This window comes from Rhinolophus sinicus, linkage group LG05, assembly GCF_036562045.2.
Source record: "Rhinolophus sinicus isolate RSC01 linkage group LG05, ASM3656204v1, whole genome shotgun sequence".
NCBI classification, from domain to species: Eukaryota; Metazoa; Chordata; class Mammalia; order Chiroptera; family Rhinolophidae; genus Rhinolophus; species Rhinolophus sinicus.
Genome location: NC_133755.1, coordinates 48,297,402 through 48,369,490, shown reverse-complemented (window position 1 = coordinate 48,369,490; position 72,089 = coordinate 48,297,402). Strand labels below are relative to the sequence as shown.

At 40.3% G+C, this 72,089-nt stretch overlaps 2 long non-coding RNA genes across 2 annotated transcripts; one reads left to right on the top strand and one right to left on the bottom strand.

The window, feature by feature from the left end:
* Window positions 1-41,408: 41,408 nt before the first annotated feature.
* On the bottom strand, window positions 41,409-66,269 carry LOC141571835 (uncharacterized). The gene is made up of 3 exons (XR_012496893.1): window positions 66,024-66,269; window positions 46,891-46,943; window positions 41,409-41,493 (listed from the first exon to the last, which is right to left on the bottom strand). It is a non-coding gene; the product is annotated as an uncharacterized LOC141571835 (long non-coding RNA).
* On the top strand, window positions 61,284-64,862 carry LOC141571834 (uncharacterized). Its single transcript, XR_012496892.1, has 3 exons — window positions 61,284-61,456; window positions 61,816-61,891; window positions 64,577-64,862. It is a non-coding gene; the product is annotated as an uncharacterized LOC141571834 (long non-coding RNA).
* Window positions 66,270-72,089: the final 5,820 nt, after the last annotated feature.

Sequence of the window (72,089 nt, the reverse complement as noted above, 5' to 3'; positions counted from 1 at the left end):
AATGGAACGTGGGGCCAGGAACTGAAGGAGAAAAATCAACCCAATCCCAAGAACAATCTTTCTTGATGAATTCTCCCCTAAATCGAAACAATTCACTGGGTATCCCAGCTGGGGTTCATATGCTTTTGATTACTGTGGGCTATTTAGCTCTACAAAATGACAGGCTGCTTAATGGACTTTTAATGGTTATAGGTTTCTCTCTCTTTTTTTAATGAGCTTCACCAGTTTGTTACTAATGCCCTGTAGAAATTTGGCAAGGGGCCAGACTTGATGTTACACATTTCTGGTTTCCAGGCAGCATACATACAACCATCATAGCCAGTGGGGAGGTATGTTGCCAATCGTAGGGTAATGCCATCAGGGCAGGGAGAGCAGGAAAGCTAACTGAGTACCCTGTAGTCCTAATCATTATGTCACCTAAAAGAAGATGGCTGCACTTTGTGACTGAAGTTAACCCTGAAGTCTTCAAAGGCCTTGGGATCCAGGTGGCAAGAGAATTTGAGATGCTGAGAACAGCTCTGCCTTCCTCTGATTTCCACATTGTTGGTAAAAGGTGCCCCTCATACATTCAATTGCATCCTGTCCACCAAAAGGCCTGTGAATATCTTAAGACCAGAGCCAGGTTTTATTCAGTCATGTTTGCATCCACAGTGCCTGGCACCCACGTGGGCCCATAGTAGGTATTTAATTCAAATCTGTTGCATGAGAGGCCTCAAGCAATTAGGAAAAGTGAAGGAGAAGAGCTTTTACTGAGGGGACTCCCTCTTCTTGGCAAAGAGCACAAAATCTGTGGTCAACGAAGAGTGAGGAATGAGGAAGAGAGAGAGGTGGTCCTGAGTCACCAACAACAATAGCAACTCCCATATTGTGTTAGGCACCAAACATTGTGCTAAACTTTGTATCTATCCCCTCATTTAGTCCTTCCATGATGCTGAGTGGTAGGCACTGGTGTGCTAAGTGTCTAACAACCAGCTTTGGAGGGTAGGGGGAAGATGCCCAACTTGGAGCATTTGCTGATTTCTGTAGTAAATAATCCCATCACAGCCTATTTCAAACTACCAAAGCGATGTTAGCCAGGTGGTAAAATTTCAGAAAATTTAAAACTGGCTTTTGTGAGCCTGCATGATCATATTGCCAGAGGTAGCTATCAGTATTCCATTTTACAGATGTGGAGGAAGAGGCTAAAGAAGTAAACAACAGGCCAAGATCATGGAGAAGTGAAGGACAGAATCCAGGTCCAGAATGACTGCAAAGTCTATGTTCTTCATCATCTTACTGCACTGCTTTCCTAAGTTCCCTTCCCACACTATCGGACTAGCCACAAAACTAAGAAGCAGGCAGCGTGGCCAGTGAGTATCTGAAGTTCACTCTGGTTTTCTGGGGCTGCCCCTGTGGGTTATGTATGATATTCGCTGTAGAGCTTCCTTGGTGGTTCCTGGGACACCCTTCCTTTCTCATCTCACTCACTCTGTGGAGGTTTTGCTTCTTAACTTCCAGTGATATAGACTCTAGTCCTATTGTGAGGTATTTACTGTTCCTCATTTTATGGAGGAGCAAATTAGGGGCCAGAGAGATTAAATGATTTATCCAAATCCACAGAGCCCATCAGTGACCATGTTCGAAGTAAAATTGAGATCTCCTGATTCGTAATCTAAGGTGCGTCCTTTGAAATGACAGTGCCTTCCACCTCTTGAGAATAATAAATAATAAAGACGTGGAGTTTTTTAAAAAAGTAGATGGGGTGGATTTTCCTGCCCCATCACTGATGTTCTTACTCACACCGCGTGCTCCCATTTTGAAAGATTCAACTTGACTTCCCTTGATTCTGGGGCAATGAGCTGAGAATTCAAGGACAGATACCAGGAGCTTGTTGTGAAGTGAACACAGCAAACATGAAAGACATTCCTTGGGAGCTTTAGTGGGTGAGGAGGAGGGGGAGAGAGGAAAGGTGGGGGCTCCTTGCTGAAATACCCTCAGGTTTCAGAGTCCCGAGATACTCCTAAATCACACCCAGGTCATATGGTGCCTCTACTTGTCTCTTGGCCCAGGGTGAAAACAGTTCACATTGTAAAATTAACTTTCCACATTTGGCTGGCCCACGCCCGGCCAGCTTTCTTTCAAAGTGAGTTTGCGAATGAATGAATGAATGTGTTGACTGGGTTACTGTTCTTAGGGGAACCCTCTTTGCATTGGACTTGGAGAAGGATTAAAGCTGGTTTTGAAAAGTGTTGGTGCTCTCCCAAGCACAGCATGCTGATAGAATTCTGGTTGTACTTTTATTTGCTATGGAACAAAATGCTCTAGTTTCATGGAAGAAATAGCCCAGCAGATGGTATTTGGTGGACGGCATGAATGTAGCCTTGTAAATAAGCATTCAAAATAGACCGGCTTCCCCCCAAATTTACCATCTGCCTTTTACCCCATGAGGTCCACAGGTGGTAAAAGAAAGAAAGGAAACGGACTCTTTTAGTTGTTATTGTTACTGCTCTAGTATCCCCCAAATTATAGAAATTCCCCCAAATTATGACATTTTAAAATTTTAGTTATAAAAAATTTAGATAGCAATGCTTCCATTTTAATAGATTTTTCATGGTTTAATCTGGTTTAAGAATAATTGTCTCAGTGGCATTGCCCTGTTTATCGTTTTTTTCTGCAGCTCTCATGGCTGAGGGTCTTCTCTTACACTCTCCCCAGGCTCTGGACAAGATTCTCAGATTCACTGTTGCTTCCAGTCTCCAAAAAGCAGGGGCAGTCTAATGTGCACAGGATCTAGAATCATCCATATCTGGATTTGAGCTCCGTTTTACAGTTGTGGAGCAATGGACAAGTTAGTTAACCTCTCTAAATCTTAATTTCTTCATCTGTAAAATGAGAAAACTGGTGGGTTAGTAAGACTACTGGAGAAGGTTGCTAAGATTAACTGAGAAAAGGCACCTCTTGCACTCAGGACAGTGTAGGTAATGTTCAAAAAGTGTTATTGCTCACTGTTTTCAATGGCATCATTATCACTGTCATCTCCAACCACAATACAAAGCTATCTAAACCGGAAAGTAGAAGGGACTTCTGGATATTGGTGATTTACTTCAGGGGTGACATAAAGGATTGTGGAACTCATCTGGCTGACTGTTTCCACTCTTTTTCCCTGCAAAAGATTTCTATAGGGCACCAGCCAGAATGTAACTCAGAGGACAGAATGCTTTATGAGGCTTTCAGTGGGTTGGGTTGACTATTGAAGCAGGGAAGATTTAAGTCAAGATTTTCTCACATTTTAAATGGTGGATGATTCAATGGGATGGACTGAGAGTTGGGAGAAGGAATCTGAGGTCAGAATCTTTTAAAGACATGATTCTATTTTTAACACCGGGGCCATGGGAATTCATGATTTTTGATTCTCTTCCATTTGTGGAGAAATAGAAACCTATAGAATTACTTTGCTCAGATTTGGGATAAGGATTTATAGAAGGCTGGATTTAGAAGACCCTAACTTTTGAAATTTTAGTTGCAGTTTCAGTGATGGCAGAGACTTAGAAATAAAGGGTTTAGGTAGAAGTAGGGGCCTGAGAGGAAAACCTTTGATAAGCTCCTTACTGGCGTGTAGTTTTCTCTATTTTTGGTGATTGTGCTTACATTGAGAGAATGCGGATTCTCTGGGGTGCAACTTACTGAGAGGAGGAAGAATAGGTATTCTAAGTGAGACCAGTAGCTCTTCGAAAAGGACCAAAGGAGATTTGACCTGTGACACCTCACCTCTCTACCATTTACCTGGTTCTTTTCTCAGAAAATTTCAAGTGGTAGTTAGAATCATGGAGTTGTAGCAATAAAAGTTATCACAGAAGTTTTCCAGTTCCCATCTCCTTATTAACATAAGAAACTCCAATACAATAAGGTCAAATTTTGATGACGACCCCCACACTACCACCAAGATGCAGATGTTAAGTTAGAGCCAGCGTCCTTGTATTCTTGGTAGAAAAGCTCAGTATCCTCCCTGTTTTTTTCAGGCCCTTCTTAAGCTAACAGTAGATGTTGCTAAACTCATTGCATGCTGGTTAGTATGTCATTGCCATTAATAAACGTTAATAGAGTGTCTAGCCTAGTATGTATAAAGTTCATGATGAATAAGACATGACCTTTGCCTTTAAAGAGCTTAAAATCTTCAAGAAGTAACATTAGGGTTCAATGAAGTAATGAAATCTAAAGCTTACAAATATTCTTTCAGAGAAGTCTAATCAAGAGTCCCAGTCCATGGGCCAGGACGGGGGTTTAGTGCTGGTTTTCTTTTCATTGTGACAACTTGAGTAAGTCACTTGGTATTTTCAAATTTCTTGCCCATCAATTTTAAAACACTGACAATAATACCTATCCCTCCTACTTCTGAATTTTGAGGCACAAAGGGGATCACAGATTTGCCTATAAAATACGAAATGTAGTAGAAATTGAAGGGATCTTATTCAGTGGGACTGTACCCACAGAGGGAAGAATTCTTTTATCATTCTACTTACTGTCATCCTCATAATGACTAGTTTAATTATTATCATCCAGGAGTTTTCATTAGATTATCTCTTTATATTTGGCATTTTCTTATTCTCCAGCATCCTACAAACCACACAACCACTTTCACTCAACCTGTCCAGGTAATTGTGACAGATCAGGGTTTATATCATCTGGTTAGATGTTGCCCATGTCACTTGTTGTATTTGTATGTGGCAACTTGTGTAATAGTTGTTTTTTTTCCTCCTTAGCCACACTGTGTTCATTGGAGTGAGACAGTGGAATATTAACCCAATGATGGGGCTTAATTTTTGTCACTATCAACTGCACAGATGTAATGTTGACTGCTGAAGAGGTTGACAGTATTATAGCCCAGGAACGATGTCCTTTATGCCACAGAATTTTATGGCGAGCTAGCACAAGTTGTAAATAATTTTAAGAAACAATTAATTCCTGGATCCAACAGAAGGCAGAAGTCTTGACGGTTTACTATGGCCTAATGTTTATAGTGATTATTGTTAATTTGGTTGTCAAGGCTGAAATACACATTCCAAGCTGGACCTAAGTTTCTCTTATAGATGTCTTAGCTTGCTTCTGAAGAAACTTGAGGATTCTCTAGTTACCTCCTTGATATTTATTTTCCTCTCCCTTACTTTGTAACAGAAATTGGATTTTATTTCAGGGGCAGTGTGCTCAGTTTCCCTTGTAGCTTGAAGTTAGCAATTAGGTTAAGAAGTAGTTGTTGGGTGGGGATCCAGGAAAGCTCCTTGAGAAGGGAACAGGAGCTGACATGTACTCCCTTTTGTTCTTATTGTTCCTGCTCCATGCCTGTATATAGATGTGACTACCGAAGCCTCTCTAACAGCCATTGTAGACCTGTGACAAACTTGAACATGGAAGCCACATGCTAAAGGTGATGGAACATAAAGACAGAAGGAGCCTGACACCATGGCCCTGCCATGCAATCCTGGACTGCCTCACTCTGGACTTCTTTCACGTGAAAAGGAAACAAATTTATTTAATCACTGTTATTTCCATACCCTGCTACTAGCAATCAAATGTAATTCCTAACTGATACAGATGCCTTACCCACAGTGAGTAGTGCCCTTGTTTCTTTTCAGCTAGCGCCTGGAAACACTGTTGGTCCATGCTGATTCACAAGCCCCTACAAGAGCAAAGTTGGACTTAGCTTCTGCTAATGAGCAGAGGAATTGCTTGTGAATACAATGCTGGGATTATAAGGTACTGGCAGCCATGCCAGAATAATAAGGTCAGATGGAAAATCATACCAATAAATATCTTCAGTAAATATCCTGTGCTACTCCAGTGCCCTTCAAATACCATAGCTCGGATCCACAGTTCATGTGGTAGAATCGTAGGCTCTCTTTCCCAGAGCAATCAGTTCTGTCTGTGGGGAGGATAATGAGGGTCTTGAGTACTACTCCAATTTTTTTTCTGTATAGCTATTCAGCAGGAGCCCATATTTGTTCTGACTTGTAACTGAAATCCTTCTGTGTTTGAGTTTCTTTTCCCTGGGAATTTCATCTGTAATCTCAAAGATGGTAGCTGCAATTTACGTTGCTAATCTCGTTCCCTTTGGCTGAGTGACGCACTACACTGGAAGAGGCCAGGGGACACGTGGACACTTCCTTGGCTCACTGTGTCTCTGTATAATAGGAGTGTCCTCTTGTCCATTCACCAGGGGCCTGTAATGCTGCACCCACCTTTGACACAGTTTTAAGGCTAAATTTCAAGGAAAGATTTCAGACAGAGTCTATAATCCCTAAATTGCTGTCTCATCACAGAGATAGTTAATCTTTCAGTAATATCATAGCACATTCCTGGGACCAAAGGAAAAAAAAAGGGCAAATCTAAGGCAGCAGATGTGGGAAAGCTGAATATTTTCACTGGCCTTCTCTTACTAGTGGGTTTGATGATGGTGGGCCAGACCTGAGTGTATTTATCAAAGGCAGTTGCTGGTATCACATAAATCTAATTCAGAAATTAGGATGACAATGTGGTACACTGTGATATAATGTCATATAAACATTATGGTGAATTTGTTAGTGTGACCATATTTAGGGTTACATATTTCTTACATAATCCCGTACACCTCACATATCCCCAATATTGCTTACAGGAGTGTGGATTAGGTGGGTGAGATTATAAGGATGTAAGCAAATACCTGCTGTCTTAGGACTTGACAACAATTTTGCAAGACTGTTATGGTGGGAATTTTTTTTTTTTCTCTTGGAGTAACTTGTTGTTAAATAAACATAAGGTATGGCCAGGAGAGGAAAGGAGTTTGTGGAGAGAAAACATGTCCTTACTTTTGAAACCTCTTTTCAACATATATGAAGTTAATCCAAACTGAAGACTTTACTTGCATTTTGATGAGACTTTAAATTAAACAAACTGAAAATTTCAGGGCAGCCTGTAATAGTATTTTTCCAACTTTCCCTTTTTTTCCGGAGATTCAGGTCTATGAATTGATTAAATGTACTAAAGAAAAAAAATCAACTCACCTGGCACAAATTACAAATACTGTAAGGTGAAAAATGTATTATTGTTTTTATTATTTTTATAAGCCTTAAGTTATTCTATAATATACCACTGTCCAATAGAAAAACAATGTGATATGCATGTTTATATAATTTAAAATTTTCTACTAGCCATATTAAAAATGTTAAAAGAAATAGGTGAAACTTACTTTAATATGTCTTATTTAACACATTATATCCCAAGTATTATCATTTCAGCATGTGCTCAGTGTGAAAAATTGACAAAGTATTTTACTTTCTTTTCTTTACTTTTTTACATCACATCCCAATGAGGGCTAGCCACATTTTAAGTGGTCAGTAGCCACAAGTGGCTGATGACCACGGTATTGCACAGAACAAGTCCAGAGGACAGAAGGTGTATCTGATTTACTCAGTTCCCTTCCTAGCTAAACAAATCAGTGCCTAACGAACTGAGTGTCACTTATGACTCTTTTCATCCTCACACATTCGTATTTCTGCTTAGGGTGCTAATGTCTCATAAGACATTTTGGGAGTAGAGCTTGTCAGCTTAAAACAGGGAAGTACCCCAAAGCTGCTGGAGACCCAGACTTTTGATCAGTAGGGTATAACGTCCCTAGATTACGCAAGTAATGGGTTCCATGTTTTCTGGAAGTTACCCCTTTGCAAACAAGAAGGTTCAAGGCATCCTTTTTTTTTTACCTGTAGGGGGAGCTCTTGTCCCTTCACTCTATAAATTCCAAGTCTGGTTCTCAGAGGCCGGTCTCTCCAGTTCTTTCACCTGGGTCTGTGGAGAGTTTGTTTTTGGCTCCAAACCAGCAGTGCTTTCGCAATCTCCACACGTTATGGCTGCTGAAATGCTAGGACACCAGCCGGGTGGCGGCTTGAGTCTTGTGATTCCCAGGCAGTCCGGCGAAATGATAAACAAAAGTCTTTTGTGCAATATTAATAAGCTTCAAGCACTCCCCAGCCGAGCCCCTTGTCATCCAAGTAAGTCATGTGTATCAAAAGCCCTTATATGTGAAAGTTTGTTTTCATATCTGGCCAGCGTTGAATGGGAGCCCCCTTTGCCATGTTGTAAAACAAACATTTGTTTATTTTGTGAACAGTGCTGGCAGTATGATACAGGAACCAGGGGCTGAATGGTGGGACCCCTTTCCAAGGAGGCGCCTTTGAAAACCTTTCTGCTGGACCATTCCAACTGTCAACTGATCTTGAATTCTGTTTACATTAAGACAATAACAGTGTTTCCTAAATAAATAAGTCAGAGGCACCCGTGGGCCTCAATGAAACCCTATAAATGGGTTGGGGGTTGGGGGTGGGGGAAGACTTTTTTGTGCTATGCAAAAAACAATGGCTAGTTCATCTAACTATGTATCCCAGGCCTGTGTTTTTAAGACAGAAGGAGGCCTTTGCGTTAATTGCACTGATAAAACTCTCCTGATAGAGCTTCCCCTGGAACATTGGGACAAAAGATGTGACATTTTGCCCTGTGTGAATGCCACACTGCCAAAAAGACATTTTGTAAAGCCGAGAAGTATTGGTCACCCATCTAGTAGATCAGCTAACCTCTCCTGGTGTGCAGAGAAAATAAATAAAACCTGTAAGACTAAACCATCTGCCTCTGGGGGGTGTCTGGCTTTTTTCTTGGTGGGTTTGGAGCGTCCAGGAATCCATTTCAGTTGCTGACCAGCCCAAGCTGTCTGCAGGTACAGTGGACACAGAGGCAGGCAGTGACAGGAGAGAAGGATGGGCTGACTGGGAGTTTGGGTGCCAGTGGGTTTTCCTGGGAAGCAGGATTTCAGCCTGTTAGTGGAAGTTACATTTCTGAGCAAAAGATACATTCCAGGTGAGGAGTGGAGGCTAAAGACAAGGCACCAGCAGGGCTCCCTGCACGTAAATTTAAAAACTTCTTATAAGCACTGTAATAGTATCATATGAACTTTAAAAGAGAGACTTCCTCATACAAGTATTTTCAATTATAAGGATCCTTATTTGTTTTGTTCCATAGAAACATGTTTTAATATGGGTTTCATCATAGCATTCATGTAATTTTGTAACTTGCTTTTAGAAAAAAGCATTATTTCATGTGCATTTTCTCTAAGTCGCCACCTAATCTTTATAATTACCATTTTCAGTGATGTACAATCCACTGAAGATGTACAATCTTTCAAGTGGATATACCATAATTTACATGTTTCCTTATTCTCGCATACTTAGAATGCTCACAATTTTTCACTATTATAAATAATATTATAAGGAATATTTTCATATCATAAATTCTTTCTTTTGGGGGGAACTATTAATCGGGATAAATCCCCAGGCTATGGATATGTCAGGCTTTTTAACACATAATATCATATTGTTTCCTAGAAGGATTTTCAAATAAAGCAGTGTATTTTTCGGGCTGTAACCACTACCTCTTTTTTATAGCACTTTCTTCTTTATTTGTACACTCCTTTGCCCCTCTTATTAGCCCAGGACAGTCCCTCCACCTTCAAAGGCTCCCTCAACTCCCCTGACATAAATATTACCTATTCCACCTCCTTATAAAGCTGATTCTGGCATGTTGTCCTTGGAGACCCTTAAATGAATACGTTAAATGCAACTTATTTTCATTATTATAGAGTGTTTCAGTCTGTAATATATAAATTCCTAATTGCTATGGTCTAGATGTGTGTAAGACATACTTAGCTTTAGACTAATTTTTAATTTATATACATTTCCTCACCCTCCAATAGCTTGAAGGTGTTGATGGCATAGATATCTTTTGAGAAGTCTGCCGAATTTCATAGCCAGATCTCAATCTATGAGTTATCACCATGCTGGACCAGGGGACTGCCGACCCCATCCTCCCACCTCATGTCTGATGGGACCAATGAGGACACTTGAAAGAGACTGAGCCATGTTCTACCATGAAGACTGAGAGCAAACGGGGGTGGGAGGTGGGGAGAAAGAATGAGGGGGCAGAGAGAGAGAGAGAGAGAGACAGAGAGACAGAGAGAGAGACAGAGAGAGAGACAGAGAGACAGAGAGAGAGAGAGAGAGAGAGACAGAGAATGTAGCAGACCCACAGAAGAAAACAGAGTTGGGAGGTGGATAAAAATTGTTTTCTGTGTTCCAAATGATTTTATAGTTTTTAGTTCCCGTCAATTCTCAGGTCTGGCTACATATTCTTGGTTTGAATTTGGAGAGACACCTCAAATAATAATTCTTTTTTTCTTTCAATTAAATTTATTGGGGTGACAATGGTTAGTAAAATTACATAGGTAAGAATTATAATAAATCTCTCTTCCTCTTTCTTTCTCCTCTTCTTCCTCTCCCTCCTCCTCCTTTTTTATTTTTATTTTTTGTATATGCTAACTTGGTTACTGATACACTCTATGAGAAATAGAACTGGAAATAGAAATCCCTTGGTGATGTGCAAATCCTTATAGTTTAATACTAAAATAATGGATTTGGACATTGACTACAGTTTTAGTTATTTTCTCCCGCTGACATGTGGGGCTGTTGGGTTGAAGCATGGCATAATTCCATTTATGATTCTGAAGAAATGGAATCTTTGAGAAAAACATTTTTTTCCCCTGTAAATGATTGACATTGTAAAAACTAGCTTATCACAGCTGCTGAAAGTGCTGAACAGTTAGGATGATCTTACACAACGACTTTGATTCAAGGTTTTGGGTGACCACACACTCAGACTGATCCAAAGAACAGAATGGATATAACAGTTCCTCCTGCAACCCTAGCTGAATAAATGAGGTTCATTCTGGAGGCAGAGAATGAAACTTTCGGGGGCAGGGGAGGCTATTTGGTTTTCTTTGATAATTAAACCAAAGACCCAAGGAAACCTTAAAGGCCTCATACCTTCTCATCTATGTCTTTGATTTTTCCCTCAAAAGACGGAGGATGAAATATGAAGAGGTGATACAGATTAGAATCTTATGCCTAAAACTGACACTCTCCAAAGGATGTTTGGGAAACCTGGCTGGACACCTTGGGCTACTACTCATTTTATATTTTTTCTTTCTTGCTTCTATTTACTTGTTTATTTTTAAATAATGGAGAGAAAAGCGAAACATTGGAGGGTAGGAGTGAGATACATTTTTACAATCAGCAGAAGCCTTTCACAGTGAGAAACAAAGGACACAATCCTCACTAATTGGGATAAATTGGAAATCGTGCCCTCTCTCGACCTGTTGGGTGGTGTTCTCATACTAAAGGATCTAACTGACCCTGACAAATATCCTTTCTCCTGGTCTGAAATGCCTCTCCTTTTAGAGCTTTGGAGATTCTAGGAAACTGGTGAGGCACTGACATTTCAGAAACTCCAGACAGAGCTGTCCCTGACAATGGAGTGTGTGTGTGTGTGTGTGTGTGTGTGTGTGTGTGTGTGTAAATTACAAACAATTGACTGGCCTTTTATGACTGTGATTGTACAATGAGGAGCAATGGGCAAAGCTATCAAATCATTTTAAATTGGCCTCTCAGTATTTTCCTGTTTGCTGACTAGATGGAGTTTATCAGTGGATTGACATATTTCCTAGCATATGTGACCTCGGGCAGTCACTCTCCATTTTTTTTCCTGCCAGTATTTTGTTCATTCATTTAATTAAAGTGTGCCGAGTGCCCAGAAAATGCCTGGAACTGGGCTGGACATGATGATCGCTACTTAGAGCAGCTCTGCTGCTGTTCCACGGACCCGCCACTCTGATGTGGGCATAAGGCAGCTCACCCAGCCAGTGTGAGCCAGAGCACCAATCGGTCAGCAAAGGAAGGACACAGCACCCAGCCTCAAACAACACACAGTCTCCTCAGTGACATGAGGGAAATGCCTACGAAGGTCTCCCTAAGCCGTGCGACCCCGATGGAAGTGGCAGACGGAGAGCAAGGACTGCCCACAGACAGCCAGAATACGTCTGGTTGGAGTGGTGACCCACATCATCACTAAAGGGGTCTGACTTTGTCTTCAAGTGACAGAGAGGGCTGGAGGAATGGGCAAGCGGCTGCTAGAGAGAGGAGGGAAGTGGGGAGGAGCAGTGGTGGAACTATCCTGGGGAGAAATGGGCTGGATAGTGGGAAGTTGGAGAAACGAGGTTGGCTTTGGACGGAGATGGAAGTGCCTCGACTACCAGTATATTGAGGAGCCTGGACTTGATCCTAAAGGCAATAGGATGCCGATGTTGGACTAGTTCACAACCTCTCTAGGCCTTCTTTGACCCCATCCTGAAAGGTTCCAAACTTGGGCATTGTTGTCTCTCCTCTTTTTCTTCAGATAAAGATCTGTGTTGACCCCCATCAGACTCATCGATTTCTCTCTCAGTTTTGTAGTCTGAAAACCATGAGCTTCAGCTTTGGGTTGAAAGCCCGGTTAAGGAAGGGACTTAGAGCTTGATGTAAAGTGGTGTGCAATCGGTTATTTGCCTGTCGTCGGTCTCCAGCTGGTTTTCCAGAAAACCCCCTCACAGAGAGGGCCTTGTAGAATGCATGCTTGGGCAGGGGCTTTGTGTGTGTGTGGTGAAAGCAGATTTCTAAGGATATCAGGCAGGGTGGTGGTAAGTTTGCCAAGTGTATGTATATATGCTGTCTTTCTTGGAGCCCAAGATATTGAAACAACAGTGACAGCTCTTTTGCAACCAACGTGTGAAGAGTTTTCTAGGAGGACATATACTCATATACATAACACACACGCACACTCACACACATAGTCACACACACACTGTATCCAAGAAAAAAGATTTAATTGTTTTTCTAATCTTCTTGAATACATTTATTTTGGGCTTTAAGACAGATTCTTCATCTTTCAGGATATCCATCTGTTAAGGATATTTCTTCTTGAATAATAGATTGAGTCTGCAAAGGTCTGTCTCTCTTTCCCTTGAATTATTTCTCTCTTCACCCAATATATTTTTCACTCGGACTGCATCTGCTTCTCCTCTTCAGGGGTTGCATACATATTGTGGAATGGAGATGGGCTGGGGAGAGATTGGAGTGAGCAAATCATACCAATTTGGGTAAATGTCATACTCCTAATTTAGTCCTGGTCGTGGAAAAGGTTTTATGAATGGAGCCCCCAAAGGATGCTTTCCAAACCCACCAGTGCCAGAGAGACGAATCATGGCTGTAAATGCACCTGGTCAGGCAGCAAGTTATGTAATTTTTTTTTTTGACTTTTTGTTTCTCAGGTAGAGCTTCTACCTGAAGGAACTGAAGTGTGTGCAGGATGTCCCAAGTGGTGACACTTGGGGCTGGTTGGGGGAGCTGTGTGAAGACGGCGGACGGGCTGCAGAGGGCAGTGTGAGATAACAGTGCTGTGAGCGCTGTGCTGTGTGGCAGGGCCAGCACCGCCCCTAATACAGGCCACCTGTGGTGTTTCCAGATAAATTATTTTAGATGGGGAAACTAGTCTATTGCATTGACAATAAACGTGTGCTAGTGAGCTTCACCCCAAAGAAAGTCATTCTAAGATTTTCCTCTCTACCCCAATTTTAAGACATCAAATGTTAAGACTGGCTGAGTGGCAAACTTGTATTCTCTTTTCTGCCGGGGTGGGAATGCCTTGTGTCAATTCCTGTGATGACAATTGAGATGATATTTAGTGCCTTACAATGCATTGAAATTTAACTGCACTGGAGCTAGTGTAACTCTGGGTGTGGAGAGACACTTCTTTAACAACGATAATAACCCAGGCAACTTCTAAATCTTCTGGAACAGTAGGAACCATAGCCAGTGCTTAAGAACTGGACCTAGGTGCTCAGGGTTCTTTGAAGGAGGCTTCCAGGAGGGGAGGAAGTTGGTGGGTGTCAGAGAGTGGCTGGTCTGGCATAGACGTTTCGTGTATGTTTTAGAGTCAGATAGATGGGTTCAAACCTGACGACTCTAATTTACTAGCTACCACCTCAGTTTCCTCCTCTGTACAGCTGAGATAATCATGACAGCAATTTCCTAGAGTTGTTGTATTAAGTAAGATAGTTAAACATGGGAAATCTTAGCACAGTGACACATAGTAGCAGAGAGTATCCAGAACATGGTGTCATTACTGGCATTTGATGCAAACATTTATTTTTATTGAGCACCTACTAAGGGATGTGACAACAAGCAATGTCAACATGATCTGTGTACCCTCAGGTCTAGTGAGAAAGGCAGACATTGAGCCCTTATTCCATCAGGGCAGCTCTTGGCGGGGAAGTATAGCAAAGTGATAAAGAGCATGGACTCTGGTGCCAGAGTGCCTGGGTTTGAAGCTAGCACTGTTATTTCTAGCTACGTGGCCCTTGGAAAGCCTCATTCCCTACTAATACCTACCTCATAGGGCCTTGCAGGGATTCAATGAGTTAATACTTACAAAATATTAAAAAGATGCCTGGCATGTAGAAAGTGTTAGCAATATATAACTACTGTTTACTATTGAGTGTGATGAGCTTTGGAAGGGAGAAGAGCAGGATGCTGTGGAAGAGTATTATAGAAAGAGTTAAGTGAAGTTCCATGAAAGTGGGGAATGAGTCACAAAATAAACTGGGGGAGGGGAGAACGGTAGGTAGATTTACATGTGTCCTTATGGAATAATCTCCAAGATATATAGTTAAAGAGCAAAAGCAGTGGGGGCAGAGTAGTATACACAACATGCCCCCATTTATGTAAAAAAAATTAAATCTATCTATCATCTATCATCATCATATATGTTTATTCATAGACTATTTTAGGCAGGATGCACTAAGAGATTGTTAATATTATTGCCTTGGGAAATGGTCTGAGAAATTGTAATGGCAAGGAGACTTATTTTTGGACTGTTTGAAATTTATGAGTATTTATTTCTTAGGTTAAAAAAGAAATAAACTAGAAAAATGACCAAGTAAGAAGATACATATCTTTATGATCTTCAGGCTAAAAGACAAATAGTAAAATTAGAGTTAGTCTCAAGTTTCAGGTCGTGGAGGCCACACTCCCAGGTCTCTCTGGGAGTGGAGAAACCGCCTTCTTCTACACAGGCATCTCCGAGCCAATCAGCAGTTCATAGATTACTCCTAAGGCACAGTTTTTCCTCTTATTCTCACATGTTTCTCCGGTTACCCTCTGACCTGCCAGATTCTTTTCTCTTATCACACTGTTCCACACCACCCACTTTAACCTGATTTTACTATCTCTGTTCCTTTTTAGACTAAAATAGACAGAGATAGCACACATCGAGTAGAAACCTTTGGACCTCAAACTACTTTAGGCAGAAAGCAGGCTAAAGAATATATCTCAAGTGCAAACACAGGCTATTTCTTTTGGAAAAAAGATAACCCAAAAGGCAGAATCAAGAGCCCAATGGGTAGAACCAAGGGCTGAAAAGAATCTTCTCCCAAGAGCAGTCTTGGGCCCTAATCAAGAAGCAGGCAACTTGTGCCAGGCTGGATGTCAGAACTGCTATGGACCAGTAATTGCTGCGTGCCTTGCATTCCCATGCTTTTTGAACAGGAGTATGTATTTTATGATTCTAGCTGGGTTTCGCCATGGCATGTACATAGGTTGGGTATGTTAGAGGCAGATAATTTGTAATAATTTGTGATAATTAGTTCACAGGTCTTTAAAAGCAACTGGAACTGTACCTGACAATGACACTTGAGAAGGTTCATCCACACCTGGGTCTGGTCTAGGTGACTAGATACTGGATTTGAGTCTACGTTTAATACTGTAATGGGGTGAGATTGGCTCTTGCATGTCACAGGAATGTAAATGATCTATGGCCAGAGGGTAGAATGTGGAAAGTAAAATAATATGACTGAAAGTTCTTTGACACTGTTCCGATTGGGAAGTTGGTCTATGCCTCTTCCTCAATGGTGTGCTAGAGCTGGCTCACATCAGCTTATGAGAACCAATTTGCACATCTTGTTCCAGCAACATGTTCAGTGATATCCTGTTCGTAGCTTGAAATCAGCCATAGTGGAAGTTTTTACACCACCGGAATTGGGAAATACTAAAACCCAGGAATTTATTTCTTTTTCTCCCAGAAAGCTGGTTGTAAAACAATCACCAGCACACCATTGCTTGTCCTGAAAAATGTCCAAGATGTTGGTAGGGGCAGGAATGAGAAGTTCATACAGAGTTTGCTTGGCTCCAGGCAGCACTCCTGGTCCACACTCAGACACATTCTCATTTTGGATGCTTTGGAAGGAGAAGCAGTAGGCATTACCTAAGTGGGGTAAGTCATTTACCTAGGGGAGGTGACAGTTCTCTAAACTACACACCCACAGCTATTACTTTATGTAATTGGTTAATTCAGCATTCTCACAGTGGTACCCTTGTGGTCTGCAAGGTCAAAACTTTCATAATAATACTAAGATATTATCTCCTCTTTTCACTCTTAGTTTCTCATGACTATAATGGAGTTTTCCATTATACATTTGGAAGATCTGCATAGCTCAGTAAACCACTATTTTCCAAATGACCAGCACATGATGTTATAAAATTACACACATCAGTAAAAGTTCCATTCAAAGTACAAGATACGCTAATGAACTTTAATGTAACAGTTCTGACATGGTTTCAGAACTGTTTTCTCAGTAGCACTTGTTGAGTTTTAGTGTAATATTAAATAAGTACTGTTGAGTTTTGATGTAATGTAAGAAATGAACATTTATAATGATCTGAAAAGAGTATTAAAATACACATCCCGTTCTCTCTCCTTACACATTTCTGGGGGGCCAGATTTTCTTCACATGCTTCACACAAAACAACAGAGCTAATGCAGAAGCAGGTAGGGGAATCCAGCTGTCTTCTATTCAGGTAGACCAAAAGATTTTTAAAAATCTAAAACAATACCACTCTTCTCACTAGTTTATTTAATTGTGGTAAATACAGTTATTTTTATAAAACGCTATTTATGCTTAAATGTAAAAGTTTATTGTTATTTTTCAACAGATTAGTATTTAAAATACTTATTTTAAATTTCTAATACAGTAAAGGTAATAAATATATAACTCATAAATAAAAGTTATTTTGGGACATCATTTATTTTGAAGAGTATAAATGGGTCCTGGGACTGAGAGGTAGGGAACTTCTGGGTCACCATCATCGCTGTCTCCACAGGCACCATTGGTTGTGGCAGGAGGAGGTGGGGGAAGGGTGTCAACGCCATTCCTGGATGCCTGGGAGGGGGGAAGTGAGCAGCACTACAAAGGGGGTGACAAGACTCTGAAGACAGATCTCAATTAAGTTGTCAGGAGTAAGAAACTGGGTTCTAGGGAAGCTAAAGGACTTTTCCAGAGATACTTAATACTCAGCTGGTCTGGGGCAAGTGGGGAGCAACCTAGGAGTTTCCACATGCAGTGCTCATCTTGCTCAGTCTGCTCTCTTGGGAGGCCCATAGGGTGGCACACCCAGTCTAGTGGTTGGCAGGTGACTTTGATCATGGTGCTGGTGGCGATTCTGAGAGTAACCCTGGGCATCTTGTCTTCAGTGCGGGAGCTCTGGTTCTCCTTTGGCTTCTCATCAAACATAGGCCACCATTGTCCTCATCAGCTGTGATACTTTATGGATCCTCGAATGCCAAGTGATTTACTCACAGATGTAGTAAATCCTCTGCTCTCAATACTAAGTTTTGTGGGGCACCTCAGCAATTCCTGCCCACGTGCTCAGTGTTAATATGGGCTGTCTGGGAAGTTCAACAGTTCCATGGCCACTTAACTACTCTCACTACTACTACTTGACCTTGAGCACGTTGTGTTTTCCAAATAGTATACACAAGCCCAGCCCACATTAGACACCAGAGGTCACGAGGGGGCTGGGGAAGAGCCAACTGTCCTCACAGCCAGTTAGAGTTGCCGTTTGGCTGGGTGGGGGAGGGGTGAGATGGGACAGTGCTGGGCAATGACCCACGGAGGTGTGCAGATGTGCTCACCTTTTTCTGCTTCGTCTTATTTGATTCAAAAAACAAAGTAAAACTGAGCCCAGCCTAAAATACAGATTTTCAGCATGAGGCTGTCTGGTTTGAGAAACCTTGTAGCTTAAAGGCCAATGTGAAACATTCCTCTTTCTCTCCTGCTTGGAGAAAAGCAGAGGACGGCCCAGGGACTTTTCCCAGTCTCTCTCAGTGTCATTTCAATAAGAAGGAGGGATGGGGAGGAGAGCCTTTTCTGGTAGCAGGAGGTCATCTTCTATGTTACGTGTCCTTACTGAAAACTTACAGGTATTTTGTTTCTTCAATTTCATTAGAGCGTGGGACAGGTACTGCTTTCTTGTTATGTGAAAGCTACAAAAAGGTCTGCATGACCCAAAGTATTTTCCTCCAGACCTCCTGAAGACCCTGTCACGTCCACCATTAGTAAGACTCCTTGGTGGCCTGCAGCAGCTGTGTTCATTTTAACTGACTACATATGTTTTCACTCTCATTTGCACAACTTAGTCCCATGATTTGGTCCCTGTTCAGCCTGTCGCCCAGCACCCAGGGGTTGGCGCCCAGCACCCAGGGGTCCAGCTGGCCTGAGTCCTTTGACGAGGCCCTCACCGGCTGACACTTAACCTTAATTCTCACATTAAGACTTACCTGACTCGTGTCCCAGTTCTCTCGACCACTTTTGTGGCCTGTAGGTTATTTGTACCGTGTTTCCCTGAAAACAAGACCGGGTCTTATATTAACTTTTGCTCCAAAAGATGCATTAGAGCTTGTGTTCAGGGGATGTCATCCTGAAAAGTCATGCTAGGGCTTTTATTCCGGTTAGGTCTTATTTTCGGGGAAACACAGTACGTAGCTAACAACCACAGCTATTCATTAGACCTGGGGTTTCACAGTGTGTTGTAAGAGCCCAAGAGGTTCTGTAAACATGCCTTTGGGGCCACTGTAAAGCCTAACGAGGAACCAGATGGTTAGCTCCAGGTTTGCAATTTGGTTACACCCGTGTAGTGCCACTTGCATGTTTTATATAATGCTACGTCCTTCAAAATGTCTCTTTGAAAGGTCTTGCTTGGAAACAATACTTAGGGAGCACTTCTTAGACTAAATTAGATTGTGCAAATGAGCCTCAGAATGAGTCCAATCGGTTATTTTTCTTCTCTGATAACCTAGAAGACAGGAAAGGGTTGGGGAAGGCTTGCCCATAGCTTGACCTTTTTGAGTTGTCTGTTCTTATTACTAAGGGAATTCTAGGGGGAAAACAATCAAATAGGGTTTCATACAAGTAAAGGGCCTAGTGACTGAGACACTTCCTTTTAACTTGGCCTTTTTTTCCCTTTTAAATTGTTTTATTGTGACATAGACACACAAATGAAAAGGTGCACAAAACAAATTATTCAAAAATTGATTACGCAATGAACACTCATGTAGCCACCTCCTAGGTGAAGAGACAGAAAATGACCTGTACTTCAAAGTCCCCTCCCCCCGCCCTATGCTTCTACCTATCACTGTCCCCAAATTAACCACTATCCTAACCTTTAGGGTAGTCACTTCCTGGCTTTTCACCTTAGCAGGCATCCCCAAACACTATAGTTTAGTCTTGCCTGGTTTAGTCTGCCTACTTTATATTAATGGAATAATAAAATCTGGCTTCTTTGGCTAAATGTTATCATCTTCCTTTCTTTCTCTCTACCCCCCTCTCCCAAGAAATACATTCTGTAAATCTTAGGATGGGTTGCAGTAGCATTTCTATATTATAAGACTGAATAATGAGAAAAAGTAGTTGAATAACAATTATTCTTCACAAATATCTCTTACTTGGAGGCAATTATAGTGGGTGGGTATCCAAGTAAATGTAGCATCACCATAATTGGTATTTATAAAAGAATGTTTTTATAAAAGAATGGGAAGGACTTTTTATTTTAACTGCACAGATGCTTACGATTCTTGAGAAGCAGGTATATGGCAAACAGAAGTGTCTGCTGCTTCTTCATCTTTCTTTTTTCCTTTCCTCTAAAATCTGATTGGTAAGGACACAAAGGCACATATATTATTCTAGGGTTGCCTAGAAAGACAGGGGCAACTGGGAATGTGAGCAGCTCCCCCCGACTTGGGTCTGGCCTTCTACTCCTGTGGCCCCCACCTCTTTCTGATGGTGAATGTTGAGAGATGGTGATGGATGGTTAGTCACAAATAGTTTTCAATTTACCAAAGTGCACCGGCTTTCTCTGAACCTCTTTGAAATGCTTTTAGAGAAACATGGAGAGTGGAATTCAACAACAAATCTCCACAGCTGCAGTCAGAATACAGCGACCCCAGGAGCAGCTGGGGGCAGTTGTTTTCATATTTTATATTCACTGTTTTCTTAAAGCCCTTTCAGAAAGTTCTGGAAGGTCCTGTGGCATCCATATTGTGAGAGACTGAGTCTGAGGGAGACCGTTAGGTTCTAGGCCCTCATCCAAAGTTTGGCAGATATTTGTCTCCAATTCTCGCCAGCGACATGTTCTATCAGAAGCACTCTCGATATGCCCTCCCACTTCCTACCCTAACAGCCCCACATGCAGGAGCATTTGTCATGTGGCAACACTGTTTAGCTCCCTCACAGAGAAGTCAGGATCCATGGGTTCTACGCTTGAATCAGCTCTGTGACCTTGTCTCAACGTCTTCTCTCTTTCGGCTTTTAGTTTCCACATCTGTAAAATCAGAGGTTGGACTTACCTTAGAAGGCCCTTTTTGTAGGGAGTTAGCAAAGATATTTCAAGGTTAGGACTTGATTACAGCAGAGGTAGAGATGCTTGCTTTGTCAGGGCTGCTTTTGTATATGGAGACAAAATAGTAGACAATAAGTAACCTCTTGCGAGGCAAACTTTAATAGATGATGAGGGGCTCTGTTATAAAACCAAACCAAACATAACACCCCCCGCAATAAACACCTTGCAACAAATGAACAATTCTTCCTTCTCCAGCCAACTTTTCCAGTGCCTGTCATGTCACCAATAGAGACGTCCCTTTTTTTCATTTTTGCAGATGTTGTGATTTTCTAGAGTTTAGTATAAAATGATGTAAATGACTCTAAGAGAAGAATAAATAATGCTGTTATCATGGGATTAGTGACAAGAGACTGAGTTATCAGTGCTGTCCACACCTACATGCTTGTAATGCAGTTCAGGGCAGTTCCCAACTTGAAGGACTGTCTTCTATATCAGCTCTTTTCAAATTTCAATGATCCACAAATCACCAGGGGAGCTTGTAAAATATAGTTTCTGATTCGGTTGGCCTGTGAGGGACCTGAGACTCTCCATTTCTAATAAGCTCCCAGGTGATCTTATGCTGCTGGTCCCCTCAACACATCTAGAGTAGCAAGTCCATAACACATGACCCTGTCTCCTGAGCACAGCTAATTTGACGGCAGAGGTTGGACACCTGACTCCATGCCCTGACCTCTGATCAAAAAGGGATGATTGAGTCATCAGGAATTTAAAAATGAGAGATGGGCAGTGGTTTCAGGAGTAACAATAGAAAAATCTGAAGAAACCTAGAGACACACAGAGAGGGCCTGACTCGTTTTAATGACAGAAGATGAGAGGACTCTGTGAAGATGATCTTCTAAGGACATGACCTTTCAGTCTGGTTCTTGAGCACTGAATGACTTTCTGGTTCTCTCTCTTCCTATTCATCCCATCAGGCTTGGCTGCTGAGGTTTTTTTCAGGGTTCCTGGGGTAACTGGGGTAACAAGTACCTGAGATTCCTATTGAATCCTGACTCCAGGTTGAAAAGAAATATCTGGAGTTTGGGTGGGATGTACATCTGAGTAAGGTCTCATAGTGAGCACCATGGATTGCTGCTTGTATTGTCTTGGACACCTGAAGACAGAAGTTTGTGGTGTGAGAAAGGGTGTAGAGATAATAGAGAATAAAGAAGAGCCAGATCTCACAGTTTGTCCAGGGCTGTTCACGAATTGTATCAGTATTGTCATTCTCTTTGTGGGATTTAGATTGTCTGCTTACCTATTGTTTTCTAGAATGTTTTTCGTCCCCTCCATCCTCATGGTCGCTGAGAGAGCATTTACATCCACACTATATGACTTCCACCCCTTGTCATAGTTGATCGGTCCAGCAGTGGACAGTTGACCTAAATCTGACCAATTCCAAATTGGAATTTGACCTGAGACTCAATTTAAATTCTCCTGGTACCAACATCTGTATTATGTAAAACTTAGGAGTCACTGACAGGTATTTACATGTTTTGGCAAATAGGAAGAATGGCTCTATAACACAACAAAGGAAAATGAAAGCAGATACACCGAAAAAAAAAAAGAAAGAAAAGAAAAGAAAACAGATGCACAGAGAGAAAGAAAATTGGTTCCCTACATGATTCTAGTTCTTGTTCTAAATGGTTTCTTAGAATGAATTGTATTGATCCTTGTATTCCCTGAGATATTTCAACATCCTTTCAGCAAATTACTTGTTGTGGTTTAAGCCATTGCAAGTGGGGATCTGTCACTTATAACTGAGAAAGTCCTAACTAAAACATTCTTCTAGAGAAGCTCTCCTAGGACTGAGGCATACCCTCCTGATTCGATTGTAATGATGGGTAGAAGGTGGTGATGCGGATCAATAAGGTGCCATAGAGAGAGCTGCTTCTCTCTTGTTTATTAAGTTTCATGATTGCTGTCTAGAAGATTTTTCACCAGAGACTCCATATGTTTAACCATTCATCATCCATCCATCCATATATATCCATCTAACATTTATTGATCTAACAGATATTTCCTGAGCCAGAATCTGTGCTAGTGGCTACTCTGTCACCTTTGGTTACTCATATTGGTATCATGTCATATTTAATATATGATATTATTACTACTAAATTTTAAAACTAGAGTAACATAGAACAGGAACCTTTCTTCCGAGCTCGATTCCTTTTTCTCAATATTTCTTTTTACTTTGTGAAAATATGAAAGTGTAGTATTTATAACTCCTTCTTGGGATGTGTCTTATATTCAATATCACAAACACGTTAAGTACTTAATTTAGTGTTTTTATTTAAGATAGATAAGAGTGGCTCAGAGTCCTGTCTAGAGACAAAATTGCAGACACCCATTCCTGGTGTTGTGTTTCAAATCCATTGGCTCTCTGCCCGATGGTTCTTCATTTCCTTTCTGTCTTTGAAGGCTTACGTGGTGGTTGAAACAGTGATGTAGGTCAACATGGTTTTCAGTCATCCTATCTCTGTTAGAACCAGAAATCTTTTGCAAGTACCCTGGAGTCGCCAGAATCACTCAATTTTATTTTTCTTCTGCTGAAGAATCCTGAGAAGGAAATTTTTTATCTATGAATTTAAACCTGGTTCCTGAGCGAGAGCTACTCCCACAAATAGAACTTCTCAGGAGTTTCTACCAAGAGACCTGGATTATGAGAGTAAAGCAGAAGAGAAAGAGGGTCATGCCTTGTGTTAACTGGTTGTAAATTATCTCAGAATTCTTAGACACCCACATCACTGATAGGTTTCAGAGCTTCTCTCACTGCTGAGATCCAGAGAGTTTCCTTGAAATGTAAGCATTCAAGCACTTGGAAACTGTCATGTGTATTGGGTGATGAGTTAGGTACAGCAGTGTTTTTCAACCTTGAATCACTTGGGGAGCTTTTAAAAGGTACTGATGCTAGGCCTCACCCCAGAGCAAAGGAATCAAGAATCTTTGGGTGTGGTGTCTAGGCATGGTCCTTCTGGAAGCTCCCCTAGATGCTTCTGAAACACAGTCAAGGTGAGAACTCTTAGTCTAAGAGATAAGTGAGAGTTGGCTATGTAATATGAGCAAATGGAAAGGTTTTATGATTGTGGCTCTTTTCCCTAGAGATTTATATTTTTGAAGTCTCTCTTGGGCAGACAGGGTAACCAGGAGAGCCTGGTGCATAGGAGAACCTGAGGTTGCTAACTTACCTTGAGCCCACAAGTTGAATACTTATTATAATAAAAGATAGATTGGAAAAATCCACCCACCAAAGAGACTGTGCAGGCCAGGAGAGAAGCGGATAATACATTCAAAGTGCAAATAGAAAAAAAAAAAAACTGCCAACCAATAATACTTTACCCAGCAAAGTTGTCCTTCATAAATGAAGGACAGATAAAGACTTTCCCAAATAAACAAAAGCTAAGGGAGTTCATCACTACTAGACCTGCTTTACAAGAAATGCTGAAAGGAGTTTTTCAAGTTGAAATAAAAGGACACTAATTAGTAATGTGAAAACATAAGAAAATGTGTAACTGGTAAAAGTAAGTATATAGTCAGATTCTGAACACTGTAACACTGTAATATAGTGGGTGGTGTGTTAACCACTTAACTCTAGTGTAAAATTTAAAGGACAAAAGTATTAAAAATAGTAATAGCTACAATAATTTGTTAATAAATACACATAAAAAGATGTAAAGTGTGTCATGAAAAATATAAAATGTGTGGAGGGGGAATAAAAGTGTAGTTTTTGTATGTGATTGAAATTAAGTTGTTATTAGCTTAAACTAGACTATTATATCAATAAGATGTATCAAGTATGCCTCAGGGTAGCCACAAAACAAAAACCTATAGTAGATACACACAAGATAAAGGGAATCAGGATATACTACTATGAAAATCGTCAATTTCTTTCATTTCTCTGAGCGTCTTTAGAACAATTATTTTGAATTCTCTGTCAGGCAACTCATGTATCTCCATTGCTTTGTTGTCAGTTACTGGAAGTTTACTGTGTTCCTTTGATGGTGTCCTGTTTCCCTGATTTTTCATGATCACTGTAGTTCTATGTAGGTGTCTGTTCATTTGAAGAAGCAGTGACTTCTCCATTCTCTATGGATTGACTTTGGTAGGAAAGATCTTCACCTGCAGAAGGGGGTACTCTGGGGCATATGGTGACTCTGGGTCTTAGGGTGCCAAGAGCACGGGTGTGTGGTGGCTGTGGGTACAGAGAGGTGTGAAGTCTCTTTGGTTCAGGCCACTGGAGTCTACAGTATAGACAATTGTGCGATCCTTGGTGAGTGCTATAGCGGCTACAAAGCCAATTGGTATCCTCATGGCACCTCCACATCAAGCAGCTAGGGACCAGGGCAGGTAGTGGTGGTAGCCAGAACCAATAGTGTGCACACATTCAGTGGTGTGGTCTGGCTGCATGTGCCTGTATAGTGGCAGGGGCTGGTTATAGACACAAATGCAGTGAGCAGGAGGCAGGGCCAGCAGCAAGAGCTTGGGCAATCTGCAGGCACACTTTGAGCTGTGTGGGCCCTGGCTGTCAACATGTACTCTTGTGATTGCAAGGTCTCCCCATGGGTGCATGCTAGGCAGTGGAGGCTGATGAAGGAAATCAGGCTGGAGATGTGCAGGTGCACAGCTGGAGAGACTAGCAACAGGTGAGTCTAGGGTGCAGGCCAGTGACAGAAGACAGGGCTGGATCCAGACCCATAAGCAGGCGTGGGTGCCCTGGCTGTTGATGTGTAATTTCATGGCTACAGGACCTCCCCCTGTGTGTGCACATAGCAGTAGAGGCTGGTGATGAGAATCAGGCTGGTGGTGGGCAAGTGCATAGCTGGAGAGGCTAGCCTCAAGCACACACACGGCAGGAGGACTCAGCTGTGGGCATCTAGGATGATGTCTTGTACTTGCACAACTGCAGAGGCCTGAGCCAGCTGCTGATGTATAGCCCACTGATTTCTCAGTGGCAAAAGCTATTGTGGTCCTCTGTGTAACAGGACACTGGGAACCATGGTCTCTTCCACTGTGTGGCTGGTGCTGGTAGCCTGTGGTCCTCTTCCTTTTTCCTAGACATCCCTATACGTCTCAGCTTTGCCAATCACTGGGTGGGGTGAAACTGAAACTGAAATGGGTCCTTTGTGTGATGCCCCCAAAGGCTGGGGAAGCTGGTTGCTCACCCTGCTCTCCCTTTTTTGGTGAGAGGAACTCTTTGTAGCTGGAAGTTCCCCACTGGCACTAAGCAATGCCAACCTGGGGATGGGATGATGCAGGCATCATCCTTCCCTTTTTGGGCGGTTATTCTCAGGTTCTTTTTTTTTCTTTCCTGCTGTGTTGCTGAATATTTTTGAAGTGGACCCTTGAGCTCTCTCAGAGCTTTTTTGTTCATGGATAGCTGTCTAATTGTTGATCTTTGGTGAAGGACTGAGGCTAGGGTCTCCTACTTCTCCAGCTTAGAGACAGTACTGCCAATTTTCATCCTCTGATCACACTTGATCCTCACAATCCCTGGGGAGGAAGTCAGAGAACAGTGCAGGAGGAAGCAGGAAACTTCAGCTCTGGTTGACTAGTGGCCTCTTCTATGTGACTTTGGCTAAAATATTTTTCCTGTATTTTATGTTACAGTTACCCATGTAAAATGGGCATAATAATGCCTTCTCTTTCTAAAGGCCCAAAGACTGGATGTGTGGCTTCTCTTTTGGGCCTAAGACCAGAGCTTTCTAAGAAGCCCTAAGCATTGAAAAATTTTAGTACTTTTTACCTTTTTTTTTTTTTTTTTTTTTAGTTATTTTACACTTTTTAAATTTTTTTTTAATCCTTGGCATTGCTGGTGGCTTAGGCATGTGCCCAGAGGCCAAATGGGCTTGTTGGACCATCTGTCATCGGCATGTGGCGATGTGCTATCACTGAGATCGGCAGGAGGTCCCCTTTCCCATTGACAATGCCCAGCCCTGGATTGAATAGGGAATGGGCCTGCCTGGCACTCGAGACTGTCTCCCACCATTTTTCCAATAACAGACAAGAAACCAACAGGACAGACCTTGCTCTCCATTCACCCCTCATTAACTTGAGGGGCAGTGTAATCTGCTGGAAAGAGTTTAGAGACAACAGACCTGGAGTTCAACCCTGGTTCTGTATATATTTCTATCTGGGGGACTCGCCTGAGTGTCTTTACCTTTCTTTATTGGCTAAATGGTGTGGCTACAGACCTCAGGAGACTGTGAGAGTGAACTACACAAAGGCACACTGCCCGATCCTCCAGTTTATCAGTACATTCATGGTGCCTGCACACCGCCTGGCATGTACTGGGGACTCAAAATTCACTGAGTATATCATCTCTTCATCCCCAGTGTCTTAGAGTCATAATTCTCCTTGAGAAGGTAGGTAGTAGTGTGGAATGTTCTTGATGTCTTGCCAATGAATTGGGAAAGTGGGTGGAAGGCTGGCTTCCCCAAGGTGGCTAAAGTGTCTGAGGACAGTCGTCTGAAGGAATGGTCCTTTTGCAAATTTTGTTTGGAGGTCAGGAATTAGAAATTGTGGTATTGAATCTGAACTTGTGCTGCCAAGCACTTTATACCTATGATTGTAGGTATTCAAATAACTATTTACTGATGGATTTACTGCAGACTCATGGACAGTGTTGTTGAGTAGGTTGTTTCCCAGCAGGGCACTGGGGTGATCACCATAAGAGTATGCCCTCAGGTGGTAAGAGATCTACAAAGTATTGACATTTATTTTGTTCTATTTTTACCCAGTTGTGGAGTGGTGGCCATGTTCTCTCAACAGGTATATGTTGTAAGATGGTGAGACCTGGTTTGGGGGTCCTGTCTTCTATGTTCTAACACTTTACTCTCACTCAGAGAAGGGGCGGGCACAGAGCAAAGGTAGAAAGGGGGTGGTTGGAATGGACAGATAGGAAACGGACCCCTCTTGGAACCCTATTACTGTGCAGCCATATTTGGTTTTGTGGGCTGGACTTTCTGGGGTAATATGTACTCATTGGGAGTAAGAAGGAAGAATTCTAACATCTCGTGGAGAACAATGATACTGGCCCTCCACCGAAAGCCATTCAGAACAGTCTTCAAAGTCTTTAACATGAGCCACTTCCTGAGAAGTGTTAAATTTCAGGGGTGCTGTAGAGCTCCCTGCTTTTAGGGGACATCGTGTGGTTAGATATTTAACTAGTGGTTCTTCAGAGGAAAAGAGAAGGACATGTTGGTGTTGGCATTTAAGAATTTGACATTTATTTTGCAGCTGGGATGACTGAGCTGCACTCTCTGTTCCTTTCAGGCTCCCTCATAGCTCAGGGCACTGCATCCCTCCTTTCTGAAAAGCCTAAGAGCCAGCGGCATCTGGCCTGGCCCTGGCTGGTTTGCTTGGCAGGATTTTGGTTTGTCTGTTTAGTTTGTCTGTGGGATGAATTCTTGGCTACCCAAAGATGTGATATTGAAGGAAAATGAAAAAGGGAATGAGAATAAAAAACCAGTCCCTTAATATTAAGGAAGACGGGGGGTGCAAGTCGAGAGGCGATCCAGAAACTGAAACAAAATAAGAGACAGAATGTGTGTGATTGCAGTGCTGTGAAGATAGTTCACTCAAGTTGTGTGGAAATTGTGTGGTAAACACACAGAAGTTAATAAGCTGCTCTTCACTGAAAGTTGGGAGCTTATAGAGCAGGGGTGTCCAAACTTTTTTCAATGTTTTTCACCAAGGGCCATATGTGGTAAAATACACAAACAGCCGGGCCACTCACTCGAGGTGAAGTACGTATTGCCTCACCTGGTTTATTTAAGTAAATTAAATATATTTTTGGAATTTGCTGTGGGCCAATTAAAAATGGATTGCGGACTGTAGTTGGCCCATGGGCCGCTGTTTGGACACCCCTGTTATAGAGGATAATACATTCTCTAGGGTATCATTTGTCCAACAGATTTTGCTACTCCCGGAGTGGTCAACTTTTTTTACTGGAATAAAGTCACTGATGTACACTGTGAAGATGGTTTTTTCTTGCTGGAGGGAGTAAAATGCCCTAAAAGTGACTGAGATTATCACTTCAAAGTGAGCTTGAACTTCAGAGTCGATCACAGCACCACTGACCTTGGTTTCCTGATTTTCATAAAAGATTTTCGTGTTTCAGTGAGCATGACTCAATTCCATGTACCTTCGATAGTTCTTGCTTGGTCGTATGCTAGTGATTTTGCCTGTGGTTAATTCTTAAATAGAACTATAAGTAGAACCTTTTATCCATTATTGATAAATTATCGAATAACATCGCCTTGTTTTCTTGACTGCCATTACCCTCTTGAAAACTCAGATTGGGACCATTTGAAGATGGCCCCATCTTGTTTCTAAATTCTTGGAATGATTCATTTTCTTTGTTGTTTCCATTAGCCAGAACGCCCAGGAATAAACTCCCCCACTTCTCCTACTTTGGAAAATGTTGCAACCTCAGTGTCTGTTCTTCTGAACACCCTCATTCCAAGCACAGAATAATTATTAGCTTGCAGAAGCTCTGCTCTTCTTTTCCATTTTAGTTTAAGATGTTGGGTTCCCCGCCTACATAAATGAAGTCAGGAAAGACACAGAGATGCTAAGATGTTTCTATTTTCTTCTTTCCTGGGTGGGTTTTCCTAAAAGTTGTCAGTATCAATTGGTGGCTACCACCCCATGGCATTTAATTATTCTTGACATTTAATCCATCATGATATAAAAGAAGAAAATATAGTCTGTCTCCTCCTTCTCCTCCTCTTCTAAGAGAAACAATGTAATAATTAAGATGGTAACCAAGTTTCTAAGAATAATGAAAAACCACATAAAGACTAGCATCATATTACTCTTAGAACATTAATAGGAAACAAGTTCTGAGTTTATCTCTCCCCTACTTCATTTTTTTTTCCCTCTATTCGGGTAATCATGAGTCATCATCCTGTATAAATGAATAATAGTTTAAATCAGCCAATATTGTTTGGAGGTTTTTTGTCATCTCATTGTCACGGGGAACTACAAAACTTTTGGTACACTATAGCTAGAAATCTCATTGAGTTTGGGAGGCCTTAATTCTGCATGTTTGGAGACCAAATTCAAAATTGTTCTGAGTAAGGGGGTGGGAGGGCAATGATGGGTTGGGGGTAAGGTGGGGAATCTGAGAGCTGCCTTGAGAAGTTTTGAGCTTTTGCACTTGTCATTTTGGGGCATAGGAGCTGGGTTTGGGTTTGCATAGTAGTCTATTGATAGTGGTGTGTGTGTGTGTGTGTGTGTGTGTGTGTGTGTGTGTGTGTGTGTAGGGAGAAGAGAGAGAGAGAGGGAAAGAGAGAGATGATCTGAAAGCATAACTTTTCAATAAGAACAACCCTGAAGGAGAGGAAAGGGACTTTTTTTTTTTTGAGGCTAACTATAGAAATTGGATTCATACTGTTAAGATTAACGATTGAAGGAAAAAGAAAACTCAAGCAACGCTCCTCAGCCAGCACGTTCAAATGATAAATTGCATTAAGGCACTGAAAGAAACAACAGCTGCAGTTAATGAAAAGCCAAATTTATCTAAATTTCTCCAGTTGATCAATCAAAATCATCAGTATGACTCTCACTCTATAATCACTTTTTTTCCAGTGGGGGAGAAGGAGGGCAAAGGGAGAAGACAGGTTTCTGTTGTTCAAGGTAAACCTTCTCAGAGGCAGTGACTCTAGAGCTAATCTGTGAGTACCGGCAGAGAATCTGTTTTTTCTTGATATCAATATCATCAATATTCTAGAGTCATTGTTTTATTTTTAACCCACCTAGGAGAATGTGGTTGGCTCCTATATCAAGGGAAGCCTATAGACATGGGCTGGAGACAGGAAAACCAGGAGGGGGATTGTGATGACAATTATACAAATCTGAAACGCTTTCCAAAACATGGTTATATCCATTGAGATTTTTCATTATTGAAGCACCTGTGAAAGAGGACTGGTATTGTCTGTGGCTATTTTAAGGAGGAGAAGCCTGAGGTTTTGGGGAGCCAAGTGACCTGGGGGTCAACTAACAAGCGCCACTAAGAAATGGGAACAGAAGAAGGTATCTAGACTCCTCTTCAAATGCTTTACTGGAACAAATTCCTCGTGCCTCCTATGCCTATATGGTGAAAGCAGACGTATCGTTATCACAGAAAATTCTCGGCGAAGCTGCCATCGAAAGCTGCTTGGGGCCAGCTTCCCTCCAGCACAGAGCTCTGCACAGAGTCTGCATGTGGTGTGGAATTCCATTAGAACTTATGCACCATATGTTTGTTTGCTGGTGTTCAGTGGAACCTGAGGGAGGGCATAATGGATCTCTGTTACTAAACTGTGTGGAAGGCTTCCAGAGACTTAATAGTCTACCTCTAGGTGATGAATAGAGGAGCTCTCATATTCTTTGTGTAATCAGAGAGCCTTGGTGATCTCAATGCACTGCACTATCCTCTGACACTCTTCTGGAAAAGTCTGTACATCTGGCACTCCTGGAGTCATTTCAAGAACATAGATGGGGTGGGGGGTGCCTTCCTCTCATCTTCACTGAGAGGAGATCTGTGGGATAAGATTGCACTGATAACTAGAGATTTTGAGAAGCAAGTAGGCTAGAAGAGTGAGGAGGAGAGGGAAAGCATTCCTGGGGCTTGGGTTCCCCACCTTTTGACTCTGTGGTGTGATTATTTTATGAAGGCCATTGCTGTGAGGGGCCTGATGGGTGACGGCTGGCAGCTGGTGGGAGCATTGTTGTGCGTGATGCCCACAGCCCAAGGTGAATGCCTCCCAGTATTACTGCATCACAGGGCTGCCAAATAGCCATGACATTTTATTCCTTCCAGTAATTTTCTCACTGATGTGCTTTTAATTCACATGGTGCAGAAGAAGCCTGGAGGGTATTCAGTGCAGGGGACAGCAGAAAGAGAACCACAGTAGAACTTTGTTGGTTTGTCTGCCAGAGGACTGAAGCACTTGGAAAAGAGGCCCTCAAGGAGACTGAGCCCGTGAGCTCAGGAAGGGCAGAAACCAGCTTGCTCCTTAAATGATTTCAAAGTCTAGAGTGAGGTAAGAGGGAGTTGACATGTAGAGTGGAGGCTGTGAGTTCTTTTTTCTCAATCCTGTGGCTCTCTATCATCTACTCTCTATTCCCTGATATTTTTTTTTAAGCTAGGATTTCTCACTCCCGCCCATTTGTCTTCCTTTTTCTTTGATAGTCAAACCCACAAATTAAGTCAAAGCCCTTGCCTTCACTATAAATTCAGCATTGCACCAAAACATCCGGGGCATTCTTGATACCTCAAGTAATATTCAAAGGAGATGGGATGGTGGATGCCTGAAGCCTCTCTACAGCCATCTTTTTTTTCTTTTTTCTTTTTTAATTTATTGGGGTGACAATTGTTAGTAAAATTACATAGATTTCAGGTGTACAACTCTGTATTACATCATCTATAAATCCCATTGTGTGTTCACCACCCAGAGTCAGTTCTTCCATCACCATATATTTGATCCCCCTTACCCTCATCTCCCATCCCCCACCCCCCTTACCCTCTGGTAACCACTAAACTATTGTCTGTGTCTATGAGTTTCTGTTTCTCATTTGTTTATCTTGTTCTTTGTTGTTTTTGGTTTATATACCACATATCAGTGAAATCACGTGGTTCTCTGCTTTTTCTGTCTGACTTATTTCGCTCAGCATTACACTCTCAAGATCCATCCATATTGTCACAAATGTTCCTATATAATCTTTTCTTACCGCCAAATAGTATTCCATTGTGTATATATACCACAACTTCTTTATCCATTCATCTATCGAAGGCCATTTTGGTTGCTTCCATGTCTTGGCTACCGTAAACAAAGCTGCAATGAACATTGGAGCACACGTGTCTTTATGTATAAATGTTTTGAGATTTTTAGGGTAGATACCCAGGAGAGGGATTGCTGGGTCATATGGTAATTCTATTCGTAATTTTTTGAGGAACCTCCACACTGCCTTCCATAACGGCTGTACCAGTCTGCATTCTCACCAACAGCGTATGAGGGTTCCTTTTTCTCCACAGCCTCTCCAACACTTGTTACTATTTATCTTGTTGATGACAGCCATTCTGACTGGGATGAGGTGATATGTCATTGTGGTTTTTATTTGCATTTCTCTGATGATTAGTGATGTTGAGCATTTTTTCATATGTCTATTTGCCATTTGTATGTCCTCTTTGGAGAAATGTCTCTCCAGGTCCTCTGCCCATTTTTCAATTGGATTGTTTGTTTTTTTGTTGTTGAGTTGCATGAGTTCCTTGTATATTCTGGATATTAGCCCCTTATTGGAGGCACTGTTTGCAAAAATCTTCTCCCATTCAGTTGGTGGCCTCTTTATTTTGTCAATGGTTTCTTTTGACTACAGCCATCTTTTCATGGACTTGCTTAAAGATCTGTGCATGGAGTAAATCATAACCCTGTATTATTCTTCCAATTTAAGCAAATGATGAGACATTCATTTTTTGCATTTTTTCAGCATCTGCTACTTGGCAAATGCTGTTCTGGGTACTGGGAATATAGCAGTGAACAAGGCTTGGTGCTTGTCTTCAAGATGCCTTGTGGGAATGCCATTAAAATAAACAGAAAGCCATGGAATTAAGTGTTAGGTGGATGGCAGCATTTTGTTTTTCCCACCCCTTTGCTTAGACAGGGGACCCCAGGAGTTGGGAGAGGATAATTGGGCTTGGTGCCATGTCAAGTTGTAATGTAACTTCAGCTTGGAAAGGGGCAAATGTTATTGTAGGATTATAAAGTAATTTTATGTCAGACACTAGCCAAGGATGGGGCTGGGCATGAGTTTCTCATCCAGACCTAATGAGCAAATATTGTCAGGAGACTGGCTCCCCAGGCAAATGGAAGACACAGCTGAAATTGTTTTCACATACTTGAGAAGAGCAAAAGAAATCAATATCAAGCTGAGCCAGAGTGGTGGACCACCTGCCCTGCTCCCTCACCTCCTGGGACTCCAAGCTCCCCTCATCTTTCTCTCAGCAGCTGAGGAGGAGCTGAGACCCTAACAGGTAGCAGACCCTGAATCTTACGATGCTTAGAAGGGAGAGGCCTGGGATGTACGGGTGCTGGAGGAACAGAATTAACCTCAGGAATGGAAGCATTAGGGACTTCACGAATAGAGAGACTAGAAGGAAGATGTCAGTAAATTTGGGTAGGCAAATTCTTTCACAATTTGCAGAAAGTATTCTATAGTCTGGATTGTAGTATTTTTCAGTTATGTGAATTGTAACCATTTTCTCCAAGTTGGGGCTTATCCTCTTGCTGTCATTATGGTGTGTTTTGATGGACAGAAGTTTTTAATTTTAGTATAGTCAAATTTATCCATGTTTTTCATTAGGGCATTTGTTTTTCGTGTCTTGTTTAAAAATTCTTCTGTACACCAAGAAAATATTACGTTCTAAAATCTTATTTATTTGCTTTTACATATAGGTGTTTAGGATTCAGCACCTGGAATTGAGTTTTATATAAGCATAGGTAAAGGTAAATTTTATTTTATGTTCCAAATGAATGAATACCCAATTGGTCCAGTACAACATCATCTATATGTATATGTGTGTGTGTGTATATATACATGTGTGTATATATCTATCTATCTATCTATCTATCTATCTATCTATCTATCTATATATGTTCTTTTCCAATTTCATGTTTTTTTCTTTAAAGTTTATTGTGGTGACAAGTGTTAGTAAAGTTACATAGGTTTCAAGTTTGTAAAGTTACATAGGTGTCAGGTAATACATCGTCTATATATATCACATTGTGTGTTCACCACCCAGAGTCAGTTCTCTTTCCATCACTATATATTTGATCCCTTTTACTCTCATCTATCACCCTCTTCCCCTCTTTCCCTCTGGTAACCACTAAACTATTGTCTGTGTCTATGAGTTTTTGTTTATTTACTTGTCTTGTTCTTTTGTTGTTTTCAGTTTTATATCCCACATATCAGTAAAATCATATGGTTCTCTACTTTTTCTGTCTGACTTATTTCAATTAGCATAATAATCTCAAGATCCATCTATGATGTCGCAAATGGTACTATTTCATCTTTTCTTATGGCAGAATAGTATTCCATTGTGTATATATACCACATCTTTATCCATTCATCTATCGAATGACACTTTGATTGTTTCCATGTCTTAGCCACCATAAAGCTGCAATGAACATCAGAGCACCTGAAACAATAAACTGCATAGAAGAAAACATAGGTATTAAACTTATGGACCTTGGGTTCAAAGATTTTATGAATTTGACTTCAAAGGCAAGGGAAGTAAAAGCTAAAATAAATTAATGGGACTATATCAAACTAAGAAAAGTTTTGCACAGCAAAAGAAACCATCAACAAAATAAAGAGACAACCAACCAAAGGGGAAAAGATTTTTGTAAACAATGCCTCCTATAAGGGACTAATATCCAACATATATAAAGAACTCATGCAACTCAACAACAAAAAAGCAATCCAATTAAAAAATGGGCAGAGGATCTGAATAAACATTTCTCCAAAGAGGACATACAGAGGGCCAATAGACATACAAAAAAATGTTCAACATCACTAATCACCACAGAAATGTAAATGAAAACCACAATTTCGTTTTTTAAATCATTGATCTGCAATGCCAACTCAGCTATACATCAGTTTTCCAGGTGGGTATTGTTCAATTTCTGGGTTCTCTATTATGTTTCATTAATCTGTTTTTCCATCTTTGAGCCTATACCATGCTTTTAAATCATTGTAGCTTTAAGGTAAGTTTTAATAATTAGTAGGAAAGTGTCACTGAATTTTCTTCTTCATATGTGTTTTGGTCAAGAACAGCCAATACTTAATACTTCCACATGAATAACAATCAGCTTTCAAGTTTTAAAACACACTCAAGCAACACACACATTCTCTCTCTCCCCCACTCCACTGCTGTCTCCCTCCTTTCCTCCCTCCCACATGCAAAAACTATTGGAATTTTGATCCCCTACTTATTCAGTAGAATAAATCAGCAGTTTGGGATTAATTCTATTGACTCCATAGATCCATTTGGGATGGATGGATATCACTGCCTTCCAATTTTTAAATATACTTTATCTTTCTATTTATTTACATTAAAAATCCCTTTAAAATCAGTTTTATTATTTTTTCCATAAATATCTTTTATTCTTTTGTAAATTTATTCATAAACAATCCATATATTTTGTAAATAACATTTAAAAATTTTTATTTTCTAAGTATACTTATTGCTGGTATATAAAAATGCTATCTTTTTATATGTTAATTTAATTTCAAGCACCATTGATAAATTGACTTCTAATTATGTATCTGAAAAAGTTTTATTTATTTTTTCCAATCTTTATTTTATTTTATTTTTTTATGTCTTGACTGTACTGTCTAGGACCTCCAGAATATTGTTGAATAAAATTGGTGGTAGTGGATATCTTTGTCTTATTTTTAATCACAAAGGGAATAAATTTAACATTTTACTCTTAAGTGTGATATATAGACATATATATGTGTGTGTGTGTATTTATACGTTTAAAACATATATATATCTTTTTTAAATTATTATTTAAAAATTAGTTAAGAAAGTTTTCCTGTCTTTCTATTTTACTAAGTTTTTATTTTACATCATTAAATGGTTTTAAACTTTATCAAATTGTCGTTTTCAAATATTGAGATAATTACATGATTTTTCTCCTATAATCTCTCAATATGGTGGATTATGTTAGTTCATTTTTCTAATGTTAAACCAGTTGTATTGGGGAATTAAACCCAATGTAGTCATGATTTATTATCCTTTTTATGCATATTTTATTTTGTTTTCCAATATTTTGTTCAGTGATGTCTGTAGTTTTTTTTGAATGGTTCTTTCATATTTTGATATAAAAGTTATGTTAGACTTCTAGTTTCTGTTCAGGGATGTAGCAAAAGTTATAAAGCATATGAAATGGCAAGAATAAAACAATACCCCTCCAAAAGATAAAGCAATCTCATCAGATCCAGACTTAAATATGACACAGATGTTGGCATCACCTGAGAGGGACTTAAAATAAGTATAAGTAATATTTTAAAGGCTCTTATAGAAAAGGCAGGCAGCATGCAAGATCAGATGGATAATTTCATCAGGGAGATGGAAACTATAAACAAAAAATCAAAGGTAATACTAGAAATGTAAAACACAATGAGATGTTGAATCCATTTGTCAAGCTCATCAGTAGATATGACATAGTTGGGGAAAGAATTAGTGAAGTTAAAGGTAGGACTAGAGAAATTACCCAAATTGAAACAGAATGAGAACAAGTGAAAATAAAACAAAAACAGAATAGACTACCCAAGAATTCTGGAACCACATCAAACATACTAACATATGTATAATTTGCATCTTGGTGGAAGAGAAAGAGAGAGGAAGAGGAAGAGGAAGTGAAGAGGAAGAAGGAGGAGGAGGAGGAAAAGGAGGAGGAGGAGAAAGAGAAAGAGAAAAGAAGACAGAGAGAAAGAGGAGGAGGAAGAAAAATATCTGAAGATATAATTACACTTGCTTTAAAGACAGAGTTAGGGAGTGTTATATAGACTAAATTGTATCCTCTCCCAAATTCATATATTGAAGCCTTAACCCCTAGTACCTCAGAATGTAACTGTATTTGGAAATAGAACCTTAAAGAGGTAATTAACTTATCTCTTTAACTTACCTCTTTAAATTACAATTACACTATAATTAACTTACAATGAAACTATTAGGGCTGGGCTCTATGCAACCCTTCTTAAGGGTTGGTATGCTTAAGAAGAAAGCATTAGCAAATACAAAGATAGACATAGGGATACATGCACAGAGGGATGACCATGTGAAGAGGCAGCAAGTGGGTGGCCATCTGCAAGCCAAAGAGAGAGGTCTCAGGAGAAACCAACCCAGCTGGCACCTTGATTTCTGATTGGTAGCTTCCAGAACAGTGAGAAGATAGATTTCTGTTATTTAAGTCATTGAATCTATGGTATTTGGTTATGTCAACCCTAGGAAACTAATACAGGAAGTGTTCTGGATTTTTCTGAATCTCTTTTCATTCTCCCTACATGGAGTGCCATCTTCTTGATTACTCTTCCCCCCCCCCTTTTTTTTTTAATTAAATTTATTGGGGTGACAATTGTTAGTAAAATTACATAGATTTCAGGTGTACAATTCTGTATTACATCATCTATAAATCCCATTGTGTGTTCATCACCCAGAGTCAGTTCTCCTTCCATCACCATATATTCGATCTCCCTTACCCTCATCTCCCACCCCCACCCCCACCAGCACCCTTACCCTCTGGCAACCACTAAACTATTATCTGTGTCTATAAGTTTCTGTTTCTCATTTGTTTGTCTTGTTCTTTTGTTGTTTTTGGTTTATATACCACATATCAGTGAAATCACATGGTTCTCTGCTTTTTCTGTCTGACTTATTTCGCTCAGCATTACTCTCTCAAGATCCATCCATGTTGTCACAAATGTTCCTATATCATTTCTTACCGCCGGCTTTCTTGATTACTCTTGTTACAGGAAGGAAGCTCTATGAGCCCTGGTTTATGGCGGGCCTGTACCACTTGACTTACAGAGCTTAGATAGAACATGGCTTGCAAATTCAAATGTTTGTGTGGGCTGGTCAGTGAATGTACATGATTGAAGCAGGTAAATAATGTAAAACACTTGATAGTCTCTTAGTGCATCTTCCCACTGTTGATAGAAACATAAATGCAGAGAAATCTATCTATTGACATATATATGTATACATATGTATACATATATATATATATAATCTATCTATAGATATATAGATATATAGGATATATATTATATATGTTATATATAAAATATATATATTACATATATAATATATATATTAGATTGGTGGAAATGTAATTGCAGTTTAAAAGGTTAAAAATAATTGCAAAAACCACAATTACATTTGCACCAATCTAATACATATTTTTACCACAAGACAAATAGCAGAACCATGATGATAAATGGCAGCTGGACTGACACTGGGCTTCATTGTCCGGGAATCATTATGGAATGGTGGCGATTGTGGCAAATTGGGTAATTCATGCCTTGTCTAAAAGGGACAGTTACTATTAGCCCAGCTTACTGTTGTCATGTTGAATTATAAGCCCAAGTTTAAAAGACCCATTTTTCCAAAGAAGTCTGGAATCAGAGTATGTATGTGAAATTTCTCAATTTGAATATGTTGGCAACTAATTCATTAAAAAAAAAAAAAGGAACTGTAGAGGCAAGAAAATATAAGTGGACACTTATGACATGTGAATTGGATGTTTTCAAATTTTTCTGTGAACAGAGTTATTATTTTCATGCAGAGCTTTTGTAATTGCTTTATATAATTAGAGTATACAACTGCAAAGACCAAGCCATAGCTAGTTTAACAGAAAATTGACTGACAAAATATTCATCATATGATATTTGTTGTTTGAATTAAAAATGCTTCTATTTTCCCCTTGGCATTTCTGTATGTGTCATTTACAGTTATTTCCATTAGTGGATGATCCCATTCAGTGAGTTGAATCTCAATTTCTTTTTCAGAAAAAAACATGAAAATTATTAGAAGTAATAGGTTTGGGGCAAGAATATGCCCAATTTGGGCATCAATAGGTGGAAACAAACTTATTTTCATGCAATAAGCAAATCTTCAGTTTTCTTTAAGCAACACAGCAAGAGAGATTGTCATTTGCTAAGTGTGAAATGGTAACCTGACAGGGCCTTGGGACAAGTATCAAAGCTAACATGTGGGTCATATTTGCATGTTTTCTTTCATCATTGTCCTAAGAAACTGTAACTAATTTTCAACTGCATGTTAAATCCTGGCTGTGTATGTAAGAACAAGACTTCAATAAGTTTGTTAAGTGCTTCCTTCATTTTTGCTCCATATTTGGGGAATGGCTTACAGAAGATACGAGATCATCTGAGGTCTTAATTCTTTTGTGAGAGACTTGATTAATCATTTCACAAGATTTAGTATATTGAGAATAGGAAGTAACTCATTCGTAGTTCTATTTTACTCTGTATGTGTGTGTGTGTGTGTGTGTGTGTGTGTGTGTGTGTGTGTGTGTAGGAGGGTAGAGCCAGGAGGAAAGGAAGATGGGGATATGTTATTCAACCTATTTCTATATTTAAAGTGCATTTCTTACAGACAGCATATAGTTGGATCTTGTTTTTTTATCCTGTCTAATGATCTCTGCCTTTTAATTGATATATTTAGACCATTCACCTTTAAAGTGATTATTGATATAGTTCGAATAATATCTACCATATTCATAACTGTTTTCTATTTGTTGTATTTTTGTTTTGTCCCACCCTATTTTTCTGCTTTCTCTGGTTTTAATTGGCCATTTTATATGATTTCCTTGAATCTCCTCTTTTTGCATAACAAGTATACATCTTTAAAAATTTTTTTATGGTTGTTCTAGAGTTTTCAATACACATTTTAAATTATAACTTTAACGAAGTATATTTTCAACTAATACTATCCCACTTTACATGTAGTGCAGTTATCTAATAACAGTATATTCCCACTTCCTGGGATGTACTGTTTATTATTTCATTCAACAAAGGCATGTGAGACAGATTCTATGTGACAAATACTGTGCTAGTTTCTGAGGCACACTGGTGAGTAACACTGTCACAATGGGGTTTATTTTTCAATGGGGAGACTGACATGAATGAAATGATCACACAGATATAGGTTTACAAATGCGAATCAGTTTTATGAAGACCTAATGCAGGGATCTGTAGGTTATGCTGAAAGTGTGAGGGTAACTGTAGAATATCTTCCTTTGGGAAATTTCTCATTGCATTGGGCTCATGTCTCTGTAGCCAGTGGCTTTCTGAAAAATGACAGGAAAAAAATAATAATAACTAGATGAAATCCTGGTCAAGGATGCTGAGAATTTGCATTTCTGGACTGATTCAGTTCTTGAGGGTCATGGGGAGGTGCAATCTGTCTTTCCTTTTGACAGTTTAATCCCCAGTGCTCCCCGACATTACACCCCCCATCTCCCTCAAATCTGTAATAACAGTAGTGGGAGAAGAGTGATAAGGAGAAGCTTCTAATGAGAATTGAGCACATGGTTTTTTCCACTTTGAGCTTATTTAAAATAATTTCCAGGATTTCTAGAGAGCATTACCAAATTAGTAGCATGATAGAATAATGAGTGTAATGCAACTGCAAGAATAACACTATATGTTTATTTTGTTAGACAACAAAAATATCCTCAGAAGTAGCAGATATGAATGTTCGTAGTCACCTGAAAGCATAAAAAAATGCCATCTTTATTTTTCTATAACTGACTTTACTCTGATTTTGAGCTTCGATTATGCCTGACATAGAAACCGTAATCTTATCACTTTAGGTAGGCCCTTTTTCTTCCCTGTGAAATTCAGGATTATTTCTCCTGTATCCTCTTCTTTCCCCAAGCATTGATGCTAAGTTGGATAGGGGCAGCTGACATCCCGGTATTGCAAGGCAAAATATGTTGCCTTTATCTCCATCTGTCTTTTACTCTTCTGACATCTTTGACTTGTCACTTATCTCTTCTGACCCTTGGGTATGTTTGTCATCCACTCTGGCATATATCCAATCCGAGATGATTCCTTCTTGGATTTTGGTCTTTGTTCTCTGTCCCCACTACACCCATGAAAGAGGTCTCACTTTGGTTTCCATCATCATTCTGCATTGCATTCTCTGAACTGGAAGAGAGCAAGTGATAGATAGCACTAGAGATACATCAACTAATACCTCACAGTATTGTGACCAGGGTAACTTCTTGCTCAACTGTAATGGCCAATAGAGTTTTTTGAAGCAGGTTTTGGCTTTATGGTTCAGATTGATCTGTATGAAAAAAACAAAAACATTTTTGTTTGTTTGACCTTGGTGAGTTATCTCCATGAGCATTAGTTTTTCCTTCTATAAAGTGGGTATAATAATATCTACTTCAGTGAATGGTTATATGTTTAAGTTGGATGCTATTCATAAAATATCGGTATATTTCCTGGCCCATAATAGACTTGAGTTCAACTTCCAGTCTGTAACTATTATCTGTATAATCTTAAGCAAGTTGTTTTTTTCTCTCTGGTTTTCGATTTCTTCCTTCGTAAAGTCATAGTAAAGGAAAGGTGGGAGTGATGAAAAAGAGAAAAGAGTGAAACTAAGTAAAATCTGAGATTCTTTCCATTTCTAAAGTTGTATGATTCTGAGTGAGATTATTAGGGGACAAAGGGAGTCTGTTTTATTAAGAGAATGAACCCCTGGAACATAGAGCCAAGCTTGCCGTGTACTGGCATGTGGCTCCCTGACCCTGGGGTTTTAGTAAAGGCCTTGATGATGATCTGTAGCTATGGAGTTCCCTCCTGCAGCTGTTCAACCATAGCCTTGAACAGACAGGGAAATGATGACTCCACAAATAGAAAAAACAAAGATGCTATTTTTCAGAAGCTCCCAACCAACCTCTCCCCTCACTTTCTCTTTTGAACAGACCTTCAGGAAGCACTGGCATCAAGGCTTTATTGCCATTCAGTTGTCACTTCTCGCTAACTTTCCACAAGTTCTATATTACTTGTATTCAACTTATATCAATATTTCCTAAGAAACTTAACTCAATCCAAAGACTGAGCTAAGCAAGAAGACTTGCTTGGTAAATAGCCTAGATGGGTAGAGTGGGGCCAGGCAGAACTGGGGTGAAATTCGCTCCTGGCATGTGCTGATTCTGTGAATTTGTGTAAGTTTCTTAACTTCCCTAATACTCAGTTTCCTCATTGGTAAAGTGGAGAGAGATTGAGTACCATTAAAGTACAATAGTGCCACAGAGAGTTGTGGCAAGGATCAAGTGAGATAATGCGTGGGACACTATAACTACTTAATACGTGGTAGTTATAAATCTCGTTGGGGATGAGGTTGCCATGGTGATGGTTGCCATGTTGTGAGTTGTAGATGGGCTCTGGAGCAGGGGATAGTGTCTGGGATCCTAGCCTTCTCACTGCAGTCTTGAGGCTTGTTTAGTCCTAGGCTGTCCTACTAGGCTATACCTCTACCTTCCCTTCCTCCCAAATCACGAGTCCTGGGAGGGCCTCCATAGTTACATGAATTATATATAGTTGTCAAGATTACCCTGTTATTGAAAAGGAAACATACTTTAAAATTATCTGGGGCTCTATTGAATAGGTCACTATTTCCCTCACCAAGGATTTTTAACTTTGCATTTGAGGATCATGAGGAGCTGTAGGCTGTCTGTGACTCTGTGAAGTGGTCAGCAAAAATTTGATATGAAAGAGCATTTTTCTGAGGAGAAGTCCACGTTTTCTGTTTGTTTTAAAAGAGAGCTGTGTCCCAGCAAAGGCTGAGGGTCTCTGTTCTTGAGGACGTATTCGGTCGCCCTTATGATAAAAGTGAATACAGTCTGTTAAAAATCATACCTGGTAGGGAGAGCAGAACTCTAGGCAGGTCACGTTGTTGAGGCTCAGAAGCCAGGGGATGAGGCCGGAAGAAGACTGTTTAGTGGCCAAAGTGTTTGTGGTTGACTTATTCTGTCCTTTAGCGTTACAGGACAGTCACTCTTTCACTTGGCAACAGTTGAGGTCTACCACGTTTCAAATGCAGTTTATTCAGTGGTGACCTCCTAAGACAGCATGTACAGGGCACAGAAAAAGGCAATTATTTCATGGACTAGCACTGGAAGGGCGCTTGGCAGTCACCTAGTCTGACTCAAATGACACAAACGAGGCCTGAAGGGGTTACGTGACTCGCCCAACAAATCAATGACAAATAAGGCTGGGGTCTGACTCTCCTGACCTCCCCTTGCCACCGTCCCTTCCCAATCAAATCCTTATTATCATTGGCCCTTGTCACACAGATCATAAGTAGTTGGGTATGTGGGCAAACTCTAAATATCCTATGATAGCAGGTGTTCTGAATCCTGTTTTTCATCAATACAATTGAAACTGCCAGAATTTAGAATATGTTATTTCCCCCACCATTAGACTTCCTAACCTGGTTTAAACAGTTAACAATTCTAAGACTTTAAAAAATTCCATTTTTCCTAACTATAAAAGCAAACTGGGAGTATATAATAACTGGGAAATATAAAAAAAATGAGAAAGAAGAAAATCACCTACAACCTCATAAATAAGGGGTAACCCCTATACAGATCATGGGATATTAGCTTCTGATTTACTCTTTGTGTGCCCCTCTCTTCCTACAGCTCTTTCTTTCTATTATAAATTTGGGATCATATTGTTCCAATTGCATTGCATCCTGCTTTTTTCATTTATCATTGTGGTATGGAATGTCTTCCATGCCAGTAAAAATTGTTTTAAAAAACATCACATTTAATCGCTGTTGCATGGCTGTACCTTGGCCCCAGATTAATTTAAACTTGACCCTGTGACTGGACATGTATGTCCATGGATATTCTAAATAGTGCTGTGGTGAACATCTCCATACATAAATCTCTAGTCACGCCTCTTATTACTTCCTTGGGGTAGATAAGTGAAAGTTGAGCTACACAGGCAAGAGGCGTGACCTTTTCCACATCTCTTGATACTTACTGTCAAATTCAGAAACATTTTAAATGTGAAGAAAAGGTCAGTGCAAAGGTTCTCTTTAAACTTCTTTTATGAGGCTGACTTACTGAACTTGCTGACCCAAACCAGATTTTTTATAACTTTAACACATCAAAAATTTGATAATTACTAAAAAAAGGATCTTATTTCTATGCTAGATGTTCTATGAGGTGATTTCCTGTTCATTCAAAAAGTAATTATTGGGCACTTACTGTGTGCTGGATACTGAGGGTAGTTTGGATAAACAGATGACGAGGAAAAGTAATCCCCTAGATGATGATATATTTGAATGCTAGTGCTGAGTGGAAATTTTGGCTTCCAGGCATAGCTTACACTTTGAGTGAGGTTTCAGAGGCTGTGAGGATGAATTATTGTACTTATTTACAAGGTTTATTTCTGTGAGTATTTTCTCATTTTCTTGACCCTCCCTCAATTTTGAAAAAGTAATAGGTAACTCTTCTTCCTTCCACACAATTTTCCTTAGTGAAGAATGGCTTGCCGGGAGCAGTATGGAAATATTTAGTTTAGTAAGAGGTATTTAGAAAAAAAAATGTATAATTGACCCTATTTTCCAGGAAGAAAAGCTGTAAAGATTCTATGAGAAGAGAAGGGAAATGGGAAAGGACAGTAGGGTCAATCTACTGCTTTTACCAAGGGCACAGAAATTCTAGAAGGGAGAAAGTTACAGTCCTGGGTATAACAATTGGTCTCCTGCGCTCACTTTGTTCCCTACAGGAAGTCAGGAAGCATGTAGTAAAGAGTCCTTTCCTCCACTTATGCACCCTGCTGTCCTTTCCCATTTCCCTTCTCTTCTCATCTAAGGGCACATCTCTGACTTGGATGGGAAAGCGACAAGTTATCCACATAAACATGAAAACTGTAGCAATAGAAAACATCTATAACATGACAGCTGTTGAACAATAAACTATACTTTCTGATAATATCAGCAACAATTGACATTTAATAAAGTTTGTCTTCATCCCATTATTGTCCGAGGCTAAGAACATCAGAGACAAAACAAAGACCAGCCTAAACCACCATTTTCAGAAGTGATTGAACATACTTTGAATGGAAATCAAGGCACTGGGCAAGCAAGTGGTGTTCAGATGAAATGAAACCTCCATCCTTGAGGTTAGGCATTCAGTCCAGTCTGTAAAACCCAACAGAGTACAGTCTTCTATTTTTTATTTAAAAATCTTTTTAAAGTTTGCTTATCTAAGGGGAAAGAAAGCATGTGTCTTTAATTTATCTGTGTATTCTTCTGCTAGAGTCCCAGTTTCACTGAATATTTAGAATGCTTTTGCTCTGAAAGCAGAAGCTTGTTTGAATAAGGACTAATTTTTCAACATGTAGACAAAATATTTGAATAACTGGTGGAAATAATAAATTACCAGCATAAAGTGATTTCATTGCTCTTAAAAGCAAAAAAGCACCCTTGGGAATTTCATGGAAATGACTCCATTTTCATATCACTCCCATGGTAGCCATTTGCTCTCACTCTGGGGTGGACTGAGGTGCAAGTTTATTTTTAATAAGTGAACACCTCCATATTTTCTCTGGAAAAACAAGTGGAACAGAGGGTTTGTGGGGGTAAACAACCAAGATCTCTAAAAGCAATGACCACATCCTTGATGTCCTGCCTAACTCCATAGTTCTTGTCTTCAAACACAATTTGCTTGTAGGAACTGCCTTGAAAGACTATGTTGTTCTTTCTGAGGAGCTTAATGAGTGCTCATTATTTTGACCATTCGCACTTTCCTGTTTCTCAGATTCCTACTGCATAATCCAATTATGGTTTGTGGGTCTGGTTGGAAAACAATCTGTCAGGGGAATTCAGCGTTTGAGTCATGTTGGTCTTTGGGAGAGAGAATCATTGCTGGATCCAGAATGGACCTCTGGGGTCAGGCTGTCTGATTTAATCTTGGTCTAGGCCATACCACCTTTGGGTTCTGGGATAGTGATTTAATCACTCTGCATTTAAGCTCTCTGGGATTCAGCTCTTCATTTGTATGAGTGTTGGCTTTACAGGGTAATGGAGGGGATTAAATGAGATAATTCATGTGAAGTGCTTGGCATGTAGCAAAGTCTGAATACATGTTAAGTGATACTGTCACACTGAAAACACAAAAATGATAGTCTTTCTGGATGGGTCGACTAGCACTTAGTAGATGGAACCAATACATTTGCAATCCAGGTGTGGCTTTTTCTCTAACCTTCCACACATGCACAGCACAACTTACACACATTACTGAGTTTTCTTTCTCTGGTGTACAGAAATTTTCACCATGATGCCTCTAGAGTAGGTTAAGGAGTTTATATTCTCTTTTAAGATGTTTTCCTTTTATCTGCCCAGTGATAATTGTTTCCTGTGCTCTGTCTATGACATCATATTCAAAATATGTTAGTGCCTGGTCTTTCTGGCATCAAGCCAACATCACTGGCCCAGAGTTTCTGAAATAAAAACATGGATTTTACAAAATCACAGTAAAAGTCGGACATGAGTTGTGTCAAAAAAGAAAGCAAAGTTGGGCATCCTACAACACACAGCACCCCTCTGAAGACCTTGCTTTATTCACCAGGATGAAGCCCGAGTTCTTTCACATTTTCTGGCATTGATCCTTTTTTGACTGGAACTCAAACTTATCTTTCTAAACCTGTCATGTTTCTTTACCTGGTGTCTCTGGACCTCATCCACTGTTGGGCTTCATGGGTTCGTTCCAGTTCCTGGAATAAATGCACACTTTTGCTTGTTTAGGTATTTAAAACATTGTTTATTTTATTTATTTATTTATTTACTTACTTACAGGAAGACTATCTTTGGATTTCATTAGATTCTTAAAGTGATCTTTGACCTAAGAAAGATTCAGAATCTTTGTCTTACCTGAACCTTCCCTCTACTCTTCCCATATTGTCATGCCTACTATGGTCTATAGTAACATGCTTGCCTCTACCCCTGGATCCTTTCTCTTGATATTTAACACTTCCTGCTTCTGGAAATGCCCTCCCCTCCTGCTGCATCTGCATTTCATACCATCATTTGTTCTGTTACCACCTCCACGATTTGTGGTTTATCCTCACGTCACCTGAAATGTTATTTATCTGATATTTTTCTTCAAATCAACTAACTTATTTACTCAAATTTATTTTAAAAGAAAACTAATGAATAGATAGATAACAAAAAGGATGAAAATGAAAGCTGGAGAAGACAGTGGCCTCAGAGAAAAAAAATATTTCATTCACTGCTGAAATAAAAGCCAAAGACTGGTGATGTCAGTGGGTCTGGGCTGGTATTTCCCATCCTGGGGGCTGAGAACAAGAGCCATCAGGAAGACGGTGGAAGTGAGATGAGCAGCCACATATGGAGTGTCTGACTGACATGTGGGAAAGAAGCTAGTGCTTACTTGGGAGAGAAAATGAGCACAGGGTAGGAGTCAGAAAGCGGGAGAAGAATGATGCAGTTTTTGAAATTACTAGAGGATGTAGGGTGAAGGATAGGGTGCGTAGGGTGAGGCTATAGATAAGAAAAAAGTTTTGGAAACTGCAAAAAGATGGAGGCTGAAGAGGGGTAATGGGTAATGGGTAATGGGTGAATGTGGAGGCGGAGGTGATATAACGTGTTTCCCTGAAAATAAAACCCAGTCATGTATTAATTTTTGCTTCTAAAGATGGATTAGGGCATATTTTCAGGGGATCTCTTATTTTTTCATGTACAACAATCTACATTTATTCAAATACAATCATGTCGTCTTCATCCGGAACATCGTCATAATGTATTAAATGCATCCGTCTGGCTGACGATCTTAACTGGGGTTTATTTTCAGGGTAGGTCTTATTTTCAGGGAAACACGGTAGACTGGAGGTTAAGATTGAAGAGGGCTGTATTTTATACCAGAGGATGTGGAGAGGGAGTACCAATGTCCCAAAAGGGAGGCTTGAGGGGCTGAGGGTGATTCTCTGAAGTGGGCAGTGGCAGCATGTGGGTGTCTCATGGGGAAGGAGCGAGAGTGATAAATGGAGACCATCTCCTTAATATGGCAAACTACTCCCTGAATGGTCTGTTCTTAAGTCTAGCACAGAAATCTGAAGTGCCAGTGTCAACATAGAAGGAGAGTAATAGAGCATTTATTCTACAAACAATGCTTAAAGGTGCCACTGTTTGGGACAGATGGTGCCGATATTCAGGCTACCCTGGTAATCTCTAGGCTGGGGATTGGTTCTCAAACCATTGTGTACACAGGGATCCCCGGGGAGGCTTGTTATAACAGAGGTTCTGATTCAGCAGGTCTAGAGTAGGGCCCGAAAATGTGCATTTCTGACAAGACCTGGAGTGGCGCTGATGCTGTGGGTTGGGGACCACACATTGAGAACCACTTGGCTAAGAAAACCATTTCATGACTTTTAGAGATTGATCACAGTGCTCTCACGTTTCTTTTGAACAATAAATCACTGTGGTATAAAATGAGGTAAGTGAACATGCTCTTTTAACTCTAAACTAATAGACAAATATAAAACATTTTAAATGTGAAATGGAAACATTTAAAACGGTTATTGATTCTCATCCATTCAATAGTTCAATAAAGAAAAGATTCATGTTTTCAGTCTGCCCTCTTGGTTTCCTGCTTTAATGTGGATTCTTAGCTTTGCTTTCCTCTGAGAAGCTATCATTTCAGATTTAGTCTCTAGTGGCTCCCTATGGCATGAGGGAAGGGGGGGGAATGTAGGGCAGGCAGGAAGATTTTCTTGCCTATCGTCGGAAAGGAAGGGGTGGGGGAGATGCCAGGGATAAAGGAGTTTTTGCTCTTGTGGAACCAGGATGCTCTTCCAGCTTGGCCACCTAGCTGTGGGGAATCTATCTCCTCTCTGCAGCCTTGGGACTCAAGGCCCTCTGCCCACCGTGGCAGCTCCAGCCTTTCCCCTGGGTCTAGGTCTGAGCTTGGAGTGCTAGGAGGACACTTTTGGGGAATGAAAGGGCACATTTCCAGTGCTCGAAAAGAACGGATTTGACCACGTCAGAAACCACTGCCTCTCCTTGTGCATTTCTCATGATTAATCCATACAACGTGCATACCCTGATAGATGCTGGCAGGGTAGACAGAAAGCTTTTAAATATTAGCATAAATTTCACATGTTTCCTTGTTCAGACTGGCCAGAGTTGTCCTTGCTCTTGATAAAGGATTCCAGGAATTGAGGCAGTGATTAAGAGAGTTGTTTAATCATGAGCAGGGAAATAGTCCAATTTTGGTAATGAATACAAATAAACAACAGAAAGGATGATGGATATTGACTTGTTCGCCCTCCTAGTTTTCAGCCACCAGCAACCTGTGTATGCTGGTTGTTATAGCTGTCCATATTAGATATTTCCCTTTGTAGAAAAGCGGGGGGGAAAGAGATAACTAGGGCAAATCAGAAACTGCTTTGGTGTAAAGCTGCCAGATTGGCTATAGGAAGCCCAGTTAAATTTGAATTTCAGATAGACAGTGAACAGTTTGCTGTATGGGACATACTTATACTTTTGAAATTCAAATTTAGCTTGGCATCCTGTATTTTTATTGGCTAAATCTGGCAACTCTACTTAAGGGAAACTTTTCTGTTTTGGGAGCAATTCAACATTTGAGGCTGAGTTACCATTTGTCCTGTTTCCTGCCATCCAAAATGTTGACATTCTCGAAGTAGAATGATGCAGATTCACAGGTGATATTTATAAATTTATGTTGGTTTTAAGAATTTAGATTCATGACCTTAAAAAAGGAGGGGAAAAAAATCAAGGCCGGTATTGATGGAAAGTCAAAGCGACTCTGTCTGCTTTCCCTAAGGCAGTCAGCTGATAGTGTCAGTTGGACACGAACTGTAACAGAGAGTAACAGACGGTCCACCTTTGGATTATCTGTGCTGCATTCAACACCTCTTTGAACAATAATTATAATCTGTTGGTGGGAAATATCAATTTAAAGGTCAAGTGCTTTCATAAAAAAGGTGATTATTCAGTATTTCCTACTTGGAACCAAAGCACACACCAGATTCATTGTGTCACTGTCTTTTGTACAGCACATATATGCTGAAAAATGGATCACTTAATTATATGATTATCTGTCTTTAGGGAGGATATGCGAACATGAATGGGAGCTGTCAAGAGAGGTACATTGCTTTACTTGTGATTATTAATCTATATCTATAGCCATTACAGGTTACAAGTTGACTTTTAAAACAAATATCTAAAATATAAATTACTTTTACAATGCAAAGTGGGCATTTTGGTGTAAAAGAGCTCCTTGAACTGAAAAATGGACACATTACATGAGTGGGGCTTCAGGCTAACTTCATTCCTTTTCCCTTCCTCTGAGTTTCAGTGATCAGTCAGTTTAGAATGAGGGCAGGGGAAGATCCAGCCAGCGAATTAACTGGGGGAGAAGAGGGCAAAGGCCATGCAGTTAAGCTTTGTAATTGAATCACCAATTATAATAATAGAGAGGAATACCACTTTGCAGTGAATCAGAATTCTGGGAAAATCTCATGGAGATTCCAGGCACCGTGAGAGTCAAACGAGTAGAGAAGCTAAACATATGTAGCCAAAATCCATTAATCTCTTTATACATTCCTTAGTCCTCTGGGGTTCATTTTGGAGAGGGGGTTAATGTGTAGGAGAAAATTAAGATAGTAATGCCGGTGTAAGCTAAAACTAGCAGGAAAGCTGGGTTCAGCTGCAGTGGCAGAGGACGTAGATGATAAACGCGTTTCTTTTAAAGGTGCAACTAGGTGCAAATAGTTCCAAGTGACACCCTTGGCAAACCATTTCAATGGCTTCTCGATCCTTGAGCTATTAATAGTCCAGCTTTAATTTTGTGGCAAGCAATTAAGTAGTTGCAGAAGAAATAAAAAAAGAAATCACTGAACAGCTTTGTTAAGGTTACATTATGTGTCTTGACCAAGGGGTTCCAACTGAATGCTCAATCCTGAAGATAAATTCATGGCTTTTTCTTCCAAGGGCATCTGATGACTTTAAACATCATATTCAGGATCAGTTCTTAATATGTAACACCAACCCCTATCCTGTTCTTCTTGATGGAATAAAAATAGTATATGCCTGTGTTTCTATATGTCAAATGAGTCAATTTCCTATCTCTATGAATGTATTTATATATTCAACATTTTTGGAGAAGGAAAATTTGTCAAGAAGCAGGGAAATCTCTCTGCAAAGCTGAAAATAATTTTATGATCCAAGGATGAGCACCAGAGACACTGAAATAGTTCATTCTGTGAAAATTGCCAAGAAAACCTTGTTTTGAAATCCCCGTGCCCGTGATTGCATCATGCCAGGTGAGGTATCCACCTTTGGAAACAAAAGATAGACATTTGCTCTTCTTGAATTCCGCTGCCTGATTTCAAAGAGCTTTTTATTTTTTTACCTCTCTTGGCTCCGAGTGGCTGCAACACATGGTAAATCTTTAACTTCAAGTGTCCTTCTGTGGTGACCAACTAAAATATTAGCAAAATAAATGTTTTATGGGAAAATGTTGGCAGGAGCCCCAACAGAAACAGGTGGTATTGGGTTATTTCAATATAATGTAATGATACAGCCAGGTTTCCATCTGGACAGCATGTGGTTGGGTCTGCTCAGAGAGTATCAAAGAGTGTGAGCATGCACTGGGGAAAGCAGGGGTGCACAAGTGTGCAGCTCGATGGCTACTTTACAAAATAATAGTCTGGGTTTCAGGTCCTCTGGGTTAAATATTTTTACTGTCAAAATCTGAATTTCTTCATAAAATATTAAAGGCGACGCAAACCTCTGACATGCAATACTGAGCTGTGTAATTATAAGGCAGTTCCTGGAAACCAAAAAGAGCGTACATTACAGCGAGGCTTTCATTATAAAAGAGTTCATTACCCTTGGAAGCCAAGACATGTTTTAGAGGGAGCCTAGGAATGGAGAAGCTTTTTAGCAAGGCTTACCATCCTATGAAAACAAGGCTCAGCCTGGTTGGTAAGAATGCAATTAGAAAATAAAGAGAAAATGGGATTAGTTGACTGCTAAGGACCTGATCGTGATCCAAAGCTAAAGAGATGTAGCCTTAATTTACCACCAGGGAAGAGTCTTTCTCCCTCTTCCATAAAATTCCTGCTTCAGGCACTTCAAAACACATGGAACTAGGAACACTTGGAACATTTGGTTTTGCACTCAGCTCTCCTCACTCTATACTCATGCTAAGCTCGATAATAAACTCTTGGCTCAATAACTCCCTATATGTATCCCAGAGAGAGGCATCAAATTATGGCTCTGTGCAGAGGTAGAGCCTCTTCAGAGGCAGAGAGACCTCACTCCCTGGCTGTCTCCACTCTAGCCCAAGCAAGAAGGCAGGAATATGCACATGGGGAGTAAGCAATTTGGAAGTGGCTTGCAATCGCCTTGATGCTGACTGGAACAAGCAGGAAATCCTGGGCACCATCTGCCAAAGAAAAAGAGACACTTGGACCCCAGTGTACTTGGCCAGGAAGGTCTGGCGGGCTTCTAGAGAATTCTTTGCTGTCATGAGTTGATAGTGCAGCAGACATGGAGACATTGAAGGCAAAGGCCGAGACATGAAATCTAAGGGCTGATGGATAAAAGCTATGGAGGAAGGAAGGCTCAGGAAGAAGAGATAATGAATCAAGCACTTAATTATAATGCCCTTGTGCCACTGGTATCCAGAGGGGGGATGCATGCAAGAGGCTCTTGCCTGCTATTCAGAGAGTGGGCTGTCCCACTGCTTCATTTTTCTAGGTTACCAGAGGGAAACAGAAGAGATGATGCCATGAGAGGCCTGGAAGCCCTGGAACCTGATTCTTTTACTCTGTGGGGCTGGACTGAGGCTAAGGAGAGAATGGTACCCTCGAGAATGAGGCAAGTTACTTGGGAAAGTGATTTTTTGTGGGCCCTGGGTTACTTAGGAAAATGATTTTTTTCCATCTGGAGCAGACCTGATATGAAGAAATAAAGGTGTATCTCAGTTCTTTCCAAAAATGTGCTGGGTACCTATTGTATGCACCATAGGACCCTGGCTCCTATGGGAGTCTAGAAGGTGGTAGCAGACACAGCCTTCCTAGTTGAGGAGTTTATGATCTAATGTGTGACACCCAGAGAGGTACTGCCATTTGAGCTGCCCAAAGGCAGAGACTCTGCTTTATTCTTCATTTTATAATGACTCCCCTCATCTTATGGCACACAGTAGATGATAAAATAAATACTAAACTGAACTAGACTAGAAGACAGGTGATGGGGGGGGGTGGCGGTTATCAGACTGTGTGTCTTAGAAATGTCTTTTGCTCTCTGTGGTTGGTCCCAATTCCCTGTGTACAGAATGCAGAGTCAGATGATTGGATCTATATCCTTCTCAGCTCTCAAATACTAGGACCTCAACTGTGAGAATATAGAGAAGACTATATATATATATATATATATATATATATATATATATATATATATATGTGCCAATGAGTATAGGGAACAAGTCCTACCACTCACGGCATCTTCTATGTTAGAGGATTTGATCCTTATCATAATTCTGTGATGTTAGCAGCTTTATTTTACAGATGAATAAATCCATTCTCTTGCCCAAGTTCACACAGCTGCTGAGTGTGGGAATTGAGATTCTTCAAACCCAGCTAGGTCTAACTCCAAGTACTGGGTTCTTTCTGCTATATATAAAGCTGCCCCCTACCTCTGTGCAGAGGAAATATTAGAGGGAACACAATGCTTTAAGAGAGAGGTCGCAAACTTTGCAACTAAGATTTATGCCTCAGATTTAACTGCTTGTGTTTTCAGCCAGGTTGTGTTTTTTCGGTCTTTAGATATGATCTGAGATTAGGACAGTTTACTGAATTAAGTGTACAATGAAAGCTCTGAGTATCTTACACTGGAGTTCTCTCCCCCGTTTCTCTTTTCTCATGAATTCTGAGCTATCCAGGTTTCCAAGGGTAATGACAGTAATGTCTCCTTAAGGAAAAATAAATACTTTAAGCCATGGAGTAAAGCAAGTAGTCTTCTAAAAACTAGGGAGAAGGCTGGAATAGCATCTGTGTTTTGGAGGCAGGGAGAGCAGAGGTGTTGACCTGTGGTTGTGGATCCTTCTTGCTTGCTGCTGGCCTATGGTGATTTATATTGAAAGATGGAAGGAGAAAAGGAGGTCAAAAACTTGGTGGAGAAATGCAGGGTCTCTGGGTTCCCCTCCAGTTGTCACTGGGCTCTATGTGGCATGGTTGATGTGAGGAGATTGTCTCACTAGCTTCAGGCTATTGGGAAAATTGTCCAAACTATTTTTCAATGTTCAAGTGACAATAAAATCAAATGCAGATGTAGAATTTGGGTGGTCAGTCTGAGACCTTATTGAAAACATTGCTAATGTTTAATATTTATTGAGCACTTAATACATGCAAGGTCCTTTCCTAAGTGCTTTACAGATGAGAAAATTGAAGCTTAAAAAGGTTGAGTAACCGGCCTAAGGTCACAGGGGGAAAAGGGGTGAATTTGAATCAGGTCTACCTGACTCCAAAACCTAAGCTTTTAATCATTATGCTAAAATTACGGTCCTGCATAGTGCTGTGTAAATAAAGTAGTGACTGCATGTTGTATCAGTGGGCTAAGTTGGGACTCATGGAGAACCATTCAGAATGGGTCAGAGAGGTCTTTCCTTTTGTGACGGCAAAATAAATTCCAGTGGATTAAATGTGTAGGCTAAAAACAAAAGCAAAACACAAACCAGTAAATGAAATGGGAGGAAAAGTTGATGAATATAGTAAATGATGATATGAGACAGAGAAAGACTTTATAAAAATAATAAAAAAAACTATGAGAGATGAAGGATAGATTTTTTACAAAAACTCTCCAACATTTGTATATGTCAAAACTCTGAGGAAAGTTAAAAGACAAACAACAGGGAAAAACATATGAAGAGTCTTATGTCAGCTAAAAGGTGCATATCCCAAACGCATCCAACATTTTTACCAACCAAATAAAGAGATAGATACTCTAATAGAAAAATGGGTAATGACCATGAATAAACAGTTCACAGAGAAGAAATACAAATGGATAATCAACAAATGAATATGTGCTTAACCTCACTAGCAATAAAAATTTTAATTTTTATTGATACGCCTTTTTATTTTAATTGTCAAAGAGAAAAAATAAAGCTGGTGAACACATAGGAAAACTAACCATACTTTGGGACATTTTCATACATTAACGGTAGAGGGTGGTTGGTGGAACTTATCTGTAGAGCACTTTGTCAACATGTATCACAGTTATAAATCTGTTCACACCCTTTGTCCCAACAATTCTACATCTAGTAATTTATCCCAGAAAAATCATACTGAATATGAGCAATGATTTATCTCTAAGGACAGGCATTAAAGTAGTATTTCTAATAGTGAACAATTAAAAACAATCTGAATGTTCAAGAATAGAATAGAGGATGGGCTAAAGTAAATTTTTAAATTTAAAGTAAATTTAAAGTAAATTTTAACTTTCATCTGAATGGTAAGAAATTTGATAGAATATTACAGTCACTCAAAATAACTTTGTAGAAGAATATGTAATGTCATGGGAAAATGTCCAGCCTGTATTCCTTTGTGAAAAAGTGGGCTACAAAATGGTACACATTTTTGTTCCTAAAAATTGTATCTGATATAGCTTTTCTAAACTGACTGGAAAAAGAGACACTAAAATGTTGCTAGGTTCTATCTCTCTGGTCAAGGAGATTATTATGTTTCTTTTTGGTGTGTTTTCTTGTAATTTTCAAATATTTTATATGTATTTTTTTGTATCCAGAGGAAAATGGTATTAAAAAGTGGCCTTCCTGTTTCGTTTATTTTCTATATACTAGTTTACTAAGCATGGTGTGTTTGTATGTGAGAGAGGGCTAAGGATCAAGTGCTACAAAATAAATCATCTGTCATATTGCTGTCTTTTCCGAGCGTATTATTACAGTTTGGGGAAATCTAGTGTGTTCTAAGGAGCACAAAGATGAATATAGAGGAAATTGTATTTTGAGATTTCCAGGTAAAGGCAGGGAGATATTAATTTATTGAACTCATAACATGGGAAACTAGACAACAAGATGTTAACTTGACCTGGAAATAGATTCACCGCTGGAAGCAGAGGTCATCCAGGTTCTCTCCTCACCTTCCAGTGCAAATTGGACTAAGCTGTGGCTTCTCTTACATTTATATTTTCAGGTTCCAAGTCCCTCTCCACCCTATTTAATCAGAGTGAGGAAATTTAGGACTAGGGTTGGGTAATTAACTAATGTGTGTATGTGTGTGCCTGTGTGTGTGTGTTTGTGTGTGAATGTATGTGAGGAGGTGGGCATTGTAAGATTTTGTTTTGTACTCTTAAACTGAAGCCTATTGCTCTGATTAATTAATGCTCTAATTTGGGTTGAATTTATCAGCCCTGTTCATGATCACTTTTTCAAGAGTTTAATTATCTACTTAATGAAGAAATCTACTTTGCTGTGCAAATTCATGCCTCGTTAAGTCCTAGCTGGAGACCCTTGAAGGCAGGACTGGGATCTCCTTGCTAGTGGTCTACTGGCCCCACTAATTGCTTTTTGGTTTTCTAGAGTTATGAAGTGGAATTTTGGATCATTGAACCCCAGATTCAGAACCCCGAGCTTTCAGAGTGTGCTCTAGATGTCAAACAGAATGTTTGCCTGTTACCTTTGTTGGGGAAACGATTATTGGCCAATTGCTAGAGTTCATTTAACACAACCTTGTATTGTCATCGGAGAATTCAGAACAACTACTGGTTTCCTTGGCCTCTGTATTTCACCAAGTGTTTTTCTGGCAGTGACACTTTTTTGTGTTTGTATTCCTCTGCATTTTTCTGTTATATATCAATCTGTGTTCAAATGAACCATTTTTTCTAATCACATAAAGACATCTTAAATTTTACCTTTACTTTTTTTAATATGAACGATCCCACCCAGCTATTGCATCTGCCCACGTTAAAAAAAAAAAAAAAAAAAAAAATTATTACAGTTGTTCTTTTATCATTTTATATAGATTTTAAATAATACCAGATCATAGGAGACCAGCCTATTTGTGCTCTTGAAGGTTGTTGAACAATTACTTTCCACCTGTTTAAGTGTCAGTCAATCCATGTTTTATCAGCACTATAAGATAAGCAAAGTTAAGACAACATGGGAAAGTGTGGTCTGGGATCGAATGCCTCATTCAAGTTCGGATAGTTTCCGCCTACGTTGTTTCCCTCTCTCTATTTCAGTTACCTGAAGTATGATACAGTGAGGGAAACTAAATAGGATTTGAATTTCTTTTGACTTACATATTTCTCCAGTGCTGAATGGTTATTTTCTCAAGTCAGTCCATCTTGGTTGCCTCTTCATGGGAGTGAGAAATGGGACAGTATATTCAATCTGGCAGCCAAGAACCAGAGCTCCCCACCAAAGGGGTGGCAGAGTGATATGGAAGCTCTTTGCTCTGGCTTGAAAAATTCAAGCACCTTCTGCTAGATAAATCAATGTGCAGTGGCCCCAAATCAAATGCCTTCATTTCAAAGTGACTGGACTTTGTTTTAGATCTATGGGGAGGAGAGAAAGTCTAGAGGTTTGGAGAAAATCCAAACCAGTTCATCAGCCCTTAATGTTTTCAAGAACATTTTATTTTGCTGCAGTGTCTAGTAAAAAGTTTAAGGCTGTCTTGGTGAGGGATGAAAAGCAGAGCTATTTAGGACTGGTGACTTCATAAGCCTCAGAACGTGGACCCAATTAAGCTGGAGACCTTGAGGAAGGTGTGTCTTTGGGTATTTATTACAAGTCCAGAGTATTATGAAATTAAATAAATCCTTCTCTTTGGAAGGAACATCCACATTTGCAGCCATCTATAAGAAACATACTGGTTTATTAATAACTTGGTGTTGGAAAAAGCTCAACCTTTTGCATTTTTAGCACTGATCTGGAACACTGTTCTTCCAGGGTGAAAGTCTGTTGGGGATACGTACAAAAACACAAAAATGAATTTCATTTGGCTATTAATAACATAAGTCAGAAATAACAGTAGCTTATATAAGTTAGGAGGATTTTTTTTTCTCTTTCTCATGTAATAGGAGTCCAGAGACAAACAGTTTAGGCTAATATGGCAACTCCATGGTCTCATTAGGGTCCTAGTTCTTTCCATCTTCCTTTTACTCCATCTTAGCATATGGCTTCTGTCCCCAGGGCTACCTCATGGTCCAATATGACTGCTAGAGTTCTAGTTATCGTCACTTCCATGCCTAGGTAGGGAGTGAAGGGCAAAAGGAGGAGATACCTGCTGTGTGTCCCTCCTTCATGGAGGTTTTCTGGAAGTCCCCTTCAACAATATCTACTGCATATCATTGGCCACTTGGACCTGCAAGGGATATTTTAGTCGGGGATCTGCAACAGGATTTTTTGACCAAGGAAGGCAGGAGAATGTACACTGACTGGGCAGCCATCTGTTGGCCACAGCAGGGAGGCTTGATCACTCTCTGAGCAAGCCTGCCTGCTCCCAGTTCTGACCCCAAAGGCTTTAGCACCCTTTCTCCATAAATTCAGAGGCTCCCAGCATCCTGTGTGATGCAGGCAAGGGAAAGGACTGGTAGAGATGGACCTCAGAGAGGTTCACCAATTTGCTTTGGGACACACAGCAATCTAAAGAGGAGTGGAAATTGGCCCTCGATGCTGGAAATAGACATCAAAGGCAAGAATGTAAAAGCACAATTTGAAATATTGTCACTGGTGTCATCAGTTCACCAAGGACAACAGGATGTGGACATGATTAAGTCTCAGGTCTCCAATTTCTCCCCAGCATAGAAATTCCCATAGTAACAGCCACCTTTTATTGTGCAGTTAATAGAGGCCAGGTGTTATCCATCAATTATGTATAATCCTCATATGACCCTACACGGAAGGCATTGATATCCCAATTTTTCATCTAGGGAAACTGGAAGTCGAGAGGGGTTAGATCACTTAGTACTTAACACACAGTAAGAGCTAGCGTAGGGATTTAGACCCACATCTCTGACACCAAAACTGCCCCTGTCTGTTGCAAGCTGGTGATTGAATGCTGGTTTAGGAACGCCATTGAGATCCTATAGAAAAAGATTTGATGGGCTTGTTCTCATGATGGTAGGTGATCCTTAGGATGGTGTGAATTTTCCCTGCTCCTGCTCGGCGGCAACTATTCATTGACCATTCTGTATGCATCCCAGGTCCACAGCTGGGTGCTCAGAGCAGTAAGCACCCTGCCCCTTCTTTTCCTCATTGGGTCACATTGCGTGCCACCTTCCTCCCCAAGTGCCACCTTCCTCTCCAAGTGCCACTTTCCTCCCCATATGCCACCTTCCTCCCCATGTGCCACTCCGGAGTGGGGAAAGGCATCATAAAAGCAATCAGTATATTCTCATATTTTTTTCTTGATGTAAAAAGATGAAGTCATGGCATATGGTCAGATTGCCAGCACTGTTAATAATAAACCTCACATAATTAAGCACTGATTTATTCCTTTATATAAGTGAAACAAATTGCTTTAACTGCCTTTACTTGAGACCATCCAGTCAGATGGATTATGTATAGGAAGTTGAAACTAAAAATTATGGGCACTCATATTTCACTGTGGTGGAGGTTTATTGGAGGTACAATTAGAACCCTAACTAAATGTGTCCTGTGTTCCCTTTGATGGAGAGATCAGATATTAATCTGGGGATATGAATAATTCTCAACACAGCTGCTCTCCTTGCTCTAATATTCCTGCGTTAGCTTCCAAACCTAGAAACATGTTTAAAAAATTGATCAGAGCTTATAATAGCAATAATCACCTTGAAATTGGTTGTTACTCTAGTTAATGAACTGAGTAGTAGAGCATAAGCCTCCCTCTGTGTCCCTCAGGCCTTTAACTAACAAGCTAGTTGTTAACCACTGGGTTTATTAAAAAAGAAAAATCTCTTTAGGGGAATTGAACTGGGGAAAAGTGGAGGGCTGAGTGTTTTCAATCTGAGGATCCTTTGACAGCACCAGCTGTCTCCAGAAGCCACACTCCTTTCCCACAAGAGCCAGAGTTGGGGTGACCAAATGGAGGTGGCATTTCCTCTTCCAGGAGCCAGGGCTTGGCTGCCCAGAGTGGTCCAGAAGCTTGTTAGAAATGCAGAACCTCAAGTCCCACTCCAGACCTGTGGAACCAGGGTCTGCATTTTAATAAGATGCTCCACTGAAGGAACCCTGAGCTGGGTGACTTCTCTTGCTCCAAGCCCCAGCTTGGAAAACTTGGACCTAGTCTCAGAAGTTTCTCTGCAGACTCTCATAAGGTCCCCTTGGAATAGGGCAATGTACACCAAAGCATGAAGCATGACACCTGCTTAGAAATAGACCCTTATACATATCTGTTTGAAAAGCTTTTTCCGCAAAGCGTACCTCCTTTCAAGGAAGAATTTCTAGGAGAAAGGGGAAGGCCGGCTGGGTAAAGTCCTAGGATTGCCAAGCAGCCTCAGGTGGGCAAAGCTGTTGGTGAGTTTCGGATGTTGTCAGGCAAAGGGCTCACACGCTTAGAACAATTTTGTTCTGTCCTAGTCATAGCCTAGTGTTTGGATTAGACCACCTGCCCTTCATCTAAATGCCACTGCCAAATGTCTGGCTCCATGTCTGAAGCGAGGTGCTCCTTTTCATAGAGCCGGCAGACTTCCGAGGAGCCCTCAGCAACCCTTTCCAAGTGAGTGGGGTTCAGCTGTATGCTCTGCTTCAGGTCGAATGAGCTGCTGTTTTATTTCTTTGCTATGTTTCCTTTTCTAACTGTCCAAGGCAAAAGGTTTCCTCAAAAGCTTAATGAAACCTGAATCACAGACTGCTGTGTTTTATTGATGTGCCACTGTTCTGGAACTGTGGGAAGCAGCTTTAGGGAGCCCCGGAGGGCTGTGGGAACGACGTCATGGGTCAGAGAGGCTGTGAGCTGCAGGAGGAGAGATTTTCCTACAGTCTGAGGTCTGCAGATAAGCTTGAGAGTAAAAGGTGACATAGTCTGGGTTAAGCAGAGCATCGGAGATTAGGAAATATGAGGAGCCCGCTGGGGCCAATCCACGCCCTTGCTCAGGCCCCCCGAGGCACTTGGGCTGTGAATCAGGCTTCCGTGGGAAGTGGGGAGACGCTGGGCGGAGCTGTGCAGAGCAAGCCTACCAGGACCTCATTTCCCCGCTGCACTTGATGGAAAACCCCCTCCACTTTCACTTCCTCTGTGGTTTGGTAGGTGTTGGGTTCACTCAGTGGACAGGCCGCCCTCCTTCCAGATTTACTGGAATTTAATTTTCACTCTAGGGAAGGTAGCCCCTGAATGACCCTTTATTTCTCTCCCTAAAAGGAGTGATATATTTTACAATTTGTTGGTTGTGAACTGGCTAATAATGTGATTCTATGTTACTTTAAAGAACCCATACTGGTTCTTTAAAAAAAATTTAAGTTACAAATGAGAAGTCTCATTTTGTACTTCTGCAGTGTAATTGTTTAGGAATTCAAGCAAAACAGCCTGTCTTTTAATCTATGTTGTATCCTCTGTGAAATGTCATTTTCTTTCCATGCACATTTTTCCTTTTCTCTTTTTGCAGACCTGGAGATTTGCGGACAATCCCATAGTGTTGGAGCTAGAAGGACCCTGTGTACGAGCTAGTCCAGCTCTCTCAGGTAACAGAAGCTGAACTCTAGTCTCAAGGGCCTTGTGACTTACCCAAGGTCACAAAATCAGTCTGTGGCAGAGTTGGAATCCTGTTTCTCCTTTCTTAAACTGGATGTTGAAAACTGTAAAACTAATGCATACTCATGAGGAAATGTGCCCTTTGTCCTAAATGTAGCATCCCCCTCGCCTGGTTTGCCATTTGTCTATAGATTTTCTTCCCATTCAGAAATTTAAAAATAAAAATAAAAGCTTTTCTTTATGGTGTTTATACATTTTTGTCATATTTAGGAATATCTATTGGACTCCTAGGTTATATTGAAAAATGTTCTTCCAGTGTATTTATGTACCACGGAAAGGGCTTATACACAAACTAGCAAATGCCTGTCATTCTTTGTCTCCGTTGCCTTTTCCTTCCTTTATTTTCATAGCTCTTGTTATTCTAGACCCATTGTAATGTAAGTGTCCTAATAGGAGGAATTTCGTTTCATCCTCTGCAGTACTTTACCCGTAGTTGGTACGTAAGGAGTTTTTGATGTTGAAATAATTTTTTTTTTCACATTTAAATACATTTGGAATTTATTTTGCTTTAAGGAGTAAGGTAGGTCTTCAACTCTACTTTCTCTCTCCCACTTTAAGTAGCTGCCTTTTTATCTTCAGCCAATTTATTGATCAGTAAGTTCATTCTTTCCCTATGGATTTGAAATATCATTTGTATCCCATAATCTATATCTGAATTTATATTGGAACTATTTTTTATAAACATTCTGGCTTTCTTTCATATGCTTTTCTCAGGATGAGTTTTTTTGTTTGTTTGTTTGTTTTTGTCATTTTATCAAGTACATCTCACTTCACCACCCCTGTGGTTGTTTGATTGGGATTGGACCCCAGTCTTTCTGCCTCATAGTTCAGTACTCCTAGACCAAATTAGCTTGAAATAAAAAAGAAGGCATCTGAAGAATAAATAAAATCATCAGCAGCAGCAGGCTTAGAAGTCTGAATCCAAAAATAATAACCAACTGAGAAGCATTTATTGAAAATGTACTGTCATATTACATTGAATGAAAGATACCATTAATTGTGACATCATTTTTGTATCATTAAAAATAAAAATAAAAAATGCCAAATTAATTATGTCACCCCATCAATTCTAAGTTGCATCCAATTTCAGAAATGTTAAAACAGTCTGTGAGAATCAATGAAATCCCACATTAGTTGTTTAATATATACGCAAATTTCCATAATAAGAAATTTGCTTATATAGTAATTTTCTTGCTCTTTTAAATATTTTTTAAATGTCTGACATGTTTGTCCCTTAGTCCTTTTCCGTGCTATAGGAAAGACCAATGTTTTAACTTGCATTTTACCCACAACAATAACAGCAATATGTATACAGCAGTAATTCTGAGTCAGGTGCTGTTCTGAGTCCAAGGTCACAAAGTAAAGTCAGGATTTGAGCCTGAGAATTTTGGCTCCAGGGTTCATGGTCTTAATCAAACATAGCCTGCATATGATGAGGAACTTGAAACCCAGAGACCTTAAAAGATTTGCCATGATCCCTCAGTGGATTCCAACTCTGACACTAGCACATTCTGTGTACCACCATTTGAAAACCATAATAGTAAGTGTGGTGAGGCTTTACGTTGCTAACTCTTTAGTTTTAGCTCAGAGGAGCCTTCTACTACTCTTGGTCTGTGGTGTTACCGGAAAGGATGGTGAGGAGGAAAGGGGGATATCTAAGCCCTTTAGACCAGAAACTTAGAACATACACTCTCTAAGTCTCTTCTAAGTTCTCTGTTTGCAGACCTGGAGATTTGCAGACAATCTCATAGTGTTGGAGCTAGAAGGAGCCTGTCCAATTTTAGCAGTATGGAGCAAGGAGTTCAAAAACTCTGTATACGAAAGAGACGGAGGTTATGTGCTTGAAGTCCGCCTCCTTTCCTTTTTGTTGTTTTTGTTATTTTTTGCCTTGACTGGACTGACACATCCCCTGTCAGGCATGAGTCACCACAGTGACTGGGTTTCTGTCCCGAGGCTGAGGCTCTCACTTGGCCCAGGCAGAACCGCTAACAGTGATGGCTCTTTGAACAGACCCTCCCACAGAATTATGCAGAGCTGCATCCTGTTGACCCTAAAAGGACAGTCCTTCCAGGTGAGGAATGAGGAATGCAGCTTCTTTCCCTGGAGTTAATCATGCCAATTATCTGCACCCCTGTGTCTGAACTTTCTGTGTGGAAGAGAGAATTTGTGTTCATCTGGAACTAATGGCTTCCTGAAGTATCAACTGATCTAATCTTTTGAAGTCATTTTCCTCCACGAAGGACTCAAGGGCATGTACATGAGTGATTTGTGAGTTTTCACTGTGCTTTTGGGGGTAAAGAACGTTCCAGATGGAGTGAGGCAGCAGTATTTTACCTGGACTTACGGTGCTAATCCCTGCTTGAATGGGGATCAGGCAGCTTTACTCCTTGTTCGGGCCACAAGAGCGTATTTCCTTTGTTCTAAAACAAGTGTGGATGAACAGCCTTCTCTCAGTTTCCACAGTGCTAGGTGTCAGAGAGCACGGGCTACTCTACACTCCTCTTTAGGAGCCCCAAATACAAGTAGTGAGAAAGGCTAGTTCAGGCCTTACCAGCCCCTCCCCAGTTCCATGTGTTAAACCCTTACCATGGCTTTTTCTCCCTACTTTGTCCCAGGCTGAGAATTTGGAAACAAACTTTCCTGAAGTGAGCGTCTTGGACAGCATGTCAGAAGCTCACTGTAACAGCTACTGAATTCTCCATCAAAGAGAAGGGAAATGTGCTGACTCCTACAAATGAGAATTTACTGCAGTCTCATGTGTTCAACCTTAACTAATGATCCCTAAGAGGAACTGCTCCCAACCTCATTAACTAATTAAACAATTCCAGATAAGAGAGTTATCCATGCTGCAAAATATTGCTAACGTAACTGATGCTCTTGCCCAGCTCTGTAATGATATCTTAACACAACTCGAGGATGCCTGGATGCTTCTTCTGTTGCTCTGCCTGGGAGCCATGTCACTGGTGTGGCAGCATTCTGGTACAATGTGCCCCCGGAGGCCAGGCCTCCACTTTCCGAGGGCTTTCCTGGCATTCTCTTTCTCAGCAAGGTAGTGAGAAAGGAAACTGGGTTGGCCTCTCTTAGCACCAGAGCCATTGCTCTTAGCTGTGATTAAAGAAGCTGTGCTTCTTGAGTTCGCAAAATTTTCCATTGTTTCTCTCTTGTTGAGGACCCCCTGCCCTGAGGTACTTTGAATTAAATAACCAGGTCCCGACAATGTTAGTTACTGTAATTTATTGCAGAACTCAATATCAAGGTTCAGTTTCCTTTGAATTACTGCAAATACTAAATACATGTTGCCTCTGTGTATATTAAGCAACGGTGAGTCTAATACAATCAAGTTGAGATTATGTCTATGGCGCTAGTTAGGGTCCTGAGGAACTTTCTGGAACATGTATTTTACTCTACTCACAGATTCTGTAGCTTGGCCTCTGCTGTACATTTGTAGCAGAGGCTAATTGTATGAATTGGCTGTATATTTCAACAACAGTTGAGGGAGGCAGTATTAACTAGTGGGCTTTGGATACAGATGGTATGGGTTAAAACTCTGCTTCCCACTTACTGTCTCTGTGATTTGTGGCAAGTGCCTTAACTGCTCCAAGTTTTGTTTTCTCCTTTATAAAATAGGAAAATAAAAACACAGACCCACAATTGCTCCTCTGAAGCCCTTGGAGGGTAGCTGTATTATAGAATTCAGTTTTTTTCATACCTTAAGAAAGCAAACTAGTACGTATACCCTATTTTACATTAAATCCCCAGCAAAGGCAAGGTCTGGGTGGTAACCTATAACCCATTAATATTTATATTATATACTATAATCTATTCATAATCCATTATGAGCAAAATAGATGACCATTCACACTAAATAAAGATTAGGAATAGGCTTATAGCAATTAAAATTCAGGTCAGATTTTATTGCCAAGTGAGCTTGTGGCAAACTTATGACAAAACTAGGTAGTTTTCAGCGCTTTTTGGATTCTGGAATTGTAGATAAGGTCTAGTGAATTTGTACTTAACTCATAAAGTTATTTTTCTTAAGTAGGATACATGTAAAGTACTTACGGTAGTGGCTTCTATACACAAACTGTCCAATAAATGTTAGCTCGCATTGAAATTCTCATCCTCTTGCTAGAGCCCATATCCTTAGTATTAGTTTATCTCTGATCATTCTGGCTGGTCATTTTGTCCCCGAGTCAGCCTATAAAAATGTGTCATCTCCAAGTACATCCGGATGAGAAGACTTTTACTAGCTCTGCCTCTTGAGATGGTTCTTTTGTTCTACTATTTCTAGAGACCAGCACTATCCAATTGAACTTTCTGTAATGATGGAAATGTTCTGCATCTAATGGCTATCCGATATGGTAGCCAGTAGCTATGCATGGCTACATATTAACCACTTGAAATGTGGCCAGTGTGATTAAGAAACTGGATTTACAATTCCCACGTGGGGGTAGTGGCCATCTCATATTGGGCAGTGCGTCTAAAGAAACCTGAACATAGGGTTCAATGCTGAGGTGACCTTGTCCCTTTTAGATGCAGAATTCTTTATCCTCAAGCTGCTGAAGCTGGTGAGGAACTACTCATTCATTTATTTCCCAAGTATTTTATGAGTGTCTACTATGGATCAAACTTGAGGTTAGGCAACAAAGATACAGAACAAGGATTTTGCACTCGAGGAAGATGCATATTTAAAGCATACATTTGTGAGGGCAGCCGGTTGGCTCAGTTGCATAGAGTACAGGGCTCATAACACCAAGGTCGCTGGTTCGTGAGCTGCGCCCTCCACAACTAGATTGAAACAATGACTTGACTTGGAGCTGAACTGTGCCCTCCACAACTAGATTGAAACCAACGACTTGACTTCGAGCTGATGGGCCCTGGAAAAACACACTGTTCACCAATATTCCCCAATTAAAAAAAAAAATTAAAAAGAAAAAGAAAAGCTGCTAAAAATATTCTGAAAAAGATAAAAAGCATACATTTGTGAGCATATGGAAGCATACATTTAAAAACATAATTTCACTGTATGATATTGGATTGCTGCAGGAGCACAGAGGAGGGACATGCAACCAGCCTGGTGAGGGATCAGAGAGAACATACAAGTAGTAGAAGCTAGCCCAGGGCAGCGGGCTAAGGCAAAGAAGGAATTGTAGGTGAGTATGAGAAAAGACATGAAAGTGAAACACAGGGTGGTGTTCTGGCAAGCTGTTGGCTGTTGATATGACTGGAGTGCCTGAGGTTGGGGTGAAAGGGTGGATGGTAGGCAATACTCAAAACCTAAGCAAACTCAAGAAGTGGGGGTTCACTCTTTAACAGTTTCAGTCAGTGTTTCATCAGGAAAATGGAATCCACTCTAGGTATTTCAAGAAGGAAGAGGCTTCATGAAGAGAATTGATGGCCTATGTAAAGATGGAGTCTGAGGATCAAAGGTAAGGTCCCGTTTAAGAAATTCAGAAAGATTGCTGATTGCGGGGAGCTGCCACCTATCATCTGGGCTGTCTCCAGCCCTGCAAACCATGGGACAAAGTCCACGTCTGCCATCTGCTGTCTCCCAATGTTTATGTGCCTGCTGCCACTAGAGAATAATGTGTTGTTTCTCTTCTGTCTTCCAAGTCTTCTGTCAGGTTATTTCAGTGTGGAATTTAGCAAGGAAATCTGGGAATTGTAGTTCCCAACCTTTCCACTCTTGAAGTTCAGGGAAGAGCTTGGAAGAGCAGGACAGCTCTGAGTAATAACAAATACTATAAGATACAATCATTTTCTTAAATGCCTCAAACTAATAATGTTGCCTATAGGTAAGAATTTATCACCCAAACCAGGTCACTTTTGAAAATAAAAGGGGTTCTAAAATTTATTAGCAAGTATTAGTTGATACACCGAACTATTCTGTGACTGTCCCAGGCAAATGGAAATGTACGGTTAACCTAGATTAGGACATCATTAAAAAATGCATAATTAAAAAAATTTATTGTTGTTAGTAAGGGGAAAAGGAAGAAACAGCAAGGGGAAAATGTGGACAATTGTTGAATCTGGGTGATAGGTACATGTACATGGAGTTTCATTATACAATTCTGTCTACTTTTGTGTGTTTGAAATTTTCATAATAAAAGTTAAATAAGGAAAGAAAGTACCTGAAGTTGAGATGTTCATTCATTCATACACACACACACACACACACACACACACACACACACACACACACCTACACCTCTACCTATGTATGTATATGATCTATTTAGATAATGATGGTGTTTAAAAAAATAGGTATCACGTGGCCCTTAAGGACCTTTGAGAATAAAGTTTTGTATCCAGAAAAGGGAAAAGGCTTTGGGTTTGGGATTGGGGTCTGTTGAACACTACACCAGAATTCTATTTAAAGTTGGTCAGTGGGTGGCCTTGATAATCAACCCAGAAACTAGAATCATTTCTAGCTAATGGAATTAGCTCCTGAGGTGATTCAGCATAGTCCCTGCCATCTAGAAAGTGGTCAGCAAAAACTTGTTCAGCCAACGAAGTAAGAATACTACTGTGTTCTTCCTTTGCAGGAAGTGAGTGTAAACTCAGATGACAGCTAGCAAGGCTGGGAAAAGTCTGGAAAGATAGCTGTCTAGATGTCAGGGACCGTGGCTGTTTTTTGGAACATGAAGGGGTTGATTGCATCATGCTCACTTGATTTTGTAGTTTATCCAGTTAAGCTCTTAACTCTGCTTTTGAAAAAATAAATTTATTATGCGTCCAGTGGAGCCCTGGCTATCGTTTCTCCAGCCTGGAAGCAGATGTGTGTTTGGAGCATGCTGGTCTGGGGGACCCACCAACCATTGGAAGGAACTGAATGTGAAGTGAGCTGGGAATGTTGGCTCCCCCTCTCAGTGATGCTTTGTGATCTAAGAGGTGTTTTCCCTTTTCAACAATGTGCTGCAGAGTGGTCTGTAACAGTCTGTTGCAATTTTCTCCCCAAATCTCCCACGTTTCTGCCAATAGTGAATTAGACTGTCATTAGCTTCACAGATGTGCTTTGATCCCTACACGGCTTGTCTCCTGGCGGGAAGACATCTGAGCCATTGATGCAGATTTGCCAAACCTGGAGAATAAAGCACAACACAGTGCAAAAAACATGGGTGAGGAGCCTGGAGCCCTGGGTTCAAGTCACATCTCTGTTGCTAATTCACTATGTCATCTTGGATGAGGCATTGACCTTCCCATTGTCTCCATTCTCTGATCTGTGAAATGAGAGGACTGGATTGAATCCTAAGTCTCTTTCAGATCCTCTGAGAGTGAATGGGAAAACTCTTCAGGGTTGGAGACAGATTCTCTCTGGCTGTTGAGATTTGGCTTTCTGAATTTACAATCCCTAGTGCTTTCCTGTTTGGTTCCTCCCCACCCCCGCCCCAAATGCTGTCTGTTGAAGGGTACAAGAGCTGTCTGGGTTTGATATATCTTTTCTGGGTATGTTTGTCCTTCAAAGACCAAGTTATTTAAAGAAGGAAACATAGGTTGAAGAATTGTGCATTTCAGAGCTGATCATCTAGGGACCTCTAGTCTAAGCCCCCTGATTTACAGATTAGCAGCCCGAGGCCAGAGAGAGGGCAAATCACTCGCCTGAGTGTACATTGTTAGAGTTGGACCCAACTCCACTTTGCCTCTTTTTGGTCTGCAATCCGGCACTCAGGCTTGTCAGCAGATGAGACCCTGGTCAATGAAAAGACGCTTAGTGATATTAATTTCACTCTAGGCCAGTATAAGATTTTCATAGCAATATCATGATATACGAAGTTGGAGTTTAGGTGCTTCTTCAGGCTCAGGGAAGGGTGTGGCAGTGGATTTGGAAGCGCTGGGGAAATGTCCTGGCTGCACTGTGTGCAAATCAGACCACCCACATACTTGTATGAACCTTGGTCTCCTCATCGGTAAAGTGGAGATGGTAATAATACCTTCACTGCCTCCCTCCCAGGCCTTCATGCAGAGCTCGTATATATGATATGAAAACTCTGACAAGTCAGTAGATTTAAATAAAAAAAATAACAAACACCTGTTGAATATTTTTGACATGTCAGGTAATGCTGATGCATTTCAGGAACATTCGCTCATTCAATACTGAAACAATTCTATCAGGCAACTTTTACAAATGTAGACACTGGACTTAAAACAACTGACATTGTTCAGCTAATGAAGGGAAGCACTGGGACTCACACAAAGGCAGCCCAGAGCATGTAATCAGAACCACCCTACTAGAGTGACTCTCTTGAGCTTTTAGTGGTCCCACAAAACTAGCAACCATCTCCCGGCCACCTACATGCACTGTTCTGAACAATGCTGGAAGAAATCTTTGTATGACAGGTGCCAATCCAAACAACCCCATGCCATGATGGATGATGAGCACAGCCCTCTGCTCACAGGGCGTCTTCTGCCCTAGAACCAGGAGTGTGGGTGATTGGTTTGGGAAAGGATTGTGGAGACCAACTCCAAATCATTCACAACCCCACCCACTTCTGGGATGGCTGCTTATCACTCCGGTAGAATAATCAGTATCTCACACAGCCAGAGACATACCAGGGAAGGAGAGGCCAGATCACAAGCCTTCTCTGTTCTCCCAGAGCAGTAGAAAACACATATAGGATCAGTTCGCAGACAAAGGGGGGGCAGGGGGCACCTCTCTCTCTCTCTCTCTCTCTCTCTCTCTCTCTCTCTCTCTCTCTCTCTATCCATCTGCCTAGTTATCTATCTATCTATCTCTATCTATCTATCTATGTATCTATGTATCTGTCTGTCTATTATCCATCTGCCTATTTATCTCTATCTATCTATCTATCTATCTATCTATCTATCTATCTATCTATCTATCTATCTATCATCCATCTGCCTATTTATCTATCTATCTCTATCTTCTATCTATCTATCTATCTATCTATCTATCTATCTATCTATCTATCTATCTATCTATCTATCATCTATCTGCCCATCTATCTATTGATCTATCTAGCTAGCTATCATCTATCTATATTTATGTATTTACTTTGTTCTAAGAGCCTTTGATTTGGACTCTTCAGGGGCTCATTTCAAAGGTTTTGATTTCTAGTTGTTCCCTTCCGACCCACCGATTTAGGCAGTGAAGTGCATCATGCAGACTTTGAAGCACATGCCTTAGTGAAGTGAGAGAGGGAGGGAAGAGTGAAGGGCAGGGCATCTCCCCCCAGGCGGGGCACCTGCCTCTGATACTCTTCCCTTTGACATACATCTTGGAATGTCAGGAGAAGCTGGACAAGTAAAATGGAGTTCTTCGGACAAATATTGCCAGGCTTTAAATTTGTTTTAATGAATGTTTGACAACATAAGAGAGAAAACACCTAAAGTATTTGTGTATGACAGATAAACCTATGTGTGTATATATATATATATATATATATATATATGTGTATACATGTATATGCACATTTAGGTACATATATGTATATGCATGTATATATATACATATACACATTTGTACCAGGCATGTATGGTCATGTTATATATTTATTTGTTTAAAATACTTAAAATATTCACATATTGATTATTTTCTAATTACAAAAATACATAGAAAATATGAATCAAGAGAAAAAAAATCATCCTTTCACCTAAAGTACCCACTATAAAGATTTGGAGATGTGTTTCTGTCTCTCTTGTTTTTTAATCAAACCAAAGCATGCACATAGTTTTAAAAGTTAAATAGTCATGCAAGACTTATAATAAAAAACAGCAGATCCCTTCTCCAGGCCTATCATCAAATCAAGTTTCCCAGAGAAAACTGCTTTTAATTGTTTTAGCTGTCACTGCCGATATTTATTACCATATTTACAAATGATATTTTATGTGCTATTTTTTGATTTACCAAATGTAGACATTACTTATTGACTTCCTAGTAATGTAAAAATTTGGGTCTCTGACAGCCCCTCTGCCCTTGCACACACACTCACACATACAAACGTTTCCTCTCCCACCAGTACTTTAATTGTAAATCAAAATTTATATATAATACTAATATTCTGAGTTCAATTCCAATATGTGGATGTGAGGGAGTTTCCCATACCACCAAGCAATTCTCTGACTCAAAACCAAAGGCTGATGGGGGGATCCGGGTGTCTAATTGAACCT